The following is a 70,556-nucleotide window of genomic DNA, read 5'->3' on the forward strand; positions in this document are numbered from 1 at the left end:
GTCGATATATTCTTTGAGCGTCTTTAGCTCATCGGCTGACATTGAATAAATTGGGGTGTGCACAGGCATCTTGCCTTCCTCCAATATTATTTCATGATCCCATGGCTTGTGGTCTGGCAAAGCCTCATGGATCCCTGGTTCCTTGAACACATGTTCGTATTTCTTGTACTGTTCTGGTATCATAGGCTCTTCTGCCTTGATTGCGATTTCCTGCCGTGTCGTTGGCTTCTGCATTTGTAGAGGAGGTGTACTGGCCTTCGCTCTTAATGGAGGACCCTGGACTGGGTGTCCTACGTCACCGAAGTTGTTCGCGTTCAACTCCCCTTGGCGCGTGTTACGTCTCGCGGACGCCTCTAGCGTGTCTCCTTGACCGCATTTGCACTGATCAAAGGTCACTGTCTCTTGTGACCAATCTATCTTAGGATTGTGTGCCTTCAACCATGGCATCCCTAAGATGATCTGTTGTTGGCCCAATGGCACAACGTCAAGCTGTATAACCTCTGAATGTTGGGTTATGTTCATTTGTACTGGTCGTGTCTCCTGTGAAACGTTCCCGTCAGATCCTGCTAGTTGTCCGTCAACTAACTGCAATTGGTAGGGTTTTTGTTTCTTCTGGAGTGGAACTCCCAAGTACTTTGCAGCTTCTGGTGCAATAAAGTTTCCTGTAGCCCCTGAATCTATCATGGCTTGCTGTATTTGTCCGTTTATTTTGACCTTGCAGTATATCTGTCCTGCTTGTCCTGTAGCATTCAATTGCTGGGTAACTTGTTTTTTGTCTGTTTCGTTGGATTGTTGGTTTCTTGTCTTTCTTTTCTTGGGGAACCATCCGGTTGCTTCTTTATCTGATCGATGGATTCCGCAGAATTCATCATAGCAAGCAGTCCAGCTCATCATCGCGTGATCTGCTGGTATCTCTTCCTTAATACATTCTTCCGTTACCGATGGTGATGGGGTTCGGTAGTACTCCTGTTCCCACAAGTCTACTGCATTCATACCCTCTTGGTTTCGCGGTAACTCGTCCAATAATTTCCGGAATTCTTCACTGGTGAAGGTCTCAGTTTCTTCGGTCTTAGCTGGATGTTCCTGGGATACAAAGGTAGCGTTAAGTTGGCCTTTGCCGAACTTGGGTTTGAAGTTGCCTTTCTTTCCTCCTGTCTTCTTACTTCGGCAATCCGCTGCCCGGTGCCCTGCTTTTCCACATTCAAAGCATAAGTTGTTTTCTCGCCTTCGTCTTTTCTCTGGATCATCATTCCCGTTCCTGTGGTGCGTGGCGTCTAGTTCCATGGGGTCCCCGTAACTCTGTGTACTGTAACGTGGTCTACCCTCATTCTTGCGGTAGCGCCCTTGCCTATGATTTGTCTGAGGCTTGTATGATCGTTGGGTTTGTTTGTACCTGTATAGGCGGTCATCGGCATCGATGGAGCTTTTGATTAGTCCGTTCAAGTCATCGTCCTCCCCTTCCCTATCAAGTTCCAAACGTACTTCTGGTTTGAGTCCTTTACGGTAATGACTCATGATGGCGACCTTGTCCCATTTAGTTGTCCCCGCATATCTTCGGAACTCCGTAGCATACTTCAATGCCGATCCTGTCTGTTTGAGGTTGAAGATCTTCTCTTCCGCTACCTCTAACTCATTGGAGTTTCCGAAGATCCTACGGATTTCTGTCTTGAATCCTTCGAAACTGTCGAAGATGGTTCTTGTGGGTTGCATGCGTTCCCTGTCGTCATGCTCGAAATAGTCGCGCAGGTATGGCTGAATCCATTTGCCTGCCTCGCCTCTGAGGTATGACACGGCCCAAATACTCTTAGATTCCTTTTCGGTGAACTTGTCTTGGTTGAATCTAAAATAGATTTCGAGTTGTAATAGGAAGGTGTCGAGTTCCTGTTGACTTCCTTGGTACTTGTCTGGTAAGGCAATCTTGAGTGTTTCGTTGATGGTGATCTCCTTGGGAGCATCAGTCATTTCGACATCGTCGAAGTTGCTTGCTGGGGCCTGTTGGCTTCTGGAAGAACTGTTGGCTGCCATACTGGCGGTTGGTATTGAATCGGTACTTGAAGCAGAAAGGGTGCTCAAAGTGTTACGGGAGCTGCCTCTAGGGTCACGTGGAAGTGTCTAGAGATCTCTCGAGGTGGTTTAGACTAGACTTCAAGTAGGAATTCAATAAGGTTGTAACTGGTTGCAATTCTCGTAACTATAGTAATGAAACTAATGATTGTTCTTGAGCACGAAGCTCTATATTGTAATGAAACCCATTCTTTATATAGACCTTCGTTCCTTGTTGTCCCATTGATCCCATCGTGTCCCACCAGGTGGGAGCAGTGGGATCCAGTGGGAATCTCTAATCCCGTGACTTTCTGATCAGGTGACTCGGTATGTTAGATGTCGTCGTAACATGAACCAGCCACTTTTTGTAGAGAACAATGATCTTTTTGTTTACTAAAAACTATAATATAGTAGCTAATGAATTAAAGCTATTCATTAGATTCTAATAATTAATGTTCATATACTAAAAACTCTTTTTTATAGTTTCAATTTATAATTTTTATTAAAACTTAGTAAAATTATCTTTTTTTATTATTCTATTCTTTCTCAATTTATTTTATTACTTTAATATTAATCTTATTTATATTAATAAAATTAATAAATACTTAATATAATTTTCCTTTTATTATTATATTAATTAGATTAGTTAGTTTATTAATTTATATAATTTTGATAATCTCTTTTCTCTTATAAAATTAATGAAATACTATAATATTAATTATTAGTTTTTTTCATCAATCATATTTAATTTAGTGAATAAATTATATAATAATTTTGAATCAGTATATAAAACTAATGAGATTTCTTTATCAAAAATAATATTAATTATAAAAGTGATTACTACACTAATATTAAATCCTTAACTAATTTGTATAATTCTGAAACTAAAATACTATATATAACTCTCTTACATTTAATGAATAATTAATAAATAATATTAGTATTGTTATATTTATTGTCGGAACGTATGATCACGTGCTTAAGCGAATCACATAATTCTTCCCACTATATATATATTGGGAAGAATCATACCTTATTCTAAATCATCTTAATTTATATTATTCATTTTATATAGGCTATACAATACTATATATGATGATTCGAGTTGACGATTTCCCCCCCCCAAGTGATCTTAATACTAATTAGTGTTTACCTTTTTATTAAAGGTATTTACAAATTAGATCACTTTCTGAGGTTTTATATGAAGACATTTGTATGAAAATAATGAGGGTGGTTTAGGCCATTTGATAAGATATTCTTTGAAAAAATGAATAAGATTGTATTAGATTATACTTACATATGATTTATATAAAGAATTAGAATATTATATTCTTTATATTATTTTTTTCAATTAATATATTAAAAAGGGATTTCTAACTATAATTGATTCCTTTAGAATTAAATGAATTAATTGATTTATAGATTAGATTATTATATTTATAGAATTCAATAAATCGATAGTTCAATTCGCATCCATTATATCCTATTCAGAACTCAATATACTTTTCGAATTCGAAATCTTTTCTTTATATAAAAAAAACTGCTTTATTGTTTTCTTTTAATTAGGAATCTTTTATTAGGCCCTCTTCCTTTATTTTATAATATGGAATGCTTTTTTTCGTATAATTATTAAGTTAGAGAAAAAGGTCTACTTATTATCTTCAATAAATCTAATTTATTTGAGTTGAAAGGGTAAAGGAAAAAGGTTATAAAGTTAAAGAGTTTATTATAATATGAATAGTTATTTAATGAAATAGCTTTAAGAAATTCTATATGAATTCAATCTTTATTCATATCCTTAGGAGATATATTGAATTGAAGCCTTGTAAGCTTCAAGCCGCTATTTCTTTATTAAGAAGATTTAATCTCCTATATTTCAAGTTTTATAAAGAAATAGAAGAATAACTTATTTCTATTTATTCTTGTATAATAATTGAATCCTTCCCTCTATTTTCAATTCTTTTAAATTCAATTGAATACGAATACCCTATTTAATCGAATCGATTCAATATCCCTCCTCTTTGATTACTTCACCTTAGCGGATAAGGCTCTTCCCCATTTATATACAACTTTCAATTCGATTCATTTTTTCCTTACCTTCTTTAGCTTGATTGTAGAATAAAGGAAATAAAAAGGAGGAATAGTTTTTAGTTAGATTGGTTTTAGGTTTTAAAGAATTTAATTAGTACAATTCACTTTTTATATTATATGTTCCAGGTTTTTATTATAAATGGAAATTCTATTTGTATCGGAATGTATGATTATATACTTAAGCAAATCATATGATTCTTCTTATTATATATATATTAGGAAGAATTATACCTTATTTTAGATCATCTTAATTTAGATTATTCATTTTATATAGGCTATATAGTGCTGTATATAGTGATTCGAGTTAACGACTCCTCCCCCCTAAGTGATCTCAACATTTATTTATTATAATAATAATATAGTCTATTTAAAATAAATAATCCTTATTACTAATTAAAGAGGTATTAATAAAAACAATAATCTTAAATAAGTTTAAATTAAATGATATATAATTAAATCCTGTGATAAAATTTTATTTTTGTTATTTAATATATTTATTTAATACTATAATATTATTTTTTCTAAATTGTATTGTTTATACTATTATTAATAAATCAAAATATTTTTTAAATTAATATATAATTATAATATATACATTATGAGCTTATTATATAATATATTAATTATATGTAGAAATATACTTTCGAACCTTATTATATATATCATAAATATTTATTAACTTCTTGAAAATAAATTGTAGATTCTTATATTACTTTTTCTAACTAAAATAAATATTATTACTCTTAAATATAAGAGTAATATTATTAAATTTCAATGAATGATTGAGAGTAAGTTCTTTATAACCTTTAGTTATAAAATTAATTTATTTGAATTGTTTGTTTTTAGTTTAAATAAATTTATTATTTTTAATAATAAATGTATTATTTATTTGGAAATTTATAATATCAAATTTAGTATTTTGACTATTAGTATACAAAAAGTAAGGATTATATATAGATTGTTGTATTTTAAGTTTTTTATAATAATAAATGTGATATGTTTTAAATGAATGGTTTTCTATTTTTAAAATATTATATAATAATTTTATAATAAATAAAATTCTATTAATTAATAAATCTGTTTTTTTAAAAGTATGTGTATAAAAAATATAATGTAGATTTAAAATCGGTTAAGTGTATATTTAAATAATATCTTGAATGTATATATCTTACTCTTTTTTCGAATACTAATAATTAAAAAAACTAAAATACACTACTATAATCATTGAATTACTAATGATTATATTAAAATAGTAGTTTTATTAATATTGTTATATACTTGAATAATAAATTGTAATTTACAGAATTTGATATTTATTTCTTCATTTTTAATTTTATTGATAAAGTATAATTTGAAGATATATATGCTAAAAAAAAATGTAGTAACAGTATAATCTTGAATATACTTTTAGTTGTTAAACCATCAATCTCCTTTTTCCTAAATTCCTTATATATAGTTAGATTTAGGAAACTAGTAATAAAATAATTGGAGTTTTGTTATATAAATATAAATTTGAGATAATATTACTTAAAAAAAGCTTATTGATATAAACATTTGATTATTTTTAGCTAAACCCAAAAGAGGGTTTTCAAGATTTATAGCTTTTATAATAGTTCTATTAGAAATGAGTGATATAGATAGTTTAATTTTACTAAATTATAATAAAGTTATTTTATATTTTTCAAATTAATTGGGAATATAATCAATATAATCATTAGGAATAATAGGATTAATGAAATTATAATTATGATTTTAATCTACTCTAATATATTTATCCTTAGGATTTTTATAATATAATTTTATTAATGTAAATCGAAATCTTATAGATCCATAAGGTAAATTAAATATATATATTTTTTTATTTATATTAAAGAATAAAAAAGATTCTTTTTATTTATTAAATATAATATTATTATTCTTTTCTATATTAAAATATTATTATTTAATAATAAATTATGGAACATAATAATTGAAGGGCTATTATATATATTTATTACTTCTTATACTTTTCTATAATTATATAATTTACAGATCTTTATTATAGCTTTTAAAACTATAATAATTTATTATTGAATAATAGGAATTGTGTCACGAAATTCACCGTATAGTGTAACCCTATAGGACTAATCCTAGTACTTCTCCGGAGTACTCAATCATTTGTGTGCCCTATATACCTAATTAGGCGATTCCATCGCCTGATCAGGGTATATAAAGCAGGTGTAATCCTTATGATTATATTGAAAAAGTGAATCTAGTTTATTATCACTCTATATACCTATCTCCTAATCAAAGTGATCATTAGATCTAGCTATTACCTCCGTGATAAATTGAAAAATCATTTTTAATTATATAAGGAAAAATACTAAAAATAAATAAAGTAGATATTAAACTATCTGGTTTAATAATATTATTGATAGTTTTTATAGTTATTTATAATATGATAGTTTTATTAACATTCAAATTATAAGTTTTATTATAAACAATTTTGTAAGATTTGTATAGTAATGTATGAAATCTCTTAATAATACTAATTGAATAATATACTTTTATAGGAATTATCTTTGTTTTAATAGATATAAATATAGTATATCATTGAAATTCCTTTTTAATAAAATTAATATTTATATTATAAATAATATATTTTAATAGATTAATATATATAAGTCGGATACCCTACTTTCGGGCCACCCCCCTTTTGGGCCACTTTTTACACCAAAAATGGAATTTTTAACTTTCTTATTTATGAATAGAATTTATTGAAAATTTATATATATATGATTTAGATCATTTTTAGTTTAGCTTGAAAATTTCAGATTTTTAGGAATTTTCTGTATTAAGATCTAGAGCTTCAAAATATCGATTTTTAAATTTGTATGAGAATCACATACAAATTTGAAACTTTTATAATATTTTTAATAACTTTTTAATAAAAATTATTAAAAATAAACTGTAAAATTTTATTATAAATTTATAACATGTTTATTTTGAAGGATTCAGAAAAAAAAGAAAATTTCCTATAAATAGATATTTAAAAGAATACCCTCAAAATTGCAGGGATTATTTATACTACTTCAAACTCACTGTATATTATATCTTTATATTTGTTAATTTTTTTGAATTCTTTTTGAATTTCTATATAGATTTAAGCTCAAAACTTTCAAAAAGATATACAGTTTTCTTTTGATGATTGTTGTTAAAAAGTTATTAAAGATTTTATAAAAGTTCTAAATTTGTATGTGATTCTCATATAAATTGAAAAATCGATATTTTAAAGCTCTAGATCTCAATACAGAAAAATTCTAAAAATCTAAAATTTTCAGATTAGATTCAAAAAGATTTGAATTATATATATACAAATTTTCAATAAATTCTATCTATAAATAAGAAAGTTAAAAATTCCATTTTTTGAGATTTTTAGTGGTAAAGAGTGGCCCAAAACAGGGGTGGCCCGAAAGTAGGGTACCCGACTTATTGATTTAATATTTGTAGAGTTTATTTTATATATACTTTATAAATATATTACTTAATCACTTAATAGTCTAAAAGTATGTAGCTTTATTAATAATATATAAAAAATATTCATAAGTATTATATAATTAAATTCATAATTTCTATTAAGAAAAGAAAACTTAAATTTATTAGAAGATTTATTATAAATCTAATAATAATAAAACTTAATAAGTTATTTAATTACCTTAAAATCTTTATAATATTCGAAACGTTTAAGTACTTTATAAAACTTATGAGTAAATAAATAATTGAATTATTAATATATATGTTGTAATTCGATTTTTATAAGGTACTACTTTTTATTATTTATAGAATGAATAATTAATTCCTAAATATTAATATTTCAAAATAAAAATGTATAATCAAATCATTGATAAAAAAAAAATTTAAATTTAATAACAATATTATTAAGATTATTGTATTTGAATTTGAATTAATTTATATTTACTAGATAAAATAGAAATAATATATTTGTTTTTATTGTATTCTATTCTATAATACTAAATAAAAGCTTTATTTAAAAAAAATTAATAGAAGTAGTTATTCTAATACTGTATTAGACTGTTATTTAACTACTGATAATCTGATTATACTTAATATCCTTGATCTTTTTCTATACCAATATTGATTATAATTAATAGTAGATCTTTGAATTGTATTGATCTTAATTATGATTTTAAAGAATTTATCTATATAATATCTTTTAGTATTTATATATACTTTAATTATCAATATATAAATATTTATTATATTATTAAAAATAATTATCACTAAAGAATTGTTATAAATACCTATTAATATAAAAAGTATTCTGAAAACTTTTTTTGATATTATTATTATTACTATTATCTTTTTGATTATTACTTTGTTTAATATTTGTAATAAATTAATTATATTATTTTTTAAAAATTTTAATGTTGAAATTGTTATATTTGATATAATAATTTAATTTAAATTGATCTTTTTTATTTATTTATATTTATAATATTAATAATCTGTTTTTTTATAATCAAATAAGTAGTATTCATTTTTATTCTTATCTAATAATACAATTAAGGATTATCTTTCTATCGGAATACATAATTAAGGGCGTGACATATGGTATTACACTTTATTCTATATACGCACTTCATACATAAGTAAAAGTAGTACATATATATAAATATAGTAATTCCCTCTTCATACAAAAAGGATAGACAGAAATAAACAATCCTTTTACCTATACATATTATATATACACATCTTATCAAGTCTGTTCAACACTTTCATTATATTTATTATAAAGTTTCTAAAAAGAAAAATGAGAAGAATTATTATTATAAAAATGTTAATCTATAAGAAAAGTTTCGATAATTAATATATATTGTTTTAGAAATGTTTTTTAATAAAAGTTAATAATCTGTTTAAGTTGATTTATAAAATTAATAATATTAAAACAAAATTGTAAATAGTATTGTAATATTTTGGGATGTTATTATATATAAATAAAATCTTAATATAATATAATTAGAAGTTATGTATTGTTATAGGAATAATATACTAAAAAAAACGAAGATTTGTAATTATAATATTAAACATTTCCTAAAGATTTATATTAAAATTATTTTCAATATATATCTTAAATAAGATATTATTCTATTTCAAGAATATATTTTGTTAATATTTCAATTCCTCAAAATTATTAATTATTATATTATATAAATTTTAATATAAATTAAAAAGATTATTGAGATTCGTTTAATAATAACTTCTAATTATATTTAAAAGTATAATTAAGAAAGCAATTATATTTATTTTAATTAATATAAATACTTTATAATAGTATTCCTTAAATATAAAGATCTTTAAATCAAACGAATTATTAATGCTTTTTTATAGATCATTATTTTTATAGATCTTTAAAAGGTTAATAAAATAATAGCTTTAGTTATGATAAACAACTACATTTTTGTCACAATTAAAATGAAAATTATAATTCTTATTATCTTTATCATTATTAATATCATTATTTTTATTATTTCCTTGATTATTTCTATGGTTATTATTAAAGTTGTAGAAATTGTTATCATTAAATAAACCGTTTAGATTTAATGATATAATTTTATTAGATTTCAGCAAAATTGTATTATATTTTCTTATTAATTCAGATCTTTATAAATTCTTTAATAATAATATCTCTTTTAGAATAGTAAAACATATATCTCCAGAATTATGTTTAGAATATTTGTTGAAAAGATTTATAGTATTATTATGGTTTTAAGGTTTGATAGCTTATAATATTAAATCGAGCTTGATAAAAAGAATGATCTATTTTATAAATATAAAAGATTATATTTTATTGATTTGATATTGAAAAAATTAATTTTTAATTTATTTATAATATTTAAAACAAAAAAAGTTTTTATTAATGTATCCTTAATTTCAATCTTAATATTAATATATATACTATATCAATAAAATAATTTATAAAAACAAAGTTATGTTTTTTTATATATATATTATTTAAATGTTTGTTATTAAAATATACAAAATCATTATAAACAAGCTCTTATAGATTAGTATTTATAAGTTCGTTATTTTTATATTCAATAATTTTATATTAAATAAAAAATTCAATATACTTCTAATAGTCATTATAAAACTTAAATCTTTCATATATATTTCTAATCTTCAATGAATCTTTTAAAAATATAAATACTAAAAACTCAAAAGGTTTAATTAAAATTAAAGTTTTTTCTTTAAATTCATTTCATAAATCATTTTTAAGGAACATATTGTTATAATCAATTATAATTAATAATTTATAAACATTAAAAGTTTTTAATTTCTCTAATATTTTGAAACTTTTTTCTTTTTTAAAAATATTAAGTTTTTTCGATACAATTATAAAAAAAAGTAATAAAAATGAAAAGTAAAAAAAGATAAAAGATCTTTTGAATAATTAATTAAATAATTTGTAATATTATTAATTGATATTGATTTAAGAGAATATAGAAGATATAGTATTCATAATATTTATAGATTCTAAATGTCTATATTATATTCTGTTTAAAGAATTAGCTAAGTATAGGAAGTTATAGGTCTCATATAAATACTACAAGAGGAGCTAATCTTTTCTACTTTTGCTTAAGGTTACTATATCCTGTATTTGCTAAAGACTATAATACAGTAGCTAATGAATTGAAGCTATTCACTAGATACTAATGATCAGTGTTCATACATTAACATTTTCTCTTACGAAGGCATCTCATCAAGCAATATAGTGTTGGCGCTATAGCCTCATAAATCATGGCAGTCCCCATGCTAGTCTATGGAGTCCAGACACTCGCCTCTCGAAATCTCCCCATCGTTCATCACGTTGCGGGGCGGATAAACTTACTGAAAAGGAAGAAAACTAGTTTCTAGTTCACAAGAAACCAGATGGAAAAACTCAAACTTCGTTTATTTGAGCCGCAGAAAGACAGTGTAGTTAAACTTCACGGTTCTAACTGAATTTCTGAGATGGCAAAAATTCTCAAAGGGGCTATTTTCTTTACTATGGCACAGGCATTCCTCCGTAATGCAAGTAATTATTCTTCACTCTTTGTATCCAAGAATCTTTTTTGGGCGCACATAGATCATGTGAACAGACGGAAGGAAGATTGCACGATTGATGGGATGGTCGTTGAGCATGGCAAAGACTGTATAAGCTAATCGGGGAATTGATTCAAGAAGTGAAAGACCTTCAACAAAGATCGTGGGGAAGTCACGAGTAGACTTTGCAGTGGGCTTATAATGTAATTTTCAGATGATGAAAATTCCTTTCATTGATTTCTTATCCAAATTCTGGCGCGGATCTTGACTGGGAAATAAGGAGCCCGCAGCATTGCTGATCTGGGGTCCTGAGGATCTCATACCGTGTCTTACTGCTACAGAAGCGGGGAAACTTAAGTAGACAATAGGGGCGAACATATTTTGGGGTTGTCATTGATCGACTGAATTTCTAGACTTGGAAGATCCTTAAGCATTGAACTCAAAATATGAGGTTAATTAGTTGAGTAGGGTTGAGGGGTCTAGAGATCTGACCTAAAGTATGACACGCACGCTGAATATGTACCCATCCCGGGTCCCTTTCCTATGCCTTTTATCTTGTAGCAAATTACGTTTACCGATAATTTTCGATCATCAATAAACATGGATAGTTGAGAATACTATGTCATGCGAAGAACACATAGTTTTTACCCTATGTATAACTCGGGACCTTCAAGTTCGACTTCGAGACGTACGAGTCTAAGCAGGGGACTTAGTACACGTGTAGAGACAGCATCCCAGACTCTGCGCCACAAGAGAACAAATAGATAACCGTCCCGTGCGCAGTCCGCTCGCCAAAACTACCTGATCTGTCTGGCTAGCGGTTTTCAAACCCATGAGGATTTCCTTGACTCTTGCATCTATGGTACATTCAAGACGTTCCGCTAGTAAAATTGAAGATTTTGCTGCATTCTTTCCAAGGAGTTTTGCTCTTAAAATCCGTACTTCGTCAAAAAATAGATCTGGTAATGGCTTGGCGTAATTATGTATGAGTATCACCTTACCATCTTGCCAGTCGCTTGAGACTCCTAGCAAAGCAAAAATCGTATCACGAGGGTTTGTAGATACAAATCATCTAGACGAGGTGACGATTATCTAGCGACACAATGTGTTGGCTCGCGGACCAATTGCCTTCGCCAGTCTATGCGCAGCCGCAGCGATTTCAGTTATGACACGGCAGTACTCGGCAATTATTTCTGTCTTGATGATGCCATCGAAGAAAAGTACAAAAGAACTTTCAAAGTCGCAAGCGCTGATAGATTTGTCCCCGCAATGAAATTCAAGGCTCTTGGCCAGATACACCTCCTGTAATACCCAAATCCGGCACCTTCCAATCCTCATAATTTAAACGTTCAGGCAATTGACCAAGCTCATCAAAGTACTCATTGTCACTCGTTTTGTCGGTAGTTTTTAAGACGGCTTGAGCAGCAACCTCTTTGAGCATTCTTGTTGCAGTATCGCTTTTTTCTGCATCACTGCCTAGCTAGACAATGACCCTTAATGCACCACTATAGATCTTTCCTATGATCTCGATCTGAGCATATCTCTCTTTAACATTAGATTAGTCAATATTCAAAGCATCGATCCATATGTGCCTCTCAGTTCCAAAGAGCCTAATCTGCACCAAAGCAACATGCAAGTTCTTCCTAACAGTAATAGCTTCGCCGTTCACTTTAATCATTGGATCATCGTCACTTTTTTCTTTTCATTCGTAGGATAATGCCTCGTACGCCATTTCACCTAGTTTGATATGCATCACGTGGCATTTGATAGGCTCATCGCCAGAGCCAGGGTGAATCAAGACTAACCGAATCGCAGTTCTAAATTTACGAGAGGTTTGCATTTCAACTTTGTTTTAGAATGTGGTATACTTATAGTTGATCTGAAAGTAAATGCGGGAGAATTCTGCATTATATTTATGATAATATTTTTAAGTCATGTCTGTACAACCTTTGCGGCTGACTGCAGCCGCATAGAGCAGTAAGCGCCACAGCCGTCCTATTGGTTAGTAAACGCCGCAAGATCGTCAAAGTCATATCAGAAGTAATCATGGGCTGTATATATATCTATGAGCCTAGGGATATCCCTTCTTATTTCTCTTCTTAGGGTAAGTCCCACCTTCGAACCCCACCATGCCCAGGGTCTCGCAGATTATGAGCAATCAAAATTAGCTAGACGAGATAACCTTGATTACCAAAGCGAAAGCTCCCCTTAATAGATACGTAGGAGGAGCCAGCAGAAGGACGATGATAAGTGGGGTAGAAGAAGGAAAGATAAGAAGGAGCTTGGCAATGGACAGGGCCAACATGATATTAAGATCCTCCAACAGAAGTATTTATGAAGTGGATGAATACATACTGCGTACTTACAAGTGAGAGGGGTCTTAATTGGAGGCTAGTGTTAGCACGGATATCTTTGACGTATCTCAAATTATGCATGCTTATTTCTCTAAGTTGGATTGCCTTCATGTCAAGCCAGCGTGGACCTCACAAAGGTAAACTCAACAGCCATACGTGGTCTTCGGCATTGAAGAGTTGGACAGGAAAAGCTCGCATATGCAAGAACTTCCAGACTTTTCGAGCTTATACCACAAGAGCTACTTATAACTTTCGTATTCAGTCATGAATACAGCTAGTGGATCTCGATCGAATATATGCTTAAGTTTAAGGTATTAGGGTAAAGCTACCCGACCCGATGTACATATATGGGAAGGTGCCATCAAGTTTTGAAAGGGTTTAAGTTTATCGCCACATTTCCTTGGCAAGACACATGACCTTCTATTCCAGTAAATGCACTCACGGCTTATTGAAAATAAGTAAAAAGTCACCATATGAAGGCGCAAATCACGTGTTGATTTGTATTTCCTTGATCGTAAGCTTCAGACTCGGGTCCTCCCGCAGCCAAAAGCGGAACCTTTTCAAACCATGATCTCAGAATGACATCATGATTTAAGCCCATTATAGTACGAACCAATATTCTCTCAATCGATCGAGAATCTTATCTTGCTAGTTCCTATCCACAAATACGCCAAACTAACACCTCTCCTCCTTCAAAGGCATGAAAAACGAAGTCTCTCAACTCGAACTTCGGAACTTTGACCTCTGAAATGGGTTGTCTCAACTTCCAAAAGCACTTGATTACCTTTCTACGACCAGAGCAAGAAACTTCTCGCTGTTGCTGGATTGACATTCGCGTTTGGACTTATGGATTTGCACCCGCAGCACCATGACCAACATTGTCTAGCGCAAGGTTATGTGTGGACATAAACCGATGCCAGTTCAACCCAGACCCTCATGTAGTCTCGAGCAGAAGGAATGAGACTGAAACATCCATGCTTGAAAGTGTTCGACTCAGATAGAAAGATTGATGAATCAGGAATCGTCTCGAAATGATATTGTTTGGCCAATGTCACCTGGGCGTATGGCTTTAAGAACATACGGTTCTGCTACCCAGAATGACCGGATTATATCCAAACAGAAAATTGTACCGAAGGAATATCGAATTGTCTTGTGTATAGATACCGCAGAGTTGGCATTCTAGCTTTGGCTCTTGGTCTTTCCGAACTATGATTCACCTTTGAGAGTCAACGACGAGCTGGGAAAGAGAATGATGTTATCGGAACCGAAAAGGCTTCCGACTCAAAATGTATCAAGGTCAATCTTGGCTTTGTTCAAGAAGACTGTGGGATTTGAATGATGCTAGTGAGAACGGAAAATAGTTCTTGAGATTGAACATCGAGCTCCCATAACTCGATAATATGAGTCTTCACTTCAATTCTTGATGGTGAATATGATAGTGTAAGTCCAATTGACTCTTTCTTCAGATCTCTAGGTGACTATCCTAACTTGATAATGTAACCATCGACGTTGTTGGAGTTTCTTCTGTGGCCTACGATGTACAGGTCCCTCTTTCCAGACCTCTTTCCATACATGCCTTGGCGCATGTTTGAGTTTGGAGATTTGGTACTTCCAAAATTGTTACAGGTGGCGCACTGGAATCAGATTGCGCAACGGGCCGGACTAAGTTCCAACATTCAGAAACTTTCCGTCCCTGGATTCTATTTCAACAGTCAAACGAGGGAAAATCGATCGAAAATGTCTTGAAGGTTGATTCGTCTTCATATAGTGAAAGGTTTTCATTGATGGGCCCTGACTACCCATTGGGAATACTCAGTATTAACTCCGAACTTCCGATATCGCTGTATCTCATGTCACATTTCTATGTTACATTTGTTTAACTATGGAAATGGATATGTCACATTGGTAGCACAACGCGCTTTCTCAACGTCGCATCGAATCCGACCATCCATCGCTCTTGTCGCCTGCAAAAAAACCCCCCGGAACGCCTACTATATCACGCCTCTTATAATGCTTGAGTAGCCTCATCCAGCTATTTCGGGAGCCTATTTCAGTCCATTAAGATCGTCTATCGCCCACTAGCAATTCTCCTCCTGTTTCCCAACTAACGGCACTGCCCACACTCTGCAGATCATTCGTCGTGATCCTTGCATTGGCCAAATATCTTATCACCACGACTAGATCAGAGCATCAAAAAATCTGCCCAATCATCAATGTGATGGCCTCTTTTGCCAAGCTCAATTTTCTACCTCTTTTCTCCCTTCGATCCGCCGCCCGTTTGACCCGAAGGCAATTGTATAAACTGGAACTCTTTACCATCTCGTTCGGCTTTCTTCTTTAAAGCTTCGATATCCAAACCGTCTGGAATGTTATCGCCGTGTATTGTTATACTGAATTTATAGCGTTCTTTACAATTTGGTTCGTGCGCTGGCCAGTCGGCCTTCTGACAATCGCGAGAGCAGTAGGTAGTTTTGCACCGTTCACAACTGGGAAAGCTTCCCATGGAAGTTTCTGTCTTGTGGCAATTGACACAACAGCGGACTGGCTTTGAAAAAGAGTGTGTTGGTGGTTCTGAGGTAGAAGATCTTGAAGACATAGTGATGTTTCGGCAAACACAAACTTTGAGGACTTAGCGATGTGAACAAAAGTGCTATGCAGGGCTATTGCTCGAAGTCTGGCAATATGAGACGATGTATACACGAGTGTTGAAGGATTTTAGTACCCACTTTTGGAATAAAGTCACTAGTGGGATTTTGTGGAGTGGTTGTCAGAAATTCAAAATGCAAGGTGGCCAAGATTTACTTTCGTACCTGCCGTGGAGAAGAGGGTTTTATCTACATTTGTATGACGAAACTGTCCCTATTGATATCCCGTTATACGAAACCGATGCATATGGGATCATGCCTTGACTCCGGAAGTTGCACGAGGCAAAGGGTAAGAAACTTTACCACAGACTGCTGAGTCGATTCGAGACCTCGTGTAAGTTATTTGCATTCTTGGATGTTACTTCATCCTTTCATTTATATAACCAACATTTGGGCAAGGCTTTCGGGGTGCGTTCCAAGCTATTTAGGTGTAGCGATACCAATCATTTTTTTATGTTCATTTAAATCCGGATGCGTATATATATTGAACGAGAAGCTTGGTAGTAAAGATGATAATTGGTAATTGCAATAGTTACCCCACCTTTGCTCAGGTGACAAAAAGAACCGAGGTCGGCTAGATGATTACTCTTTGGAGTATATTACCAAATCTTGCACTTTTGGTGAATCTCAATCTTTAGCATACACCTATTCTAAGTCCGGAGTTGATCTGCAGCTCCACTCTCATCGATTGGTGCTCAACAATTCAAGCCGAATGCATTTTGATACTCCGAACCCTAATTCAGTCAAAAAGGAGCTTCGGAGTAGGGGTACGGACCGTAGTGGGGTGCATTAGTTTTGTAGATGTGACCCATCAATCTGGCTCGGTTAACGGATTTGGTTATATGTGCGCTTGCATTATTGGTAATCGCTCTAATTGCTCTGATTCGAGTGAGCCGATTATCGTCATATTTTTATGTGTCACCATGAATTTTTAGTGATATCTGTGCTTATATTTGCAGGTTTGTCACAATTAAATATATCTTTTCATAAATTTGCGTGCGATCACAAGCAAAAGGTACCACCATACTACCATTACTTCGTGCCTGTGGAAAATTTTAGAATCCTACATGTACTGGAGTAGTATTCGACCTCTAAAACTGGAAAGTTTAGATGGGCATGATACTCGATATAAGCATGGTATCTCTGTGTTGAGACGAATTGACGACCACTGCATGAAAATAAGGTAGCTAGTTCCAATGCCAATCGTTACACAATGCACACCGGGTTAACGTTTGGAAATATTACCGCACTCAGTGCGAATTTACTCTTCAGATTTGTGTTGATCTCAGATTAAGATCACACAAAGTGGCCACATATGGTTGTGCATGGCACTACAAGGCGCTTATATTGTTCTAGGCAAGTTTGATGTGGCCGCGATACAAGACTACAAGACTACAAGACTACATGAGGTCCGAGTACCTTTTGATGGCACAAGATCCACGAAACCCTCATTTGGATCTGGGTCGACCAACTCTATTACTTGCTCTCCGAATACCCTTTTCAAAATTGGTGTTGAAGATATGTAATCAAAGTTACATAAAATACATGATGGGATTCAGAATTTTTGGGTATTACATGCTCAGTGTAGACCCAGATATACAAACAGTATGACAGACCATGATCTTCAACGCATGGTGCCACGTCTCATTGTGACATGTTTACTACACAAAATGGTGCGACAGTTACAGATTGAGCCCTCGGTATCATGCAAGAGTTACCATTATCGTTTCTTTGCCACCGATAGCAATCTTTGCCGAGCCGGCCTTTGAATACAGCCGTAGCGCGGAGATTATGGTGGATTAAATCGCTGGGAAATGGGGTTCTGCACCAAATTTCCACAGCATGACCGATTCATTTGCCACCGCACCTTCCGTTCTTGCCGCCTTGTGCGGAAAGTCCATAACGGCGATATATCTTTGACTGTTTCAAGATTAGGATCTATCCTAACGAGGGAGATTACTTATTTATTGTTAAAGAGATAGAGCAGGGACAGTGTGGGCTTTACCTTCATCTGAAGTGTCGTCATGCGACCATGAATTAGGTCTAAGCCTTGACAGAATGATTGCCCAAGATCTACTCTCGTAACGGACAACATGAGCGAGGGAGATATTAATTACCGTATCTTGATACGATCCCACCTACAACTGGACTGCTACCATAAACCCATCGAGGCTCTACCAATCGAGAGACATATTAATTAAATATCAATACTTGCAAATTTGGCAACTCAACGCGTCGGGCATTCAAAGTCAGCAACACTAATGCCAGTTCCTGCTCCCTTATCAGCATGCAGACCTTTGCTCATGCGATCAAATTCGAGGGTCTAGAATCATCTTAAGTACCTCAATAGCTTGACATCTCACTTACTGCCTACCTAAAGAACGACACGGACGGGTGCTTGCACGACTCAGTCCTGTAAGCCGCAGTAGTTGACTTTGCATTCTATCCAAGGATCTATCTAGCTTTTCCTTGCCATATACTTTGCGATGCATGCCACAAGCTCTGCTGGCAGGTGCACGAGCAAACCTGTTATATAAATGAGTGATAGGCGTGAACACGGATTCCTCCAGCCCCGCGGAAGTTACTGGACTAGGATCACATCCTGCATTTACCAGCAAATGATGTGCGCAGAAAGATCATGGTTCTGCTCTGCATAATGCCTAAATTGCAATAGCTTGCTTTATATAGACCGGGGCATGACTGATTCTAGGGTTTAAATTTTAACCTTCTTGTTGCATCTCCTGACCTTGATTTCCAATGGGCATCAAAACACGCACCACCATGCTATTATGACGAAATATGGGGCTTGTTGAAGATTCCACGCCGCTGCCATGCGTTTCCAGCATAGTAAGATGCGGAGGATCGACTCTTCAGGAAAGTGGACATTTTTCACTTCGTCATCCTGATTGCCCTCAAAAATCATTCGGCAAAATTGAAAGCGGAGAGAGATCTTATATTTTTCACTTGAATTCTATACATGTTTCTTCATGATTAGTGTACCGGAGTTTGATTCTCTACTTCTCGGACCTTGAACCACGCAATTCGGTCTAAATTGGGTTGAAAATTGATAATTCCAACTTCAGACATTACTGCCAAGCACGCGAGAGCCTGAGCACCCAAAGGGCCTGCTGAATTATCAGAGGATTCAAGCCGAATACTTCTCGTGGAGATAATTCCACTCATTTTACCAGGATTCGAAACACCTCTTGACGTTCAGAGACACAAGATTGCGCCGGCTGTCTGAATCCTTTTGGATTTCCAATCTAGCTCGGGGTGGAAACTCTATTTATTTTTGTTTTTTGAACCTTACTTAAAATTCTCTCCCAAAGCGGAACACTTTCCACATCTTCGGATCAACCAATGATTCCCAATAAGATTAGGTGATGCGGAGGTCACATAATATTTTGCAGTCCCAAAGGAGAATGAATGTTGCAGAATTCCCTCCGGCAACCCATTTCAGGACAGAAAATTATCAAGCAGTTATCAAATCAAGATTTGATACATAACGATGGACAGCTGTTTCTCGTCCCCGAAACTATTTTCTTCCTGGACTCAAGATATCGAGAACTATACCGGAAGATCTTTAACCAATTGCATCATTGGGAATTCGTTCAGACCTCACGTACTTCGGCAGCTTATCATTTTGATATTAACAGAGAACTTTCGCTGTCTCATGCTTGAATTTTACGACATTCACTCTGCTCCACGACACGTATTTCACTTGATACTGCATTTCGTCTCTGAATGCTGGCACCTTGATTACCACCTACCCACCGAGAGATTATCAATATTAGGAAAGATATTCCAATACTTGTGACTCTTACTGTCACTTTTACATATTCCTCAAGATTTCAGAAAGTTATTGCACAGGAAATAGGGTCTTGAGTTGAGTCGAATGCTATCACAAACTGGCCAGAATTTTTCTACTTGCATGAGATATTGTGCCACCTAACTCTCCTCTCGGTACGGGGTTGGCTCGGCTGGATATTTGATGGTACATCAGGAAGCCCATCACATCTGATGCATCAGTTATGGAAAACTATCTCATATCTGGTCACCGCTTTGAAGTCATAGGACTCAATGAAATCGCGATTTGCTCGATTGTCTGCGGATGTATTATTTGGGCCAAAGCGACGACCACATTGATTTGAAGAACACTCATGTTTGATCCAATCATACCCCAATAAGGTTGGAGGGATCAAGTGGGAAAAGGCACATCTCGCTACCATCATTATGAATAACTCACAGGTCTTGAGAACTTGCAAGTGCTCACACTTCATGGCTACATTACATTCCCAAAAATCGATAGATCTGGACCAGGGAATTAGTCACTATCATCAAGATATTCCTTAATCACCATGGCACCAGATTAAGCATCGGATATGAGACAACTAATTGGATTTGGAGTCCTTTGGTACAATCCAGATGAGCCCCAAGATCTTGTAAAAGACGAACCGATTTTCTTGAAATTTACATATACAGCCACTTTCAAGGCTAAATATAATTCTTTAATAAAGATACAAAACCTGAAAATACACATCCAGACCTCAATATTCAAGAGAGTAATAGCCGCTGATAAAATATTAAGCGGGAGCAGGGTCGACTCTCGCCTTGGCGGCAATGCTTCAATGCCAAGTCCCATAACGCGCCTTGTTGCCCCACTTTCCAGACTATTCAAAAGAGACTTCGCGTCAACTGTCTAGCACGGCATTGGGTGCCGTGCTAATGTGGCTCATTCAATCCGTCATCCTTTTTTCCTTCATCCAATTAAATGTATCCTGTTGCAAATATATCTCTATTCGATGCACTGACCTCGACAAATACCAGTGCGATTTTGGTTATTACATAGGCTGCCAAGAACAACGGGGCCGGGTACCTGCATGGAGCTTTCCTGGAAAGCCCATATGTTGCGTTTCTGCGATCGTACTGCCAGTGGGACGCCGGTAGTGACATACTGTTACGATTCTTCTGGTGCTAGCGGGACGTCGCCAGTGACATGCTATGGAGACTGTTTAAGATGTCGTTCTTCTTCTTTTGCAAGTGATGAGATGGAGGTTACAATTGAAGTGGCAACGGATACGTAGAACCTAATCTATCCTATGCTCAATCCCTGGGGATATTGGACTGCCATCTGAAGATGAATTCGTAAGCTTCTTCGGCACTGGCAACAAGTTTGGAGGAGGAAGACTCTACATGGGGAGGAGCAAAGATTTATAAATTCGACGACGGTTTGTTCGAAACGGTTTCTTCCCATCCTCAGCATCACTAGCACCAGTCTTTTAGCATTTACAGCCTTTTGAACAATTACCCACCACTCATCCGACAATGTAATTCTCAACAACTGCTATTTCAGCCATCTTGGCTAGCTCTGTCATTGCTCATCCAGGTCATGATGTTAGACAAGAGATTGCCGAGAGAGCTTCCTTCATATCTCAACTCAAAACCCGTGATCTCAGCCACTATTCTGCAAAGTTAAAGGCTAGAGACCTTGAGCAAGCGGCCGTCGCAAGACGCTCTGCCATTGCTGAAAGAGAGAAAGAAGAGAGGGATCAGCTCTGGTGAGTTCTAATTCACTGTTTTCCACTACATCTTCAATTCATACAGAGGAGCTAATCTGTTCTGTGAACAGAACAACCTTACTTGAAAGCAAGAGATGAGGCGACTGTCCTCAACACCACACATTTGTCTACTGTAGATTATGACACTACCACTGATGAATCTGTTGTATTTTCGGAAACAACTGTTGCATTCTCAGCCCAGAAGTCACTCAAGGCTCTTACTGTAAGCTCACATTCCATATCCATCCAACAATATCAGCAAATTCTAACACCTAAGCTCAGACGTCTCGGGTGAATATGTCCAAGCAGACATCGTCGAAGAACACGAGGGAGTCGATCTCATTCTCGACACCCAAGTAATCGACATGTCTACCTGCGATCCCGTCACCAATACCTTTGTCGAGATCAAGCACTGCAATTCCACCGGTGTATACAGTGGTATAGTCGCCTCAACCAACGGCAACGATGTCGACACCGCCAACATCAACGCCACTTTCCTCCGAGGTATCCAACCAACCGACTCCGAAGGTGTCGCACACTTCCAAACTCTCTTCCCCGGTCACTACACCTCTCGCTTCAACCACATCCACGTGCTCGTCCACTTCAACGGAACGACCTATGCGAACGGTACCTATGGTGGCGGTGTCATCTCCCACGTTGGACAAATGTTCTTTGATCAAGATCTGATTACCCAAGTCGAGGACGTTTCTCCATACAGCACCAACACCCAATCAACAACTCTGAACTCTGCAGATAGCGTGTTGGGTGATGAGGCTCCTTCCTCGGATCCTATTATCAACTACTCGCTTTTGGGTAAGACGGTTGCTGATGGTATCTTCGGATGGTTGGCTTTCGGTGTGGATGTTTCGAAATCGTACAGTGTTAAGCCTGCTGCTAGCTTGTATTCTAGTGGTGGTGTGGAGAACTAGAAGGATTTTGAAGGCGCTGATTGATGGTTGATGAGATCAATCCGAAAGGAGATTGTGATTTAGCGATGTTATATTCCATGTGTTAGCGAAGCAAGTTATTCTGTCACATTCTATTACAAACAAATTGAAACTTAAATCTGACCCAATGTTCTCATATACCGTCCAATTGATCGATTTTCTAAGCTCAGGCGTAGCTTCGTTTGAGTGTATGCTTTAATTTATGCTTAATGTGTCCGGACTTTAACTTGATACCATTTTTGCAGATTTCTCAACAAATTTGCAACGGATTTGAACTAAACTCGATTGGTTTCAAACTGAGTCTGTGAATATGGTGCATCGAGATTCGGAAGATTCTATTAATACCTGGATACTTGGATACCTATATTTTATCTCATATTCATTCACCAGTAAAACGTGAATCATGTCTCCGCTCCCTAGATACCTCTACAAGAAAAAATGTAAGAGTGAATCCCAGCGGTCCTATCATCCGGAAGATTTTTGTCTATATAAAGAAAAGACCGAGGATAGACTCCAGCTTTGCACATAGGCAGAACAACTTTCGGAATGGTCTTGGACATGTGCACAATCTGAAGCCCGCGTTTCAACGTACTTAGCTCTTACCCCTTTGGTACCATGACACAAAAACTGATTAATGGAACCTCTATCACCCGAGCCAATATAAATGTGTGATCATCCCCGAATCTCACATTCTATTGTCTCTACCCCTCTTTTTCATCGTCATTTCTCCTTATCTATCGAACGAGAGAAGACGAGATATACGCTCCAAACTATCTTTTCCTGCACTTCTCGCGAGCGTACTTCCGGAAGCGTAATATTGATTCAATCAATAAGACCTAAGCGAAACAAGAACACCCTGTATGCTTCGTGTTGATAAATGCAATCTTCTAATCTCTGAAACTGATTGGAACTCGAAGGTCCTTTTAACTCGACCTGTGGAAGTGCTCTCGAGAAGCGAGGTAGTGTCAGCAAAACTTGAAGATCAGCCACCAGTAGCTACTAAATCGACTTCATACATGACCCTACAAAGCAAGTAACCACGCGTGTCTCAATATCATTTTGAATATCACAATTATCTCAAGGTCTCTCTATTTAAAAGCCACAAACCCTTCCTTTGATAGCATCAAAAATCACTCAAGGTGCCTCGATATCCTATCAGGCGACGGTGGAGCGGGTCAATGTTGGTTCTTACTATACTCTGAGATGGGAGGTTGATTCTCATCGAGAAGCGAATTGGCATACTCTTCTCGTGTATTCCACTGGGTTTTGACGAGCAGTTGTATCAGAAATGATGACATTAATAATGTTGGCAATGAAAACTTTGTAGATAATCAAATTCGAGTATTTGCCAGAGAGCATCAACAAAACTTGATTGTGCGGATGATATTTCGTTGACTTTGTAGTCTGATCAGTGGTGGAAGCTGGTAGCAATATATCCTGATTAAACCCTGATGCCGTCATTCTGTGGCCATATCAACGGATGCTATGCTGGGCTGACGATTACAAGAAAGACCATAAGTAAGGGGTTTTGTGATCTCACAGAAGCACGCTACACAAAGACAAAAAAATCCAATCTGATTCTATAGGTTTCAGAGGTTATCAGTGAGTATCCTATAGAAAACCTCGTTCCACATCCAGTATCCAACCGAGAACTACAAACCCCAAAATCAATACAATCTCCAAACCTCCGCATCAACTCTCCACCCCCAATAATCATGTATCGATTTTTCCAACGGCATCAAAAATGGCCACTGACCTTTTCTCACCACATAATTTTCCAACAATTTCGCAAACGTGATATCTGTCCCCGGAGCAGTATTCCAATTCCAGTCATATATATTCTTTCTATCGTCATAGGTCAGGAGTTCGAATTTTTGTAGTGAGAGAATATCTCTTAATGAGGTAAGCATTTCTTTCCATTGGAATCGTGTGAGGTGGTTCCAGCCACTACCAGGTCCGCATCCATATCCTCCGCTGAGATGCAAGTTCTTGAGAGTAGAGCGATGTCGCTCGAGGAATGAAATGAGAAGGGGTCCTGGGATGTCCGTTTGATGAAGACGAAGACTTTCCAAATGAGGGATTGTGATGCTGTAGAATGAATTTTTCCATGCGATTTGAAAGTCTGGTGTCATGCTCGTAGAGAGATTCATTACAAACATTAGATCTAGTCTCCGAAGACGCTGTGCCGAAATCAAAAGGTCGATGATCCTTTGAGCAACAAGTGAATCCTGCCAGGATGTAATCCATAGTCCCAAAATCCAATTGACAATTGCTCGAGGGAGGTGACTAGACCATTGAGAGATCTGTATGGGTGGCCAGAACATTCAGATAAAAGACAAAGTCGATGCAGGGAGGGCTGTAGGGGAATAAAAGGAGGAGATCCCAGTTCCTGGGATGATAAACAATCCATGGGTAGACAATCAAATTCAACAAATGAAAGTGCCACACCAGCCGCATTGATCGCTGCTACTATCGAAGTGTAATACCATTGAGACAAATCATCTGCCATGAATTGTGTTCGCTCTTCTTCAATTGTGGAATTCCAACTGGGAATCCAAGTTGCCGTCGATTGAAACATATCTTCCGAAAGCGGATAGCTAAGTGAGGTAATCGTGAGGCTTTTGAAATTAGTAAGATTACTGAAAGCTTTTGCCAAGTGAACGGGATCACAGAAGCCAGGTTCATTAGCGATTCGTCTCCGAAGAATTTCTCTCGCATCTGAAAAATAAAAAGTCCATTTTCTCGCATCACTTGAATCCAGAAATATGATTATCGACTTGATGGTTTGAGCTAGATGCGGACATTCGGATACATTGCGCAGCCTATCCATATCTGTTGGTTGACAATGAGGGTAAAGCTTGAAGCCATCTCTGAATAGTCTCTCAGTCCCGGTGACAGCCCAAGCTCGAGATATCAATCTTAAGGACCCCGCATCTTTGACATGGAGGTAATTAAAAATGTGCGCTTTGATTTCAGATGGGAGACCTAGGTCGGGAATGGGGTCGAGAAGGAGGTCGAGACTGAATTTTGAGGTTGCGAGTACTTCTTCGTTTTTTGGCGGTCTTTGTGATGTTGATCTTTGGAGTTGTTGTACGCTCGTTAGGGCAGGCATTAGTGAGAATTGAAGCACAAACAATAAAAATAGATGATGATACAATAAGAGTTGATAGGAGTAGAGTGAACATAAGTATAGCAAAATTGGGAGCACAAAGGATTCTATAAAGTTTAGGAATGTTGTTGAAAACGAACAAAATTCGATTCACTAAACAGGCCGAAAAATGACAGGAAAGAGCGATCAAGAAAGTAGGTTAATGTCAATACCACTGGTATATTGTAAATAGCCTACGATGGCTAATCGACTACTTCGGGGTCTAAGATTCCACAAGTCGATGAGAGTATCGTCAACATACACCAGTTTCCTTGAATATTTGTTACACGATACTCAATGAACGAAGAGCTTTTGACGAAGTATTATCGGTGCAAGGCACCGCCTCCAAAACTAAACGCCTATGCTCAGACAACCTAGTCCATCCTATCCATGGTATTTGCTGTTTCCCATCATGTCCAAATTCGATTGCTCATATGTCGATGTATGCCGCAAATTTCCCAAAATCTCAATCGATATCGATATCCCAAAACTCTATGATCCCGCGATGGTATTCGTTTGTTATCGAAAGTTGCCCAATATTAAAAAAAACCCCTATGACCCTGCGATAACTCCTATTACCCACGATTGCAACCTTGAATTCACATCACGCTGCAACCACAACAACTGCAACCTGCCGCACATCCCAAAGCGACATCATCTTCGTTATGTTTCTTCTCGACCTTTTGTTGCTGAACATATACCACTTCCCTCGGCCCTCCCTTCCCATCAGTCATTAGGTACGTAGGTTGAGGTTGAGCTGGCGCCTTGTATTCGTATTCTTGAGTGTATACTGGTGGCATATTTGCGACATCGGCTGGTTTACGGTCCCAGAGACTTTTTTGAGGCTGTTGAGGTTGAGCTGGCGCCTTGTATTCGTATTCTTGCGTGTATGCTGGTGGCATATTTGCGACATCGGCTGGTTCACGGTCCCAGAGACTTTTTTGAGGCTGTTGAGCTTGTTGTGCCATCTTTGACTGTGAATGATAATCGTAAATTTGTTGGTTTTCCGCTGGTGATTGGGTTGATGAACTTGGTCTGGGGTTTGACATTTAGATATTGAAAGGTCTGACGTTGAGTTCATTTCCTATCCCCGCCCAAGTCTTTATGATTCATTTCAATCTTCCCTTGCTATGATGTGGTACGTTTGTGAGTCAATTAAACAGCCAGATTACATTCATTTCCAGCATGAGAACAAAATGAGCAACAGCAAGGAGATTGATACTTATTTCATTCCATTTCACCTCGTTCCATGATCTTATTCTCACCCAACAATAGGCTGAGGAGGAAACTGACTTGTGTCCCTGCCGGACAACTCAGCCTCTTGACATATCCAATCATGGAGGATGATGATCGAAAATGAGGTTGCACATTGTAGGCGGTGCCAAGCAATATTAGGAGAAGGATCAGTTGATACAGTGCAAGGATCTTACATAAGCAATTGAGGTTGATTACTTCATCAGACCATCCCTTTTCAATAATGAGTATACAATTTAACACGACGAAGAATCCTTCATAGATCATAGACCAAATCATCCTCTTCTGTTCTTTGAGAATATGTCAATAAGGGGGGAGAATTCATCTAAACTCTAAACTATCGACGCCAATCACGACTCCACTTCGAACTATTATTAGCTGTCGATCAATGCGGCTTGGCTTCGATTGCTCGAATTACATTTGCCCCAAATACTTTATTGGTCTTAGATTTCCCGTCATACAAAAATAGACATGCCGCCTCGAGGTCCTCGATTACAATTTAAGCCAATTTTCTACCTCATCACCTTCCCTCTGCTCATATTGAGCGTTCGAAAGCCTCACCTGCCTTCCCACAAGAAGATATAAAACATTGTATCTTTGTGTCTCGTGGAGCCTGTAGGGTATACGGCGACCAAAATAGATTGTGCGTAAGGCTGAGGTGGTATCTAGATATGGATGAGGCTTATAGTCTAGGATGTTCTTTGAGATGAACCACTGTTGGACCCAAAACACACGATATGTCAGCCTCAGCCTTTCGACTCCACAATTTAAGAGTTAAGTTGATTCCTAGATCGGGTCGAATGGTTGGTCTGAATCTAAACCCGAATGGTTGGTACAAATCATGGCTAGGCAATTGAAATCTTACCTTTGGCTGTGTTCCTTCTAATCAAGCATGGCTGGAAGGTAGGGAATCCTTCGAAAGGAGCTGGATGTAACCACAAACATGTCGGGCTTCCAACATGGGTTATATCAAGTTCGGAATATCATGCGATACTTGTGCTGTGAGGCAAATCGTATATGCCTTGTAGGGTGCTGTTCAGCTCCCAAAACGACCTTCCAACAGAATCGTCTCTATTCTCGGCTCCGCGACATCAATTTTCAAGCCCAACATTGAAAAGAGATACGCCTCTAATGCCCTTCAATCGCCTAGTAGTAGGTTTCCAGGAAAAATGGTATACTCTCGCAAGACACGACATGGGGTACGAGGTTTTTACCATGAGGGTGTACTGCTTCCACTTCGTAGTGAATCCTTGGGTTTGTCAAGGAAAGAAAGTCTTTCCTTTCCGTATTTCTAGCTTTCATCGTGAAACTTCTCTTCATATTCTCTTTGCTACCTCTTATAATTCATGTTGGTATTGGGGTTAAACAGCAGGTTGGTCCAACAGGAGGCAACTCTTCATCACTTGGAGTGCAGAGCTGTCAGTCTATTCTCCCATGATCTATTGCTGGATTGATCCAATACTCTGGTCTTCGCCCCATTAACAAAAAGCTGTCAATATCAAAGTCCGATCATAAAACTTTAATAGCCTGAAGATTCTACTATGAATGTCACCAAATTTCGAACATTGAAAACTTTGTTTGATCCAACAACCTAGACGATTACATGCCCTGGTTTATGTAAAGCTTCCCTTCCGCACTCGCATCATTTTTCCGTAGTGGAGTTTGCACTGCGCCTGTCACTCCGGAGCCTGGATATCAGGTCCATTATTTCTTTTTCAATTTTCACATCGTTCGCTAATATACACGTAAGCTTATGATATCTGTTTTAAATGTACCGCTAATATACCACTTTTCTTCCAGTATACTACTTATTTATCATACTCCTCTCCTTTAGTATCGTCGATTTGGGGAGAATAGAGGGAAACACACTTGACTCTTGCCATCATATATAAGTTATAGGAGAAGCTTAGCATGATTGCTCTGTTGTAAGCTCATTACTTTCACTTCTATCATTTTTTATCGGAAGGGTAGAATTTTAGCAACAGAAAAGCTTCAATCTCACCCTGCTTTCTGAAACTTGACGTCGTGAAGTGGATAGAATGATCAACCATGTGCAACAAGTTTTGCAACATGGTATTCACTTCTCAGCTCAGCCTTCCGCGCCGTTTGTAACTATATTCAAAGTCCCCATTTCCGTATCTTCATACACCACCTGTCTAGTGAGTGGCTCGCGGTAGCAACCACGAGGACGTCGGGAGTGCATAAACTTCCCGCTCTTACTAAATTCGAGGCCCGGAAGCTTCTCTTGCATACATACGCAGACGGAATGTCTGAATTATTATCATTCGTTCTCGTTTTCTATAAACGATAATCTGTCTTTACTGTCATTAACAAGATCTTTCAGACGGAGCGGTTTCTCTTCCAACACTATGCTATCATAACGTGAACGTTGACCTGGAGCCTGAGATAAATCTACTTAGATAGATAAAAGTACGAGGCTCCACGTGCACTTTCACAGAAAGGGTGACCACATGAAAACCTTTTTTGACTGTGCTGATAATTGAGGTAATGAATGAATTAACTCTCCATGCAAATCTCTTATATACCTAAGTACCCTTATACAACCTCAAACGACTAGGTAATTACTATCTAATTCACTATAAAGATTCTCCCATCCGACCTCCGGTTTTGTCCTTCTTACTTCTTCAATATTCGAGAATCATCATGCTGGATGTATAAACCCCAAATCTAACATCTTAGAACACTTCTGTATATCATCCTGATCGCTGAACATCGACACATGTGGAAGGAGGGATAGCGAAGAGTAGGTTTTCCGTTTTTGTAAGCTTCCATATCGCGGTATGTAAAGTGCCGGTTTTGGTTTGAGTAAGTGGTGTGTGTCTTAACTGTTATTTCTGCACGTCAGTGATTTTTGTTAGTGTTTATTTTTTTGTCGCTAGATTACTAGATTACCTATTCCTGGCCAAGTTATCATCGCTATACTCGGTCGGAATAGCATAAAGGACGATCAGAATGCTTCCATTCTCTTTCTCATAGGACCAAACCTCAATTCAACATTTGCTTTGAAGTAATCACACGCGTATTCCTAGCCAGATAATAATTTCCATATCATTTCCGAGTGAATTCCAAGAATTTAATAAAGCCGGTCTTATATCAAGACACTTTTACTCTTTGTGAGATGGAGAGTCGGAAAGTATCTATACCATTTCTGGAAGATTCCCTGGTCCCATTTCGAACCTAGCCCTCATTATCGGTTTATAGTGCTTCTACCGAATTTCCATGAAGCGGTGTATATATACATCATGTTAGCTATAGATAGACTGAATCAATTATGAATTTACTACTAGTCTACCACTACTACTATGTCATGTTGGTGGGAGCTCTCACAGCGGACATCTCTAGATGTCCAGGAGAAGTGCTGCTAGGAGATGGACTGCTGGCTTCTACCATTTGATGGGACTATAAGCCTGTATTTGATAGACAGTTTTTCTTTTTCAGCATTTACGGGAGAGAATTCTCATCGTCGTCGAGATTGTGTGGTTTTTGTTGTTGTTGAGATTCATTTATCGTCCGAAGTTTCTATTTACACATAGATATATCCTCTGTGAAACTTCTCGTAAATTGAAAGCGGGGTCAAGGAAAAGGGAGTTGCGGTGGCTGCCACATCCATACTTTAGCCATCTATACGAGAGTTTGTATTCAACATGTCAATCTTGTGTTTCTCAACTCTGGGTATAACTTGTTATAATGTTGAAAGTGTATTTTGATTGAAATTTGTTAAAGACGATCATATATCACCGCTGCCAATGTGGTGTGTTCGCTCCCGTTACTAAATATTTATACCGCAAGTTTCACCAGAGTTTAAATAACAAGACGATGATTATATAGCAGTATCTGTATCCAGCTCTATCGTATAACAGTGCAGCTTTCTTTTACATAGCCTTCCAAGCTCTCATTACCATTGCTTTGAATCCTAAATTATGGCATGCCACATAAGTCATACGTAGCAAAGTTCTTATATAGAGATCCCCCAATGCATTCGAGCTCTGCAAGAATGAACAGTAAATGCAAACTTCTTACTTCTGTTCAGTTACACGCACATGATCTCACAGGTTAGAGCCGCCGTATCTCTATCCCAAACTATCTGACCAATCATTCAATACTGATGGCATACTCTCGCCTAAACAATTGACCAACCGCTCTCTTCCTTTTGCGCCCGAGTTCTACTTCATTATTTAAACTTCTCTTCCTTGAGCCTACTTTTCTAATGTCAATAAACGAATGCAAGCATACTGCAGAAAATGATATTGCTTCTAGGATAACTAAGCTTTAAGTTATATCAAACTTGCACACGAGCAGTGAGAACCTACAGATGATATCAGAGTCATCTTTCTAGTATGCTGAGAGGTCCGAATACATGGTCGTTTCTGTGAATTTGCAATGTCAAGTCTTGATGTTGTGGAAATAGTATGACGATGAAAATGTGTTGAAAATAGCAAGTAGCAACAGCGACGATTAACAGAATTCGTTAGACTTGATAAAAAACATCAGCAGATTCCCGTATCACAAGAATCAGCTCAAGTATACATGCATGAGAATGAAAAGCAAAGGTTTGGCGAGAGAGATGGACAGGAGACAATTCCATATTGGGTTATCCAGAGTGTTTCTGAGTATGTGTATGAGGAATTGATGCTAGTCAAGTGGGTGTTTATATACCGGTCGAACTATCAATGAGGGATATTAGGGGAAGCTAGCTAGAGATGAAGAAATGGGAATGGCGTGGCAAGAGAGGTATCGATGGTGAATTGACCAGTTACACCTTCTGAGTCCTGACTCTTAGCTCCAATAATCCAAAGTCTCCTCATACTGTTCATTAGGCTGCGCAACGGGTACCCGCAGGGCGGCTAATAGCCTCAACAGATAATCCGTGGATAATCCGTCTGCAGAGCGGATAATTCAGAATTTGGACAGATAACCCATAAAACGAGTACAAATTATCTATAGATATTCACCTACCTATATATTATATAATTATTTATAATCTTTCATAATATTGATATAATTTTATAATTAATATAAAAATTAGTATAAATCTAAATTTGGATTATTTTTGGGCTGGAAAATAATCTAAAAATAGCTTTATATTTTAAGTGAAAAAAGCAAAGAATCTATATATTTATGAATTATTTATAAATAACCTATATATTCATAAATAATCTATAAATTATTTATACAAAATAGGTAATTTTAAAGTTTTAATAAATAATTTGTAGAGTGAATAGAATCTTTGATGGATAACCTATAAAGCGGATTATCCGCAGATAATCCACGGGTATAGATAATTTGTGCGCAGCCTACTGTTCATATTTTTCACTGTTAAATTCACTTCTCATGTACTATTTCCTCCTTCGAAAATCCCCATCCACGACTCCTCTTCCATCTACTTCCTTAATCCTTTCCACTCTAGAGATATATAAAGTTTCAAAATCTCCCCTCGTACACTCTGTACTTCTACTATAACTCAAGATGGGCAAAATACGCGATAGGATTGAGGATAACTGTCATGAGTGCCTTTCTACGAGTTTGACTTGGCCGTAGATCAAAATTGGAAGTTAATATGATCGTAAGGAATGATAAGGAGGTGTCATTACTTATCAGCTATTTTGTCACTGTCGTTTACGGTGTTCGGTTATTGTCGATAACTATTTCGCAATGCTGATTTCAATATAAACAGTAACACTAAGGGTGTTTCATACCACAATCCCGAAAAACTCTTCTCTAAATGAGGTCTCTAGAAAGAAGCCATAACATTCATCCTTTGGAATGAAGCACGGAACCGACGCATTGTTAATGTTTGCTTTTCGGTATTGGAATACTTGTCATTTCTTATGATTCAGTATTCGTTCATTTAACACTCAACTCGAATTTCGAGAAGTGGGCTCGAGCAAAAAGAGTGAATACATGTGAAGATTCAACAGAATGACATGATAGACTAGTCTCCACTATACAGACCATTTGCGAAATTGTGAAACCTATGCCTATGTGTAGTGAATACATCTTTCGCCTACCCCCTTAAAACTTCCATCTCTTTCCCCCGAAAGAGAAATAAATGGTCATGAGTTACAGACAACGACCTGGTCTTTCATTCTCAAGATCCCCCTGGTACTGTAGGTTATTGGATGAAAATCACCTCTCTTCGACGCTACGATCGAAGAATGAGGTGGGAGCGAGATTTTGGAAGGATGACTTGCGTCAAACATGTAATGAGTAACAGGTGTAATAGAGATCGGGGATGGCGAGACACCTACTGTATGTTTCTAATGACACTCGTCTGATTCTTATCATCGATTGGGAAATATTTGTCGTTTATGCTCAAATCGTCGTTGTTTACAGGTAATCGAATACTGTTGATAGTTGATGTCAGTTCCTCAAAATTATACATCGAGAAACCTAGACAAATATGCTCTACTGTAGCGGGTGCCAATAAAAACGAAAGAAGAGGGAAGATGGCAGGGGACCCCCCCCCCCCCTTCTTCATCTCTTCTGCAAAATGTGTTTGGATTTGCCTTGACCAAACGCCTAGACGAACAAATTTATATTGCGATCAGAGGATTAGACTAAGGACTCCACTTCATGGAGTCGGGCGGATGAGAGAAGAGGTGAATTTACGAAGGGGCAAAGATATGTGAAGATGATGCGCTCTGTGAATCATCGGGAAGACTCATGCGAACTACTCACTACGGCCGAATTTCTGTATAAAACGTACGTAAAATCTTCAACCTCATTGTAATATCTTCTCTATCGACTTGAATTTTCAGACCCTACAAGTCAAGATGACAAGGAAAACTGCAATAATGAAACAATCCCTACCTTCGCTTAATTAGGCATGGGTGATTGCGATCTGGTAATCTGCCTCTGCATTTCTGTTGAAGAAAAGTGATGAGAATCCATGGACTGTCTTGTTATTTTCAACCTACTCAAAAAGAATAGACTAGACCGCCGATAGTCATATAATCCATGCAACGACAACAATAAGAAGAACCACACACGAGCGAGAATTATCTTCAACAACAACAACAACAACAACAACAAACGAAAAACGAAAAATACCCAAAATGCAAATTCAAATACAAACTCGAGCTAACATGCAATCAAAAACTCGTTGAAATTCACGCCCGGGATGCTCGAGGAAGGACAGTCATTTCCAGAACGAGTGCCATTCTCCATCACCTGTATATATCCGTTTTCTTGCTGAAAGGATAGAGAGCTCAAGCTGGGTTTCTAGAAGCTTTATATACTTAGGCATGTAATTCTTGGGGAAAGAATTTGGGAAGCTAGGGTGGGAAGTGCAGTGGTTGAGGAGTGAATATGAGTGAAGAGTTGATATCAATTATGGTACAGGTATAGAGGAACTTGGAAGGGATAGCGCATGGTTATTCGAGACACATCGACTATATAACATCAGATGTGGAAAGCGGGATACAAATTACTCACTCGGACAGGATTATTTATATGCTGGGAAGACTGATATTTCTATAATGTTGTTGTGATTTCGAACATATTTTGGAGTGGGACATAAAGCCAATCACAAGGCGCTAAGACTTCTCTGCCTTCGATTCAAGATCTGACTTGTTTAATATCGAATATTGAATAGAGTGTATATCTCAAGTGTCTCTTTTACCTTGTCCACATGAAGGCTGGGTGATGCAAGATTGTGGTAAAGAACATTGAAGGATTGAGATAATTGATGGATAGAAATGCACGAAGGGTATAGAGATGGCGCGAAGATTAGAGAATGTGTTCGTTCACGCCTTTGTACTCTCAGATATTATATGGGGCTGTCAAACACAAGACAGGATCGATTACCTCTCTAGTAACTCTATATCCCCTTTGTAAGCGATCATTTGCGCGATTCAAAACGAAACTTGAGGCCAAGTGTGCTGCACATGATAATTTTGTGTTACATGCTATATTTACACATGATTTATATCGTGTTATACACTTTATTGGTGAAAGATCGAATTTAATCAACCAACTTTCCGTAGAAAGGGACTCCCATAGCGCTAAGCAAAAGTCTAGCATGACGATCGGATGTTGCGGTGGTTTTGACTGTGACGTGGAATCCAGGAATCAACCTAGGGGGATACATCTAGAAAATTTGATTAGCTTTTGAAAGTGCATGCAAACCATCAATGTAAAACTTACATCATAGTTGACCTGAACTTCTGGGAATAAAATAGTTCCTTCTCTGCTGAAACCAAACGACAAGTTTCCACTTCCATCTCCAGTTGAGCCTATCTAAATTAGCATTCCTTCAATCACATATCTTCCAAATAAACTCACCCTTTACACCTTGCCAATCCTTAATTTTTGGGAATACGACATTGATACACTTATCAAGAAACTCCAATGCATCATTATTTCTCATAGTACAAGTTAAAGAAACTGGCATGCCCTTTCGAATACCGAATTGTGCAACGTTATGTGTTGACTTGTGAATTTCTGGTCTTACACCCGTAATCGATTGTAGTAAAATACCAGCGACATGCATATATGCGGAATCTCCAAGTGCACCCTTAACCATCGAATGAACAGTGACTTCTTCAATCTTAGGAATGTTGCGCCAAGTAATATCTTGTTCGATGAGACGTAAAACATCTCCACCACGAGGACCTCTCTTTGGTCTACCTTTATGATATGGTGATGAATCGTCCCATGTTCGTAAACGATCGCCTTTGGGAATTGTGACGGTTCCAGGTGGTTTATGGACATATGCCATGGTCATGATGTCGTGGGAGATGGTTGATTTATAGGTTTGTTCGAGACGATTGGGACCGAATGGACCAGGAACGAATTCTCGAGAGGCAGGATCTGACTTTGGTGGAGGTTGATGAGGATGGAGGGGACCTCGATAGTATCTCGGTGATCGAAATTGGTATCTATAACAGGTATAAGCATTGCCCCTCTTTCTCAAGGAATCTGTCGCAATCGTACCGACTGGAAGGAAGTTCTCTCTTCCGCCCTTGTGCCCTCTTGACAGGGTCATAAGTCTCAATGACTTCATTTGGCACGGATGTTGAAGCAAATGAAGATTGCGATTCGAGGTCCTGGAAATCTTCTGGACTCTCTTTTGCGGCAACGGCTTCACCAGAAGCATATCTGCGACAATTTCTCCCTATCGATATTGGTGTTGATCTCATTTCCCTCCTCGAGAATCGACATAATGTCGACGGTAATTCTCGTAACGCCATGTCGTTGGGGTATATCGAGGGATCCAATGATTGACCCTCCCAACAGCAGTATCGAAAAAGATCTCGAGATGTGCCTGATTTTTCCGTATCAGGCAACCAGATCTTGAAGGTAAATCTTGCTTATCTAAGACATTCTGAATTCAGTCCAAGAAGCAACAAGCCATTGCGCGTGTTGATTGATTGGTTGACGGATGTTTGAATAGTTCCCAAACCCCATGCACGTGTCATGCAGCAAGGATTAGCATTATCATTTATCGTCCGACCCTTATAAAAATAAAAATAAGTTCGGAGAAAGTTCCATTCTGCACCGAGGGAAGGATCACCAAGATTCTACGAAGTACGCAGTCCGAACTACAACAGGTGTGGGTGGAGTCGAGATTACCTAGTGGTAACCACTCCATGAAAATGAAGAAGCAACAACTACAACTACAATTACAACTACAACTACAACCACAATCACAACAACACCCGCTTTTGCTTAAAACTCTCTACATACACTCAAATTACAATACAAAATCAGTCACCACATCACACTCTTTAACGATCAATAAGACGCCTCGAACTCATCTGCGAAAGGTTCCAAAAAGCAATCAATCACTCATTTACTTCGTCTTCGGAATATGGAGTATGCCAATCCTTCCCAACGTTGAATCATACACCATTTCTACTCGTACACAATTCGAATCAACAATCAAAACTCAGGGTCCCATCATTCCAATCATTCGACCGGTCTCTTTACAACAATAATATTCACAGACGGACCTCCTCGCGAGCATAACAAATACATCCTTCATCATGAATAAATTTGGCGGCAGAAAGGATAAAGACAAGGAGACTTCACACAAACGAGATAAATCAAGAGACAATAAGTCGGCCGAGAAGTCTACCGAGAAGAAGGTAATGCGCCTGCGACATTCATATCTCCTTACTTGATCTTCCTGGCATTCGGGGCGGGGGAAGGCTGGCAGTCGCCCACAAACCCTCCTTCGTGGCGCATTTCCGATGCAATGATGACAGGATGACACGATGACACGATGAAAGAATTTTAAATTCACAATTACTAACTCTTTATTCTTGTCTATCCTAGAGTCGATCAGTTTCCGACATTTTTACCTCGTTGTTTGTTCATATTAGAAATTCAAAGTCGGAAAAGGAACTTGATGAAGACCAGGAAAAGGTTGGACTAGTTCATAACGACCCAGGCAGCTCTGCTAATGGAACAATAGATTTCACGGATCAGAAGCCTATTGGAATCAGATGGACACAATGATGTGAAAGATGATCAAATTCTGTTTTGTCTGAATTCAATTTATGCCAATGGAAATGTCGAGAAAGCACATCAAATCTTGCTAGTATTCCACAATTCGCTCTCCGGGGTCATATATCCATATGATCCAAAAATAAAAATGCTCGGAGCACAGAATTCTCGCGGAGTTACCTGTTGGCTGGATTCTTTTCTGGCTTCATTGTTTACAGTCCCTACTCAATTTCAAGAACTACTCAACAACTTCTACGAAGATCCTCTCAAACAAAACCTAATCCAGTTAATTCGATTATGGGTAAACCTTATGAGATCGGGCATTTTGATTGAAGTTAACATTGTTAGTTTTGCCTTCCATATACTTTGTTAGCTTGCTAATTCCAAACAGACCGAACGTATCCTGGATAGTTTGATCGAATGCGGCTGGGATGACTTGGATAAACTTAAAGAGCAAGACCCAACTGAGGCACACATGAAGATTGGAGATATTCTCGATTGGCCAATGCTTGACTTGAGAGTTGATTATGAACATGGTGGTATTCGCGAAAAGGATGATCATAGAACCTCGAAAGAGCGAACGCTTCCAATCTCCATTTCGACCGATCATGAGGGGCCGGGTCGTTTGCGGCTCGAAGAATGTATAGAACGGTCCTTGTTGTCTTTAGTCAAGATTCAGAGACGCGTTGAACCTGACGATGATGACGAAAAACCAGTCCCAGAACACGTGGAAACTACAGAAGCCGAACCTAATACTGACCAAAACACAACTTCGGAACACGTCGACAACACGGAAGCTGACTCGGACAATGTATCTCCAGGCCACATGGAGATGAATGGCCAGTCATCTTCCCACATCCATCTCACTCGGGAGGCGACACATGATGGAGGGTCATTAAACCGTACGACGAGTCGCATGTCTACTCGTAAAGAAAGAGAAGTCGACGCGTTCATATTATCTAAGCTGATTCGTCCGTCCAGTAGTTGGTCTCCAATTTCTTGCCATTTAAATTCAAATATTGCTCCACCTAAGACTGTACCTGTACTAATTGGTGATATAGTTTGGTTTTCCAAACCAGCTCCTGCAAACAATCGAGAATTTGTTGAAAGGATCAAACAAAACCATCATCCAATGCTGGGATTTGATCTGAAAAGATATCACAATGTCGAGGGACCAGACGGCAAAGAAATTCTGAAAAAGAACAATACCCATGTTGATATCCCAAAGAAAATGAAGCTACCACAACACTTGGTCCATGAATATGAAGGTTCAAACGAAATAGCAATCTCGGATTGTTTTGAGCTAGTACTTCGATCGATGATTTGCCACGAAGGATCACTCGAAAGTGGACATTATAGATCGCTAATTCGCTTAGATGTGGAGACCAAAGGTGACTTGGATTCTGTACAACCGAAAGATGGTCAACAACATCCACCAGCTTATGTTGATGACTGCTGGATAGTCCACGATGACATTGCAAGGGGGGGACGAGTAGCTAAGGTAGACATTGATGCAGCTTTGAAGCAGGACAGCAAATACGGAATGCCAGTCACTTTGTGGTATGAATTTGTTCCTATTTTGGCGAACCTTTCCCCAGAAGATTTGGCAAGATTTTCCGACAATACGACACCTCCATCGTACACATATTCTTCTGTTCCAAGTATAGATGTACAGATTTCCAAGGCAAGTCCAGATTTGAATAATGGCAGCGGCGACGACGAAGGATATTTTACCCCACCACCGAACGATCGTTCGAACTCTGTTGTCAGATTTTCATCTGAAATTGATCGATCCCGTAGAAGTCTTAATCTTCCTGATGATGACAGAAGAGGAAGCGTTGCGGCCACGGATGCGAGTAGTGTCAGCGTTGAAAGGTCTGATAACGAATCAGCTCCTGCTACGCCAGGTGAGGATCCTGTCAGTGTCAGAACTTCAAGAACATTTCGGAGGAGCAAGACATCTCGAAGTCGACCACAAAGTTCCTCGAACGAAAAGACCGAAAATCGTAGGTCATACTTTAAAGACTTGATATCACGGGCAAGCAAAGAGTCTCTACAAAAGCCAGACATGAGCAAAGAATTTATACCTGCTGTGCCTGCTCTGCCTAGTCTAGGATTGGATGGTCCTGTCGAATCTAGTACTACTGGAGATCTCACGAAACCTGCTGAAGCAGGTGGTGGAGTATCCCGTAAAGGTAGCAAGAAGGGTAAAAGGCGAAGCAAAGAAACTACGGACATAGATGCTAAGGATAAGGACAAAAATTCGGATCATTCAGATAGGGTTTGTAATATTATGTGAAAGGAGTTGAGTAAATGCATTCTCAAGGCGTCTGGATATACTGAGAAGGTTTTTATAATTTTGGAGGAGACCTACATTATGGTCGATCCTCATACAATGGTGACGGCGTTTGAGAGATATTTTGATACCATTCATTATGATTATGGTCAGGGAGTGTGGATATGCACATGGGTTTCGGCTTTGAAATGGGTTTACGGTCGTTATTGGTGAGAGGAGATATAAGAAAATTTGACAGCCTGCTATAGGATGCGATTTTTGAGCGGGTTGAATCAGATTTTATTATCTATTCCAATCAGAGTATAGGTTAAAAGCACAAAGTGCAGAAAATTAGGCGCGTAGGAGATCACTATCAATGATCGAATCCATGATGGGGAGAGCTATTACGTGCTTATAAGATTCAACCTTATTGTGGGAAAGGGATAGAGGGCAGGTTGGGATTATACATAGAGAGGACAGGGTTGGGTATAGAAATTTGGGGCTGGGTATAGCAAAAATGATCAGCGTTACATATATATAGCGTTTTCGAACACATTATCTGAGATCCTGTTTCTAGGTATTGAGTGATGATATTGGTGATTGCTGATGTGATAATTTGGGATGGGGTGGGATAATATTTTGGATGATTATATGAGATGAGAATTTGTGATACTAGATTAACTCGCCGAATATACCTTTTATGACTGATAAAGTTTCGCAGTCCCAGGAGAGTGGTATGATTAAGGAATCCGAAGATGCTACAGGATGTAATTGCGAGGTTTGTTTAGATCACACATAATATAATGAGTCATTTATCTAGATACTTTTCTATGCTTTCATTTACGTTTGTGATATTGAATGAGAAGTACATTTTAAGGGTTTGTTGAGTATCGCATTCTTCCTTCCTATAGCTGTTATTTTTTTTTTCATTCTCCTAGTATCTTTTATACAATTAAATCAACCTTGAAATCTTCAGATAAAACACTCTGTTCTTGTTTAGAGAACTTCTTATATATTATGTGAAGGATCGTAGTAGGGATTATGCATTAAATGGTTTTAATAATAGAACGCTTTGTTTGTTTGTGAGGGAGATATTAATAATTATGTTGATTTTGATTTTTGTGGATGTGTTAGATTTCATTCTGGTTATGGAAGTGTACGTATGTAAGACTGATTCTTATTTGGTATGCGAGAGGTTTTTTTGAAGGAATTTTTTACTTATGAGATTATACTTGAATGTGAATTGAATGAGGGATTGAATGAGAGTTTGAATGGGAATTGTAAGAGTTTAGGCCCCGGCTTATCGTACACACTAAGCGAAAACATAGTAAAAACCCTCATTTTTTTCTTTTTTTCAACTTTTGAACTATATATTAATTCAATCAATTTTCGAATTAAATTTAAAAAAATGATACGAAAATATGAGAGTTATCGAAATGATTTAAAAAAATAAATGAAATATTTTTAGTATTCTTTTTTGATAAAACTATAGGTTTTTAAACTTGAATGTTACGGAGGTACCCGCACCACAACATGGATTATAAGATAAACCTAAGGCCTTGATATTGAAACCTACAAAAACAGTACTGTAAAGGCAGTTGAATTAAAGAATAACTAAAAATAACAATAACCAAATAAATAAACAATAATTAAAAAATAAATACCTATCTTTTGTTAACATTTATTCTATAGTAGGCACAGGATACACAGCGGCTATAGGTTAATTAGTAAGCACAGGTTAGATAAACAGTAGCCTTACCAGGTCACAAGGACAAGTGTCACGTGAAGGAAAGTCGATTCGACTTGTCGACTCGAGTAGTCGAGTAGACTTGTCGATTCGATCAAAGTACGAAGGTCTATATAAGGAAAGGGGTTTCATTACAATGTAAAGCTTCGTACTCAAGACAATCATTAGTTTCATACTATAGTTACGAGAATTGCAACTAGTTACAACACCATTGAATTCCTACTTGAAGTCTAGTCTAAACCACCTCGAGAGATCTCTAGACACTTCCACGTGACCCTAGAGGCAGCTCCCGTAACATTGAAATTATTAAAAAGTTTTAAAAAAATGATTTTTTTATATAAAAAAAGTAGAACATATTATAAATTTTAAAAAATTTCTATTTTAAAAACCTATAATCAATTTTTTTAATTTCAAAAAATTATTTAAATTGAAGATTCTTTATATAATTAATTTTATATAAATAATTTTCAAATCAATTCTTTAAATAATTATTTGTATAGTAAAATAGTATTTTTGTGGGAATTTTGTTACGAAAAAGAGTGGTGTGCGATAAGTCAGGGCCTCAACTCTTATTTTGAATGTTTTATTATGTATTTAATTCTGTATGTGTTTTCTATTGATATTATTCTCATTGTATTATATAATGAAATTGTGAGCGATATTGATATTCTACATTATGACTTCTTCACTCTTTCATTCTTCTATTGACTCATTCTACTGGATAGGAATTATATTTAAAAAGATTGTTGCATATCTCATTCTTCTTGTTTTCTTATTGATTGGATGAGAATTACATCTCAAGGGTTTTTGTTTTGTTGTAAGATTACATCGCATTATCCCCGTGTCTTCTGTTAATTATGTCTTGTTCATCAGTTGAAACCTCTCTGCTTGTTTGAATTCTTTCTATTCTACTAGACGGGCATCACAACTTGAAGATGGTTCACATTTCTCAATCATCTCGTGTCTTCTATTAATTGTATTTTCTATAACTTGAGTGAGTTCTCTTTTCGTTTTCTAGTGTCTTTAATTCTATTGGATAAGGAACATCTCACAGCTTTGCTGCATATCTTATTCTTCCTGTATTTACCATCCCTTCCAATCCCTCCTTCATCCTACTGCATAGGAATTACATGTTAACAGTTTTGTTGCATATCGCGTTTCTCCCGTGTTTTCTATAATCATAATCATAGTTTCTTTATCTTGGCATCGCCAAACCATAAATTGAGTTGAGGCTACTTCCCCAATCTGGAAATAACTAGCTGCCTACCTAGAGAGTAATAATACACGAGTGAATATAATCACTTCTTTACCCTCTCATAATGTTTCAATCTGTTCAATCTGTTCAATCTGTTCAATCTCTTCTATTCTATTGGATGAAAATTGCATGTTAACGGTTTTGTTGCATATCTCAATCTTCCCGTGTTTCTATTAGTATCATCTATCTAGGCCTTGGCATTACTCAACCTTCAATTGACTTGGGTTGAGCCTATTCTTCCAATTTGACAACAATTGCCCATCTAGATGGTAATAATGCGCGAGTAGATCGAAGAGTAGGGAATGATTAATCGAGGTTCAAATTACTATAGTAGGGATTATCGTTGGGGGGTGCGCTAAGTGAACGCGAATGCTATGATATAAAAGTCTAGTAAGGAAGTCATTGGTTGTGGTTTTTAATTGAACGAAGTACCTAATTTATATATTTCCGGGAATTTTAAAGTGGGAATAACGGGTTTCTGCAGATCAATTTTTTGAGTTCTCGCTAGTTTTCGCGAGAAGAGACTAACAAGAACTAGCGAGGTTCAGGAGGTTTAGTGCGTGGTATTATTGTGATTGATGATGATCATTGGCTATGTGATGTGGGGTTTTAGGATTTGTTATGATGGTTGGAGAGGGCAGAAAATCATGGCTTATTTGGTTAGAGGGGTGCTTTTGAGGGATTGGAGGAGGTATTGGATGGGCGATGGGATGGTGGTGGTGGATGCTCGATTTCTTGACTAAGGAGGGCCGCTCCCGGAGAATTCTCCGAAGATGTGCAACAATCGGATGGGGTTTGAGACTGGCGGGTTGAGATTGGTTATATCAGTCTTTGTGATTTGGTTTAGTCTTTTGGTCTTGATTTTAAGCTTTAAGTTCGAGTGGGCGAGAACTTGGCTTTCTTGTACGCTTCTTGGCTGGCGAAAATTCTCCGACCATATGCAACAAATGGACGGGTTTGGAGAGTTGGGGGCTTGTTATTAGTTGTACATGTATCTCTTCTACAGCGGAGTGTTTTAACACAATGTTTATACTTTTAATGATTGAAAATTAGCGTCTTTGTATGCTTCTTGGCCGGCGAAATCCTCCGGCGATATGCAACATAAGGATGAGTTTGCAGGTTTGCTTGTACGTTATTGGATACTCGAAAACTTTCCATGTCGATTAGCTTTGAACTACCTACTTCGTAGGTTAAGTTATTAAGGAACAGGATTTCTCGAATACTCTATAGTTGGCAAACTGTAGGTATTGCTTTTTGGGTATGAAGTTTCGACGGTCGTGATAATCGCTTCAAAAGAAAAGGATGCTTAAGGAAAGGAAGCGTAGGGGAAACGAGTTAAATGTTATGTTGTACATAATGTATTCTTTCTTTTTCCATTATGTATTACCTGAAGTGATAATCTCGAGTAAACAATCTTCGAAAGGAAAAATATGAGCATTATGAAAATAAGATACGGGTGAGGTTTCCACGTCTGTCATTGATGTAGTCGAACTTCATAATGAACCACTCTAGCTATACCTGAGTAGAAGGATCACAAGCGCTTCTACAAACTTCGATGTTCTTCTCCCGTTCTGAAACTGAATCACGAGATATTTCGAAGTCATATTTGTGCTGTGCATCTTAAATGTCAAGCTTTGGAAAATTGAATCAAATGTTCCTCATCTATTCATCTGCTATTTTGAGATATGTAATGAAAAGAAGAACTGGTTTCGAAAATTTTATGATTTATCATATTGCGAGTAAGTGATGCTTTCATTAGACAATAGTAAACTGTTAAAGCATGAGGATTGGAGGGAATAAAGGAAGTTAACATGACACAAGTTTGACTAAAGCAGGAGAGCTTTCTTAAAAACTCTTGGTATGGTGTAGGACTGTCTCTAAGAAGCTAGGAAATGAGCAACAATCACGCTAATTTGTTGTATCTCTCCAATTATATCCCATAAAACTAATGATATTCCTTTGTTGCATATCTAAGCTTCATGCATAATGACATATTTTATTATTCAAAATGCCACTTTAACATTACTGATTCAGTAGTCTATATAATTCTTCCGATAATATGTCATAGAAACATGAAAATACTTTTATTATATATCTAGGCTTCATGCATAATGACACAACATCGTCTGAGGTATATCTCTAGCTTTAGTATATGAACGGTGTTTAACATTCCCCAATGATATCGCAGAGAAGGACAAAGTTTGTCTTGTTGCATATCTAAACTTCATGCATAATAACATAACTTATCATTTAAGGAACCTATTATTTAAGATTTATCTTTAGCTTTAGTCTTCTGGTAGTATATAACAATCTTCCAATGATATACCAAAAAAGCACGAAATCTGTCTTGTTGCACATCTAAGCTTTATGCGCAATGACTTAACATATGATTCAAGATTCAATCTTTAGCTTCGGTATTTTAGTAGTGTATAACAGTCTTCCTATTATATCATAAAGATGCACAGAATTTGTTTTGTTGCATATCTGAACTTCCCGCGTTCACGGACCTGTTTGGAACAAGAAGGCTGGTTGGTACAATGTGAGTTAGTTGTAGCGATTGGTGCACTTTGGAGACACTTTCTGCTTACTTATAATATCTATCCAGTGAAGGCTCAGCAGGGAATGAGAAACAGTTTTTGCTCATCTGATATTCACGTACATTTCTTTGAGTTATTCCTATATCCCTTATTTATATCAAAGATAATTACGGTGTATAATGATGGGATGAAGCTCGCTTTGGCGATATTCTCACCTTGCGTCAAAAGATTGTCATCTAGGAATCTTATAGCAGTGCTTTAGTCTGTAATGACAAAATTATAGCCAACATCAGAGCATAGTAAGAGTATCCCGGATCTGGACTTAGCTCATCTGGCTTGACGTAAAATGAACGACCCAATAGAAAGCGGGCTAGCCTATCACAAAATCTAACCAAGAAACATTACACCTGTACCGGCTTTTTAGTACGCAATTCAATGTATTTGTTGCATGTCTGTAATTTTGTGGCTTGCGCTAGTCATTGAAGTTCTTGGGAAATACCAATTGTGGTGTGTTGGATAGTGTTGATCGAATATTGTGATTAGTATGATTTCTTCAGTCCTGGTTCGTTTTATATTTATTAGGAGGCTAGATCCTCAATTCTCAGATGATTAATCTGTGTTTATGGCAATCGAGCTCTACAGGATGGACTAATGATCAAAACTAGATCAAATTTAAATTACCAACTTGAAATGAAACGGTAACGTTCAAAAACTCTTTCGAAATGTAAGAAAGGTATGTTGTCGGATATTTTTTACTTCCGATCTTTTAAGGCAGCATTTTCTGAATAATGTTACCCAGTCATCGCACTCCCTGGGTCGAATGGATTGAAAGACAGTCATTGGCCCTATCTAGATGATCCCGTAATATATGCCAGACACCAACGAGGTAGTGATACTTATTCGCAGATAGTAATAGTTACTTAACTTCCAAATTCTGAGACAAGACTAATGTATTAAGGAAATACTGTTTACTTTTGCCAAATTTTTATCTAACTAATAGCATCTAGGGCTAAGCATTTGTACCCTACCCGGGGTATTTAGCCTTACGGGGTAGTATATGCTACCCTGTAAGCTTTTACAGGGTGTATCTCTACTAAATAATCTGGGTATTTGGAATACCTATGAGTAAATATTATATAATTATTCTATAATTATCATTTAAAAAGAAGATTATTTTTAATTATATAATAGAATCAAAAATATTAGATTATATTATTTGAATTATATTATTGGAAATTTGCATTACTCTATCTAATACATTATTTTGTAAGTTTCTTTTTCTTCAAATAATTATATCAATTATATCTTTTTATATTAATAATAATAATATAATAGATTAAAACAATCTACTAAATAATTTATATTTACTATATAATAATATTAATAATATTGCCTTTAGATTTATTAATTAAAATATATCTTTTCCTTTAAACAATATTAATAATAAATATACTAGACAATTTATTAATAATATTTTTTAATATTTATAATTAATTTTATATTTATTAAATATATTACTTTTTAGAATTATAAAAACCTTTTTATTTAAAGGTTCAAACCTTCTCTTTTTTCAATATATTTTAGAAAATTCAAAGCAAATATACTAAATATAAATTAAGTATATCTAATTAGATTATATTTTATATAAAGATTATATTAAGAGCTATTAATAATATTAATAACTTCAAATTACATTATTATAAAAAGTATTTAGATATTATAATATTTGAAAACAAAGAGAAAGCTTAAATAACAATTTAAATTCAAATTGTAGAAGGTTTTAAATTATTCTTTTTATTTTCAAAATTATTAATAAATTAATATTAATATTATTATTAATATTAATATTATTATCAATATTAATAATATTATTATCAATATTAATAATATTATTATTTTTTATAATTTATTATTAAAAACAATCTTTTATTTAATATTATAAATCAAATATAATTTGATAATCTTATTAAGTTTATTATATCTATTATTAAAAATATATTATATTATTAATTTATAAAGGATTTGAAAGAGAATTTTGAAAATATAAAAGTAATCAAAATAAAAGAATTTTGAAAATATATTAATAATAAAGGATGTTTTTCATTAATTATAAATAAATGGTTTAGATATAATCAATTAGATTATATTATTATTATTATATATTATACTCTTCCAACTAATAGCATTTAATAATCGATTTTTAATATTATTGAACTCACTAATTCCTTTTATATTAACAAATACCTTATACAAAAGCTCCTCAATATTACAAATAATTTTAATATTATTAAAATAATAATCTTGATTATACACAATAATATCAATTGTAATAATGTTATACTTGATTATTTTAAAAGAATAATTTTTATAAATTATATAACTCTTTTAGAAAAAAAGAAAATATAATATTCTATTTATTTTAATAGAATTAATAAAGATATTCAATGTTCTAGTTATATAAATAATATTATTGTACAAATAAGTAAATTCTTTTTTATTAGTATTTTTAATTAATATTAATAAGTTTATAGATTTAAATGTATTAAAATCTAAACCTTTCAAAATTCGATATATTTACAAATTTCAATTGAATTAAGTTTATAATCTGTATACTGATAATATTTCTGTATATTTAATATTATTTTAATGTTTTAAAATAAAAGAAAATTCTATAATGTATTTAAGTAATAATGTAATATATATAAAATCAACTTTTGTTACCTTTTTTTTAATATATTAGTTTATTAGAATTTAATTAATAATATACTTTTAGAAGTTTTATATTAATAAATATTCATTACAGCTGTTTTAACTATATAAATTTGAAATAAATCTATTAAAAAGAACTTGTTTTTTACTAATAATAATTAACTAATATTGATTGAATTAAAGTAATTCTTTATATACTTTCATTTATTAATTATAAAAGTATAAGTTAATATCTATTCTATATTTTAAAATATAATATTAACTTATATCCTTTTAATTTGATAAATATATAAAATAGCAATTAATAATAATTATTCTATTCTTTAAATTATTGCTAAAACTGCTTTCGAAATATTCAAAAAATATTGTGAATTTAATATAAATATATATTATATATAAGTAATTTTAGTTTTTAATCCTCATTATAAATTCGATTTAATTAAATATTTATATAAAATCAAGAACGGAAATAAAGTGCCAATATATTTAAAAGTAATTGTATATATTAAATCTATATTCTTAAAGTATAAAACATATATTAATCAAATTCAAATATTTATAAAATAAAAAGCTTAAGATATACATATCAATAATAATAATAATAATGATTTTATTTTAATTATTTTAACTACCAATTTTGATTTCAATACTAATCTATATATAAATTTTGATTAATTTATATTATTTATAATTACTTATGTATTAACTTTTGAATCAAAATTAAATCAATATTTAAAAATTTCTTATATTATTCGAAATGAATATATAATTAATAATATAACTAAATAATAAATAAAGTTCTAATATAGCTTTCAATTCTTTTTTAGATTCGAAAGATTATTTATTTATTTTAATTATATTTACTTTTCTAGAATATATTTTTAATATTACTGAATTATTAGTTTCTAAGTATAAAACTAATTTATTCAGTAATACTATTTGATATATGCTTTATTTGTGTATATAAGGAGTTCTATTTAAAAAGAAGAAAAAAAAGATATTGAGATTGTTGATATTAATAATAATAATAATAATAATAATAATAATAATATTATTATTATTATTATTATTTTTTTTTTATTTGACTTGAAATATATATTATAATTTGAATAAAAATTATTGTTTTATAATATAAGATATTAATAATTAATATTATATCTTTAAATTACTTTTAATAAATTATTATAATATAAAACTTGTTTTCTTTCGATTATAACAAATTAAATCTTTAATAATATATAAATATCCTTTAAATTAATTTTTATATAATTAAAATAAAAAAAGTAAATTCAATTATATTATATATTAATATTATTTTACTCTTTCTTTTTCTATTTTCTTTCTTTTTATTTATTATTTATATTTATTATCACTTTCATTTTACTATCAAATTTATATATTATCAAAATCTTATTTAATTCTAAAATAATAAATAAAACTTTCTATATTATAAACCTTATTCTAAAGCAAAACTTCTTATTTATTATTATTTTTATTATTATATTAATATCAATTCGAGTATTAAAACTTATTATTATTATTACTATTAATTTTATAAATAATACTATTACTACTATTGTTCCTATTAATATTACCTCTCCTTTTCCTATTCCAGCTTTTCTTACTATAAAATAAAAAGTTATTATTTCTATTATAATTTATATTAATATATTATATATAATTTCATTAATAATAATAATAATAATAATAATAATAATAATAATAATAATAATAATAATACTATTATTCCCATTTCCATTTCCATTCCCACTCCCACTTCTACCCAACTCCAACTCCAATTCTTACTTACACCCCTATTTATCTTATTGATTTTAATAATAAGATTGTTTTAATTCCACTCTTTTATATTTATCAAGATTGTATCAAAACTATTACCTAAATAGGTAGTATTAAACAATTTAAGGCTGTATGTAAAGATATAGTATTAAGTATATTTATCTTAACATTGTTACTCTTATTTAAACTAAAACTAATAATATTAAATGTATTAGCATTTAGTAATAATTATTATCTATTAAATGATAAAGAATCCCAATTCTAATCTTAATTCTTTTTTAATGAAACCTACTCATATTAATTGATTTTATAATCTTTTAACACCCTTTAAAACTATTTAGAAAGATAATCTTTAATCATTCAACATTTATATATTTACAAACAGATTGAATCAAGCCTTTATCCTTATACACAAGCAATTTCATATATTCAATATTCAAATCAATATCCTCCATCAACTCTTCCTTCCCTATTCCCTTAATAAAGTTTATATCATTTAGCAAGAATATACTATCAATAATATTAATCTTCAAGTTAATAGATTTATATTAATTAGTAAATATTTCAAAAAATTCTTTCTAATATTTTATAAATATATAAAAATCTGATTAAATATAAGTAAAATCAAAATAAAAGGATTCAAAATAAAATAAAATAAAATTAATTTGATTTTCTTTTTAGATATTGTAGATATATTTACAGCCTTAATATTTTAATTTTGATAACAATTATATAATTAATTACTTAATTATTATTTCATCATTTAAGTGTTTAATAAAACTATATAATATGAGTATAGACATAGGTTCTAAAAGGTATGAAAAATAATTATAAAGAGTATTAACAAGCTTATAATTATTTTTAATACTAAAGAATTAAAAAAAAGCTTGTTTTATAATATTTATAATCTCTCAAATCTCAAATATATTCCCAAACATTCCTAATATATATTATATACTTTATAAGTACTCTGAATACCTAAATAATTTATAAAATAATTACTTTACTTTATAAAGGTAGAATTAAATATAATATTAATTAGGTTATACCTTGGGTTACTTTGGGTATATCTTACCCAGTGTTTAGCCCTGTTTTGGCAAGCATTTCAAATCTCTGCCCCTTAGTCACCACTCGAGTCTTCACGGAAGTTGAAACCTTCCAAATTAGCATCGAATCACTACTCAGAGTCAGACACTACTTCTGAGTCATAGCTACCCGCATATATATAATAGAATTTCCTAATTTCTTCTTCGTCTTCAAAATACAGATCATTCGGGCGCCCAGTACGATCTGCCTCTAAGCCTGCAATGGTTAGCAGCCATTTCTATATCGTAAGTGTTGAAGTTTTCTCACCGTCTTCTTGTACTTCTGGTGGTTTTGAAGATTCACAAGGGGCATCATGATGCTTGTCGATCCCTTTACCTTTATCAGTTCTAGGTGACGAGTCACTCCTACTCTCTAACTCAACACTTCGAATTCCACCCTCGTTGTCCACTTGTATTGGAGGAGACATTTCTCTTGCTTGGTCCAAAGAAATTTCATTTCGCCCATGAGATAGTGAAGACTCCCGGTCCTTCTTCTCTAAATCATCATGATGATTCAATATAGAGCGGTCGATAACTGTCGGCGTTTTCACACGGAAACGCTCAGAGAGATCCTTAATGCCCCGATTATCGCTGAAGTTTTGCGCGCATTTAAGAGGAGTAGTCATGTATGCAGGCTGGCTCATTTCTCTCCTAATAGGGAGCTCATGTGACCGTAGAATGGAGGAACCAGTGCTTTCCTTCACTCCTGAATCAGGTCGTCTGGGAGGTAACGGGCTTGTCCGTCGTCGGTTGGAGCTCGCCCTGGGCTGTGCTATCTTAGAATGGTATGGTATTGAGAATTTGCCTTCTGCGACGTATTTCGCGATTCTGTCTCTTCCCCGATAGTAGTTGTGATCATATGAAGCTGGATGAGGTCGCCCAAGCCGGTCGCGGTAATGCTCAGGAATTTGATGATACGCCGACCTTTCCATCCACGAGTAAAGATCTTGCTGTTCTTGAGAGCCCCCCAGAGATTGAGATAGTGCATGTTGAATCTGTCTCTGGGCCCATTTCAAGATGGGGTTCTCTTCTCTACTTGCAAAATCATCTTGTCTATCGATCTCACATAATTGACTACTAAGATCTTTCTGTGAATCTTGATCTGCTCCTAACAGATATTGAGCCAAGCATGCACTGAGATAACCGGAGTTGTTCCCTATTACATTCTTTTGTAGGGTTTTTAAATCAGTAAGATAATTTTGTGGAACGCTTGATCTACACACGAGCTCTTCCAAGTAGAGGACTTCCAAAGAATAATGACCAAGGTCTCGTGCAGTGTTCAGTCCGAGCGTCAACAGCTCAATAGAGTGCTCTGAGTGAGGTGGAATTTTCCAACCTGGATTCTCTGATGCAAACGGTACGTAAATAGGGAGACGGCCATCAAAATATAATAGCCCAGGAGAATTGTCAAGATACGACCACCGCGATGGTTCTTGGCTTTTTCCGGATACATCGGCCCATCTTACTTCGGCTAGAATCCAACGCAAGTAAGGGCTAGACTTAATGCTTGCAGGAAAGTTCTCCCTGATTGAGGTTGCAATCTTTCGGGTATGGACTATGCATTGATCAATCCATTGTTGGTCTGCTTTGTCAAGGGGTCCTTCGTCCGGAATTCCCCGAAGCAACAGTGTGACTAATACGTCAAAAATGGCAAGATATGTGGATTCATCTTGCTCTTGAATCCACTGCGTCACGAATGTATTGATAGACAAGTCTAGACTCATCTCCGTGTCAAAAAGCATCTCTACCACTTGTTTCACAGTCGATGAGCGTAGTAGATGACAAAAGATATCTCGCAGATCCCAAACTCTATTCGTCGATAGGAGATGTGAATACAATTCGCGCCACTCGGTTCCAGAGATTAATCCAACCATAGGATTTGGATACGATAAACTCATTGATCCCACATGCGGAGTTTCTAGATACACCAGATGACAGAGAAATCGAATCTAATACTAGTAAGTTATAATTTTGAATGATAGCGACCCAATATTGAATCTCACCTGAATTGGACTCAAGTTATTAAAGTCTCGCTTCAATTCCGAAATCAGCTCCGATTTTGCCTGTCCCCATTGCAGAACTGCATCTTCTGACCACCCTGAAGTAACAGCCTTTGCTACACAAAATGCGGAATGTAGGTAGTGATTGTAAATTTGACCACAATCCTTGGCCAAAATTGGAGGATTCTCACTTGTGACAAGCTCGAGAACATCCTTACATGCGCCTTGCGATATCAGGGTATCAACATAGTCAATGATTAGATCTGGATGATCGCCACAATAGGCAGAGCAAGACTTGAAATATCGCTTGGCATCATGACACCTCCCGAGTCTCCTTAAACGAGAAAGCTCCTCTAAGTAAATCTCGATATCTTCGCTACATTCGAACTCAAGGTAAATAGTTGAGTCTTTTGTTGAATTGTGAGTCCACGAATTATTCTCTGTCGAAGAAATCGGTATGCGGCTATGAGACGGAAGAATAGAGCCACCTCTTGGAGATAATGATTCAACTTCACGAAAGTAACGAGCTGCTATTGTGTCCCATCGGTTTCTGAGTTCGTTTTCGCGTTCGGATAAAGAGTCTTCGGTGTCGTCTTCAAGCTCTTCATAATCTCTTTCATATTTGAAAGGCTCTTTGAAAGATACACTACGTTTCTCTGTGGATGCTGACAACCTCATCGGAGCAGTGGAGATGGAAGAAGCTGTATGAGAATTGCGGGACCAGAGCGAATCCCCACGTGATGATGCAGAAGTTGGCGGGGGTGGGTAGTGACCTGCGAAGCGAGACATAGAAAGCTAATTGTTTGAAGAGTATTTTGAAAGTTTCAGAGCACCGCTTGACGTTTAAAAATTGAAGAATATTTGTGTTAGTAGATGTTGTGAAATTATAGATATTGATTTCATCGTGGGAGGCTGGCTGAGATTAAGGCTGCTCGACTGTTACATGCATTCAGGTTACATCGCTTGAGCACAGCCTCTATCATTTGCCGTTTCACGATCAGCCATTCGAAGAATAAAAATAAAGTAAGATCCTACATACCAAGTGCAAAAAGCCAATCTTATCCTCTTTACATCTTTCATCTGAGTCAACTCTCCAAAACCACATGTTACACCCAATCTAAAAATCATCATAATGGCTTTGAATCCTTTAAGCAATACTCCAATTATCGCACGAAAGTTTGGGCGCACCTTGGAAAGGATCGAGCATCTTCCCAATGCATGTCTGAAATATCAAAAAGTCGGAAAGGTTGGAGTAACTTGCCAATTTCGACTCTCTAAGTCGAAATGGGGAGTTATGGGAGAAGCTGAAAATCCTGCAGGGGTTATTTATATGAGCCTTGGATTTGATCAGCCAAACGATTGCAGGTTATCGAGTGCAACAGTTTCGATCACTTTAGAAGATAGCGAGCCGAGAGAGGACACGGAAAGGCGGTCCATTCGGAAGTCAGTGTCGGATCGCCTTCATATTACCGATCAATATGGTCCTAAACAACTATACGGACCAGAACGACGAATGCTAGTCAAAAAGAATCTACTTCTAACTCCAAATATTAATATCCTTGGCAATGGTGGTGGTGGAGTAGGGCTAGACACCTCCAAAGAGGTAATCCTAAGTAGCAGATGGATATTCAATGGAAGGCTCAGACCTGCAACTCATCCCACCCATAAAGGTCGACATACAGCAATATATAGAACATTGGAATGGGAGCTTACAGAGAGCGAGTTCGAACAGCATACAACGCATAGCAATATGATCCATACTGCCTTCGCCTTCGAACACGATGGCAGACCTTTCTTAATGGAGGTTAACATAAAAGGGAAGTTGAAAAGCACGAAGGACAATATCTTAAGACATTTGAAATTTTCTTCGGACCAAGACAAAAGCAAGGGTTCTTCCACAACGTTTGTCCATCTTCCGCGAGGGGACCGCAATAGCACTCGTCTTGATATCCTCGCCAATAGTCTTCCGAGGATGATGGAGATGGAAAACTTAGAAGTGGTACCAACAGAAATACCTGATGCACTACCTGCATCAATTTTCATGGGAGGGATCACGGCAGGGACGCCTAGAGAAAGAACTGGGGAGGAAAGGGATGGAGCTGCGATATTTGCCGGACCACGGCAGTCGACGCTCGTTGCAACTTCCACCGAACGCATTACTGTCGATAGCAAACCTATGGGTCTGGGGGTATCCAATTTAGATCCATTTGACCCGACATATCCATCTCTCGAAAATCTTTCGAGAGCATCTCTGATTTTAACAAACACACCTCAAAGTGGAACAGGAATCTCCGAACGGCATCCGAAGAACACATCAGTGGTAATGTCAGAGCCGGTATTAGATCTGCAGGATGGGTCACAATCAGAGAACGGATCGTCCTGGTTTCCATCGGATACTACCGTGGTCGAAGAGCAAGATGCAGAGCAACTGGCAGAGGAGGCAAGGCAGGCAAAGCATAAGGATATTCAGGATAGTTTACTTATGCTCTCGGGATCGCCCTATCTCATGCTAATCCTAAAGTTGTTGCTAGGATTAATGACAGTGTTCAGGGAAACCCGAAAGACTATTAGAAAGCTATCGTCTTCTCCTGAAAGCATTGGCAAGGACAGCACAATAAGCCAAGACTGAAGAGATAGGAATGGTCCCGATGAGGAAAAGTGAATATATGCGAAGGCTTGTGCTGGGATTTCTTTAGTTGTATAGCATAATTGGGACGGCATGGAGTTGGAGTTTCTTGGAAACACAATAAAGTGGAATTGTAGTATCGAAAATCCATTACACGTGCACAGATGGACTAGGTATTTCCATTGATTGTGGCTAGTGAATGTGGCAAGGTAAACGAGTGCCGGCTGTTATCTTCCAATGATTATCCGTCCTGACAGCCAATCGACCATGGTAATGACACCGTTGGCTTGTACGCCTTCTTGGTGCCCATACAATGCATATGAAGATACCATCTAATGTCGCCAAAAGGAAACACGCAGTGGTTTATAGATTGTGAGACTCTAGTTTCGTTTTCGAGGCTGTGATACAACTACTATCCGATCGCCTACAGCCTTTTCAAATTGCGTCCACTATCCTTCTGGTGTACATGCAGGCGGTATGGACACTGGCAAGGAGCTCTGAGAAACTGGTCATGAAGGCTTGACAAATACAGTGTTGAAGGTATGAGCAATGCGATGTGGAACCCTCGCGTCTCGCACTGCCGAACATTGGAGAAGGCAGATAACTAAGAAGGGGTACCGCCATGCGTAGTCGCATATGTCCTTCTTCATTTCTATGTTACTTCTATACCTCAAGGTTATTTCATTAATTATGTCAAACTTCTCTAGTTTGGGCGATTGTTCGAAGTGTTCATTGTTAATTCGAGCATTGTATATCAGTATTCCCTTGAATCTGGACAAGGTATATTCAATGCTTCAACCGAAGCGAATATCATGTTATCAACCATTATCCGGCTCAAACAATATCTTCTCCAGAGTCATACTGGGTCAGATCAATCTCAGTGCACCACTCCGGATCAAGTGTATTCAAATTACCTGCCAGGCCTACTTGTCTGTAAAGCTTTACTCCAAGTTTACTGTCGGTGAAGGTATGTAGAAGTATTTATATACTTATACTTAGTATATCTATAGGTTAACGGATCTCTCGTTTCGCTCATTGAATGTCTCTGAGGCATTTTCGCCTGATCAGCCGAACAGCACATACGAGGCTGTAGTCCGCTTGCCAAGGCAGAATTCACCTTGTACAAGGAAACTGCTACTCTGTATGAGCTCAGCCCCATACTTGATACATCTCAATTCCTACTTATTAGTAGCTTCATCCCTTTGCAGCTTTGGCTTGCTCTACTTACCACAACATATCGAGAAAAGTAAGTCACGGTGACGTAATCACTACTTACCTCCATCTTATCTCCGTAGCGAAACTTCTTAAATAGCAAATAGCGCTTCTCTTCATGCAGACCAGCCATCAACGAAACAACCTATCATATAAATCATGGCATCTGACAAAACTTACTCCCTCGGTTACAGCCCTGCAGTAGTAGATCGACACTCCCTCCGTCGCGCCTCGACCTGTTGCGCCTATTTCCTACCTCACCTAACCCCCACATCACACATCTTGGATCTCGGCTGTGGCCCCGGTTCAATCACAAGCGATGTTGCCTCACTGATTCCTCAGGGTTCAATTATCGGTCTCGATGCCGGAGAATCAGTCATCGAGGTCGCTAATGCAAAAGCCAGAGACCTGGGATTGGACAATTGTTCATTCCAAATTGGTGATGTGATGAAATTACCTTTTGAGGACGAGACATTTGATGTAGTGTATACGCATCAGCTCCTCATTCATTTACCAGATCCGGTGCGAGCGATCAAGGAGATGAGGAGAGTTTGTAAGGTAGGAGGATTTGTCGCTTGTAGAGAGGGTGATATGGGGGATTCTTTGTTTCATCCTTCAACCTCTGGACTCAAAAGGACTGTCGCGATTATGGAAGCGATGATCAGAGAGAAAGGATCAGAGCCACATGCTGGGAAGTTTTTAGGGAACTGGGCTAGAGAAGCGGGGTTTGCAAATGAGAGTGTAGTGGAGAGTCACAGTTATCTGATGCAACCGAGCTGGAAGAACTCATTGATGACTGGTGATGTTGGCAAAAACGCGGTCAGGCTAGGAGTTGTGGACAGTAATGAGAAAATTAAGGAAATGATTGAGGAATGGGATGCTTGGGAGAAAGCAGAGGGATGCTGGTGGAAGACTGGCTGTGGCGAAGTAGTTTGTTACAAGAAGTGATCGGAGACATGGTAACCAATCCTCTATTTAACGGTAGATGGCAATGTAATCTCCTGAAGCTTCTATAGTACAATGGTCTATATCTCATCGGAAGCCCAAATCAGCGCGTATGATAGCTTACAATCAATACAAATACAACTCGCGAAATTTCCCTACCTTATCTATACCTCTTTCCTACTCCTCTCCGTCTCTATTCCACTGCCTTGGTAGATAAAATCTCGCATTCTCATATACCAAGAACGTCACCCAAGTCGCCGGTAAAACCCTCACAATATTCGTACCGAGCCCTCTATAAAATCCCCTCCATCCCTCCTCTCTCCAAACCTTCCCCACAACCCCGCTAATCCCCTTCCCAAACCTTTCCTCCGCATCATACGTCTGCAATCTGCTCCTCACAACCTGATACGGATACGTTGCTGTTCCCGCAATAATTTTCGCCGAGCTACTAAGTAACAGCGTCGCCGTATTCCCCAGTTTAACCTGAGAACTTTCTCTATCACCTCTTAGGGTCTGGTGTGAGCAATGATTACGCCAGAAATTCTTCAGGGGTTCATAGACAGCAAATTGGACGGCTCCATGACTATTACCCAACAAACTGATACCCACACCTCTGTAGAATCCTCGTACTCCCTCATGTTGCCATAGATGTCGAGCGCCATGCCACATACTTTGATACGCTCCTTTACTAGTTCGGTCCGAACTCAGCATTCGGGTCTTGAGCACCCAGATTGGATTTGTAGTGATGGTAATCATGATACCTGCCGAGCCGGACGCGACAAAGTAGTCGATGGGTGTAAGAGAGGCATAATTGGAATGTGAGGGTTGGTTGTGGAAGGAACGAAGCGAGGATTCGAAGATATTTTTGAAGTAGAAGAAGAGGGCCCAGCTACTGGCATTGCCGATGAGATTGGGCGTTAGACCGCGGTAGAGGCTTTGTAGAGGCTGAGGCTGTTGGGTTAGATTACGGAGGATGGTGAGACCGCTTGCTGGTGTGTGAGATGTACTGCGATGAACTGGTGGTGTTAGCAATGGGTTGGGCAGGAAGGAGGGGTATGAAGTTACTTTGTAATCGCGTTTTGATAACATCAAGAGGATGAACAGCTAGGGTAGATGCTGTACCGGCCGAGAGGCCAGCAATTGTCTCGACCAGCGCGGGAGAGATGCGCGCATGATTTTCGGTCATAAGGGAAGATTTATGTTCGTCATTGCGAAAATGATGAAGTTGCGAGGGGCAATATATCTACAACCGATGACGAAAATGAAGCTTCATAATTTTCTGGGGCTTGCCGAGGCGGGGGCAAATGGTATCTTGGGTAGAGTTTCACATTATTCAGACGACAAAGAATGAGGCATTCAAATTGGAACGGGAGACAGAAAATGGTTTTGATTTCGTAGTGGTGATTGCGCTTTTTGCGCTATTGTACAATTATCTTCGTATGGTGTGTATCTACCATAAACATAAGCTCCCTGAGCATTTCATTATTTCATGAACGCCTCATATGCTGCGACCGTCTTATCGTTCTCTGGTTAATGCTAGTATTCCCATCTATAGCCCAGTTTTGCCTTGCAATTCCTTCCCGTGAATCTCCATATCCATATCGACTAGTAAAACATTTGCTCTTTGTGAGGAACTTATGCCAGGGGAGAGAGGAGTCTGTAGATGGACATTAGTACATGCTTTGGTCTTGAGTATCTGCAGAGAAACTAACCTGACGATGGATGGGCGTGGTTCACTGCGAGTGTATCCTAATTCAATTATTATTAGCATGCATGTCTTTGTGCTTCATGTCGTTTGCCAGTTCGTACCAAGGTAGAGGATCAATGGAAGGTAACCACTGTAGACCATTAGCATAAGTCCAAGATAAAAGATCCAGAATATCCTCACTAATGGATAGCAACACGGGAATAGTCAATGAGCTTTCCAATGCGCTCCTATTCCAAAGTCAACAAAACCATTCCATCCATCTATCATAGGAAGGGCATCTGCATGCGAACCTTAGATTCTTCGGAAAGTTGCATTTTGATATAATTTCTCAATTCGGAGCTGTAGACAATGAGTATCTTGCAGAAAAGAAGAGAGAGTCCATTAAATATACATACATATTGTTGTGAATCAAATGTTCTAGCTTGTCTTCCTGTACTGTTACTTCCTGTATAAAAAAGTGATCAAGGTTTCTCACAATCAGCAAGGCTGATGACTAATCCACCATCATTTTTCCGTCGCATCTTGAGCTTCACTATGAAGCTCCATGTATATTTACTACAGCTGCATTTTTCCATCCAAATCTTACTTTATCAAATCTAAATAACAACAATATGTCAGGAGCAAGACATTGGTAAATAATTCCTTTCTCCTAGTTTTCAACTTTCCAATTACTAGCCTTCCCAAGTTCAAACCCGCAGAAAGTATTAAGAGCTAATCATGGCGCAACGCCGCTCTCTTAGGGAACAAGACAAGGAAGCCACCGTCTATATTGGCAATATCGATGAGCGCGTTACTGATAGTTTAGTCTGGGAATTGATGTTACAAGCTGGTCGCATTGTCAATGTACATTTACCCAAAGATCGCGTCACTCAAAATCATCAAGGCTATGGATTCGTGGAATTTATATCAGAGGAGGATGCTGAATATGCGGCGCGCATTATGAATCAAGTACGGTTATTTGGAAAGCCGATCCGTGTGAACAAGGTTTGTTTTATCCTTATTTCTATGCAGCCTTCCAAAATCAAGAAGAGTTTACTAACTGCGAAATTCAGGCCTCTGCCGATAAACAAAAGACTGTTGAAGTCGGCGCAGAACTCTTCATTGGTAATCTTGACCCTATGGTGGACGAAAAGACTCTATACGATACCTTCTCGCGCTTTGGATCTCTCATCTCTCCTCCCAAAATCGCTCGCGACGAATCCTCTCTTTCTAAAGGTTACGGTTTCGTATCCTATGCCAACTTCGAAGCCTCCGACGATGCTATCGCAAATATGAACGGTCAATATTTAATGAACAAAGATATCTCGGTCCAATACGCATACAAGAAAGATGGCAAGGGGGAAAGACACGGAGATGCAGCCGAGAGAGCCTTAGCAGCTCAAGCAAAAAAACACAACGTGATCCCAGATCTACAAAACATGCCACCAGGATTATTATTAGGCATGAACGGAATTCCACAAGCTCCAGCAGCAATGTTGAACGAATCTCCCATACCTACCGCACCCCCCGGATTCCCACCACAACGTCCTGCGTACAATTCCGTTCCTCCCCCCGGTGGTCCACGCGGTGGTCCAGGAGGACAACCCCAACACCTCCCACCTCCTCCATCGGGTCTCCCTCAAAGACCACCCCCTTCGCAAGCCGGCTACGGCGGCCCACAAATGGACTTCCACAATCAGCATGTTCCACCCACTGGTCCAGGCGGAGCATATGGACATCCTACTACTGGACCTGCACGAGGAATCCAATTTCCACCAGGATTCGCTCCACCGGGAGGCATGCCAGCTCCTGGACAACCAGGAATAGTTCCTCCGCCTGGTTTATTAAATATGCAAGCACCTCCTGGATTTGGAGGTGCGCAGGGAATGCCGATGGGGATGCCACCTGTGGGACCACAAGGTCATGGGGGACAAGGTTATGGAAGGAGGTGAGGAAATTTGGGAGAAATCGGGAGATTTAAATTATTGAAGCGGGAGATTATAGGATGTAAGATTGAGATTGGGAGAAAGATAAAAAGTCAAAAGATGAAGATAAATACGGTCATGAATACCAAAGAGGGAGAAGAGAAAAGTTACCTACCCATGAAAATCATGCGCGGGCAATGGATAGATATATCAGGGCTGGCGTTCACAACCGCGTTTCAAAGGGGTGAGTTATCACCATATGTTACAATTACATCTTTCATCCATTTATCCATTCATTCATTCATTCATCCGATGGATGGGATAGATGAATGGATATTGGCATCGAGCAAAATAGTTAGTAACACTTTTCTACAGCTCCAGCTCCCGATCGGTCCATGCTCGTTCACGGAGCATCAAAGATTCAAAGATTCAAAGATTCAAAGATTCAAAGATTCAAAGATTATTTAAAAGATCAAAAGATGAAAAGATACATATACGTAAAGCGTAAAGTGTAAAGTGTAAAGTGTTAAGTGTAAAGTGTAGGAAGAATAGTATCATATTATCATACACCCGATTACATAACTAGCTTTCAAAACGTGATTTCATAGTTTCACAATCTTTTAGCTAAAATCAATTAATTGTAAAATCCTAACTTTATTAATATAGCTTCAAAATCAAAAATTTCTATATCAAACAAAAACTATTATTTCATTAAATCAATCTTTCAAATTTGAATTGATTTAAAATAATATAAATAAAATGATAATGGTGTTTAAATAATATAATATTTAAAGGTTTTTATAATTTATTTTCTGAAAAAAAGTCTTTAGTTTTGAGATTTTCATTCTCAAATTTCTATTTCAATTAATATAATTCTAAATTAATTGAAAATTAAGTATATAATAAATATAATCATTATTTATTGTAAAATATTATTTTTATTAAAATCGATATTGGATTAATGAAGTTATTATAGAATAAATAATAGAAATATAATATTTAGATGTTTTTGATGAGGTATAGAAAGTTATGTTTTGGATGCTAGTTATGAAATCTGGTATAATAAGCAAGTGTTAATATGTGTGTCTGTCTACCTATCAATGCTTCAACTCAACCTTTGAATGCTGAGACGCTCATTCTCATTGGGAGAGGGAGAAAAGATGGATTGAGGAGGCTCCTTCATCTCCTATCTTTCTTACTATTTTGTCATGTAAACTTCCTCATTTTTGTTTTTGTTTCTCTTCGGTACTCTGCTATGCTATGCTCTGCTCTATCGTACACTCCCCCCCCTCTCCCAAAAAGTGAACACTGAAACGTATGAAGAAAAAATAAATAAAATTGGAAAAACTCCTTTGTCTTTGCAATATGATATGGCACTCATCTCCATTTACTTTTTTTATTGGACCTCCTTTCCATTCCATTCAATTTCACAACCTTATACCCACCCACCCTTCATCCCCGATCCAAACCCCCTACCAACCCCCTCTAACTAATCCCCTCATAATCCGCCGCCTCAGCAGCCCCCTCCGCATCCCCATCAATTTTCATTTCCTCCGGATTCTGCACCGCCGTAACTTCTCCAACCGCCACCTCCTGCGCCTCCTCGACCTCCGGTTCGGGAGGGGCCACCCACCTACTAGCCTCTACACCCCAAGCCTCCTCGACCGCGAATTTTCTCCTAAAAACTCTCAACCATCTCTCTCCCCATCCTCTGACCAACTCCCGATCTTCTTCCCTTCCATCCATTTCGATTTCCTGGTCCTTCGATCCATTTGCCCAAGCCGTCAAAAGTTCATCCATCTCCCTTCCCAATTCTCTCATATTGATTCTTTCCATCTCGACCGTTTTTTCAATCAATTGTTTCTGTTCCTCTAATAATCCCGGAACACGAAGGCTGAGCTGAACTTGACGAATACGCCCAGTGACCTTTCCAACAGTAGCTTCAACCATCTCGTACACGAAACTCTGGCTGAGTCTTTTGCCTTCGCTACCAATAGCCCACTGCACCACACTTTGCGGGCTGAGAATGGTATAGTTCAGAAGTTTGTCAATGATATTAACACCGATACCCGGTTGATCCTTCCAATATTGCATAACCGAAGTGATGATTTGGCGTCTAGCGACTGGAGAGACGGGTCCAATGGCTAGAAGGCGATCTTTACAGCGTTCAATACAAGAGAGGACGTGACTGAGAGATTTAGATCCAATGTAGCAGATTGATGTTACATATGCGTCTGTAGATGGGACGAGGGGATCTGGAAGTGCTTGTTCAACTGCTAGAGCGTGAATCCGATCGACTACGGGTTGAATTTCCTCTTCTGTTGACTTCTTGCGGAGAAGTGCGAGAATTTCCTGTCCTTCAGCACTGAATGGTGTGCCTGTGAATTGTTAGAAGTGCTCGTATCTTTCGAAATGTCTTTACTTACTTGGATCATCAAACTTAAAATCAGGCGTATCCTTTTCCTTGTCCTCTGTAATCAACTGTTGATATGGAGGTGGTAGAGTGCCCTTGATTCTCTGGGCAAAACTCAATCGAATTTCCTTGTCCAAAGAGCCAATAATGAAAGCTTTCTTTGGGTCCAAATCAGAAAGTTCCACATCATCAATCCATTCAGTCCACTTCCAAGTGAAACCAAAGTTACTCAAATGATGCGAAAACCAATCCATAAATCTACTGGTCAATTCAAGATCCATGGAATCCACATTTCTATACAAGAAACGGATTGCACGACCAAGAGACGGCGCAATAGCAGCTGGTGCAATCTTGCAAGATTCCGTCAGAACAGCATGATAATAGACAAGTTTGTGTTCCGGAACTGGAAGTTGGAATAACTGAGAAAAGACTGCATCAACTGCAACATCCTCCGGTTTCCATGTTGATCTATCTCCCTCGACATCTCGAAGTCTGTCGAATGGTGTGGCTCTCTTGACAAAAGTGTCGGGAGCAAAATAACAATCGATATCAATCAAGAATTTGGCAGTGGCATTTCTGTTGTAATCCAAGATATTGATCGTGTCAACCAAAGCATCTCTCAACAGACATGATGAAATATCCGTGATAGGTGGCACAGTCTCCACATCCTGATTAGCATAAACCGAAAAGTAAAGCTCAGGAAACAAAGGTCTTGGTCCAGCATCAACAACCTCAGGAAGAGCAATTGTTGGCAAAGTATGTCTTGAAGCAGAAGCCAAAGCTTCTTGTTGTTCTGGCTCAATCATCTTCCATGGTCTTGGTAAACAGAAAAGTTCCCATCCATTTTGCGATTCAGCTTGTAGTTGCTTTTGCAAAAGACTCAAAACACCAACTGGCGCAATGGTATCATCTTTAGCATCTCCTGGATATGGATCAACCAAAGCTTGTAAAACGTGTGGTTCAGAAGCAATGATATCAGTATTCTCAATCATAGCTGCAGCTTTCTCATGAGCATCTGTCGCTGAAGATGCCATGATATATGGAATAGTAAGAAGGATAATCTTGACCAATTCAGGTCCGATAGTCTAGAAATCTCTATGTTAGCCAAACAATCGTGGAAGACAATCTCATCAAGCAAATCTCTCACCTCTTCATTGTTTTCCGTCTGCAAATCCAGGGCCTTGGTCAAGAAATCCTGCAGGATGGTGAAAACGCCATCGCCCTCCAATAAACCCTGCAAGCTTCCCAAGAACTTCATATACAACTTAACCTGTCTCCAGTCGCCCCTGATGATTGATTTATTCAGTCCCTTTATAGCTCGTTCCAACAACTCCATAACCATTTCCTCCTTCAAAGTATTCAATACCATAACCACTGCAGCGACGAAAGGAATCTTGAAAGGTTGCTCTACGATCAATTGCAGGGACAAATCATAGAATGAATCGCGCAATTCGATATCATCGTAGTTGTCGCATACAGTCTTGGCTATTTCGGCCACTTCCGTCTCGACGCGCTTGAGAGGTGATTCCGCGATGGAAAGAAGTTGTTTGCGAACTTTGACGATGAGTGGTTCTTCATAGCGACGTCTTTGAGGTCGTCGATCGTGATCATCTTCATCTGTGGTTTGAAAGTAATACTGTTAGCTTTATTTCTTGTGCTGTGGTAATTCAAACCCTCGAGAATCGAAGCTGTCGCCAAAGCTTTCGAAGCTGAAGCTCATGCTCCAAATCGCTATCTTCTCCATTTTTAATCTTCCTTCCATCGATCGCTTTCACTACTATCCCTGAACCCCATCCATCTCATCTCTCCCCACTCAAAGAACAAAACAAAACAACACAAAACAAAACACACCAACTAACCTCTATACCTCTTCCTCCCACCACCACCTCTCCCACCACCCCCATTATATCTCCCTCTATACCCACCACCCCTTCCACCCCTCTCCTCTCTCTCACCATAACTATACCCACGCTCCCCTCCTCTATTTCCCCCCTCACCCTGATATCCTCCTCTATTCTCTCCTCCCCGCTCGACACCTCTCTCATAATCCGCCATCTTTTCGTATTTCCCTCTACTAAATTCCTCTCACTTCTCAGTCGCGCCCGAAGCCAATTCTCAATGCGCTTTGTAGTTCGTATTCGCGATCAACTCTTCTTCTTCTTCTTCTTCTTCTTCTTCTTCTTCTTCTTCTTCTTCCTCTCCGCCTTCTCAATCAATCGATCAAACAGCGTACCGCCTTCAAAAATTCCCCAACTATCGTCTCGTATCGTATCGAATCGTATCGTATCAATCAAAACCAATCAACAAACAAACCAATCTTTTCAAAAGAAGACGTCCCGTTTCGAGCCTCTCAATCGAATTGACCAATTCGTGTGCGGCGTCGTGATCAATTCCAATACCAATCTTCGAGAACCCTTGAAGATTGATTGATTTATTGATTTATCCATTCAATCTCTCTTCAAGATTCAAGCTGTGATGCTAAAAAAGAAGCTCGGTCCATGTCAGGGACGTGCTGGGCTGCGCGCCGTGGTGCCTTGTTGCCTTAGCACACATGCCACAGCGAGACGCTTGGGGATGTGCCATTTATGGTACCCAGTAGTTCGTTGTATCAGAGGTTGCTGGAAACGCCGATATGGTTTAAGATCGAGAGACTCAGACACCTGTGCATCGTCACAATCTGTTTTCATTCAAATTGAAATAAGATGGCGGTCGAAAAAGATACTTCCTTCCCAGAACCTTCAGTATTTACCCCAAGACACACATCTAGCTACATGGTGATAGTACACCCACACATAATCTCCAACTCATCAACAGTCCAGTCCACTCCTCACATCACATCACATCACATACCGACCAAAGCCAGAAAAAACACTTCATCTCACTATACACTTCAATTAATTCATATTTTGTGATTTTCTGATTTGACCATTTTCAATACAACAACTGCAACAACAACGACAACAATAAGCAAACTCTCCCCTCACCAATCCCAACCACCCATTCATTCATCGATCATATAACAGAAGAAAAGTATGCCCTCAAATCCACCGATTCCTATCGATCCATCTCCCTTTCCTCGCTCCATCTCCATCTCCACCCTTTCAATAAATCCATCAAGCTCTGAAAAAGACAAGCGAGAAGAAAGAATCAACAGTAAAATAGAGAAATAGTTGTAGCCCAACCCCTTTGAATTTTCCCTTTTTTTAATAGTAAGCCTAGTAACCCCTATCCTATTTATTTTCCTTTAATTTCTCTCGTATCAATTAGTCCATTCCATTCATGCCATATCAATATTCGTCCACCATCACAACCACAACTAAAATGTAAAATGTGAAAAGAAAAAGGTACGCCTGAATCTTGCTTGCATGCCTGTCTTGGAGTATCAAAATATCAAGTAGCGATTGAAGGGGTGCCGAAAAAGAAGAGAAAAAAAAAAAAGGATGAAAAGGAAAAGGAGTCAGAAGATGCAAAAGTAGAAGGTCCAGCCAACCCATCAATCCTCATCACACGAGGTACACAACACAATGTGGAACAAAAAACGGAAGAAGAGAGCAAAAAGGCCATAATTTTTTCTCCTCATGCAAGAAAGTCTAGTAACGAGGTGCCGATAGAAGTATTCGTTGAATCCCATAAACTACCACCCACCCCCATTCCACAACCCCCCTCATGAATCAATATCCATCATATTTCATATCCCTTTTCCCAATCACCGCTGTTTCGAGTACCAAGGGAGTAATCCTTAGCTGGAACTGAAAACTCGTGCTCAACGAAAATTCCACCTTATGGGTATTCCTATCAAACCAAATAACGCATACCATCATCATAGACTAACTTCGTATTCCTGCCATGCATCTCCCGGACTTCCACAAACTTGATTTTGGCCTGCCAACGTTGCAGACGAGATATGCAGAACCTTTAATATGCTGGGGGTTTTTTATCGCCGGGTGTTATCGCTCGAAAAATCTCGACTCCATTGCAGAGCTCTAAGGCCGAGCGACAGGAAAGCATTCATTCATCAGTCATTTTGCTTTAACTCCTCCCTCAATCTAATCTTGCCATCATCGCATCTCTCGTCAATGGTTTGAAATCTGGGCTATCAATATCAAGTTTGCTATCTCTTGCTACCAAACCTGCGCGAGTATATTGCGGTACCAGCCGTTGGTTGTGTTCCGGTGCAATGGATAATTCTATTGACGTATTAGTATTGTACCGCTGATGTGACATAAAGTTCATAACATACCATGAAGAGAGAAATCGAACAAAGTTGGGAGATTCTTTGCTGAGTTTCCGGGGTGGCGAGAATCCGGGAATGTCTTGTCTGGTTCACGCAACTCATCAAAGAATGGGTGGACCATAGCTTCAATGGCTGAAAGTCTCTCGGTGGGAGTGTACTCTAACAACTTGGAGATGAGTTCGATGGCACTAGCATCAGCTTTGCGGAAGACCTTGTTGAATGGGTGTGGCTTGATCTGAGGGAACTTATGCTCCATATAGTTGGGGTTCATGGTACGGATTTGATCCCGAGTGGGTGTACCTAGGACCTTGATAATTTCGACAAGTTGATCAATACCAGATTCGCCTGGGAAGAGTGGTTGACCAAGCATTAATTCTGCCATCACACAGCCAGTTGACCAAACATCTATCAAGGCAGTCAGTATTGTTTACACCGTCTTCATCATTCGTGTATTCTTACCAATCTTGGTTGTGTAGTTAGTAGCACCGAAAATTAACTCGGGTGCTCTGTAGTAGCGTGAGCAAATGTATGAAACGTTTGGCTCATTCTCTACGAGTATCTTTGCACTACCAAAATCACACAGCTTCAAAATTCCACTGCCGGGGTCTAAGAGCAAATTTTGTGGCTTGATATCACGATGGCAGATTCCTTGTGAGTGGATGTAGGCGAGGGCGCGGAAGAGTTGATAGATGTAAAGCTTGACTTCGATGATCGGCATTGTTGTCTTCATCTTGTTGAAATATCTTGATGCGCGGTAAACAGTCTCAGGAACGAATTCTTGCACTAGATTAAGATATACTTCATCCTTCTACCAAATGCTCATCAGAAATGCTCATTATGTTTGTGCAGGGTGGAATAAACTTACTCGCTCGCCGTTGGAATAATAGAATGCCTTTAATTCGACGATGTTGGGGTGACGAACAATGCGCATGATTTGCAATTCACGATTCTAGTACTTGTATCAGTAACCAGTTCTTTGTAGACTCGAAAAGACGTCGCAAACCTTGAATCTCTTGTCTTGCAAAACGCGTTTGATGGCAGCATCTTCTCCTGAAGGTGACAACTTGGTTTGAAAGACCACACCGAAGGAACCGTTTCCAACAATCTTGCATTGTGTATATTGCATATCTCGGGTTTCGCCCGTAACGCCATCTTGAACCTTTTCGCGGATTACTTCTGTAGGATTGAAAAAAACCATTAGAATCCATCTTCCGCCCCAAAGAAAAAAAAAAGAGGTGGTAGCAAGGTAAGGGGAAAGACCATATGTAGGAGTATGTTTCTTACCTCCCATTCTTAAGCTCGAGAAGGCAGCAGGCCGATTTGACGACATATTGAAGTCCAAAACACCGATTATTATCGTTCGTGAGGTGGGCTGTAAACGAGGAGGGTTGTGAGGAGACTGGTTGATGACCTGTTGTAGTCCGTGTTGGGCAATTGAACACCGAGTGTGCGACCAAAAGTAATCAATCAATCGGTAATTACCAAGTGAATGATCTTCAATAACGTGACAGGCTGACCAGTCGAAGAATTATTCACCCAATTTATTTTGGAAATCGAGAAGTTGGAAAAAAAAAATGAGATTGATGGCCAAAGTGAGACTGCGGCTGATTGATGAGAAATTGGGGAGTTAGTGGTTGTGGCCCTTTAATGGTTGGGAGGGGTTGGGTGGAGGGCGGTGGGATGGGGGATGTATGGATGTTATGTTATATTATGAGATGAGATGTGATGTGATGTGATGTGGTGTGTGTGGTGGAGGGAGAGGGAGAGGCAGAGGTAGAGAGAGAGTTGGAGAAGAGAGGGAGAAAGAGAGAAAGACGAGGTGTGTATGTAATGAATGTAATGTCCAAGTGTGCCAATATGTATTATGTGTACGGAAGTAATGAATGAACAAGGCAAGGCAAAAAGAAGAGTTGGTCAAGGCGTACCGTATTTTAAATTCACCCTGAGGTAATGTGTATGGAATTTGAATTTGAATTTGAATTTGAATTTGAATGTAGGTATGTATGTATGGATGGTATTGTATTGTATTGATTTCGTACAGAAAGGACCGGGGCGTTCGAATTCGAGTCTTATTCAAATGAATGAATAGAATCTATTTCGATGATGGTCGTTGCGGCGGTGGATTGTTTTTGTTATTTTTTGGGTGATGTTTTGTTTTGTTTTTCTTTTCTCCAATACGGGAACAGGTAAGGTGATCAGGGTAAAATTGAGTGGTTCGTTGAGTGGATAGTATGTAAGGTGTACTGTCGGGTACTATGTATTGATTTGCTGATGGATGAATGGGATGTGTGGTGAATGGTGGGTGATGGTGGTGGTTATGGTGGTGGTGGTGGTGTGTATTGGTCGTATGCTCGTATGGTCGAGTGGTCGAGTGGTCGATGGGTCGTATGGCTGTATGGTTGTATGGTTGTATGGTTGTATGTATGATATCCGGAGAGCGAGGGAGGAATTTAGGAGAGAGATGAGAATGGAGGGACTAAGAGGAAGGTTGAGCTAAACCAAGGTAACTTAAGGCA

The 70,556-nt window shown here is 37.2% G+C and overlaps 17 protein-coding genes across 17 annotated transcripts; 6 read left to right on the top strand and 11 right to left on the bottom strand.

Annotated features, from left to right (window-relative positions):
• Positions 1 to 15,816: 15,816 nt before the first annotated feature.
• Positions 15,817 to 16,167, bottom strand: EAF01_008896 (uncharacterized protein; the record flags this gene model as incomplete). The annotated part of the gene is made up of 1 exon (XM_038917152.1): positions 15,817 to 16,167. The coding sequence occupies one exon, from the start codon at positions 16,165 to 16,167 to the stop codon at positions 15,817 to 15,819; it is 351 nt and encodes a 116-aa protein (XP_038767546.1).
• A 2,813-nt stretch (positions 16,168 to 18,980) lies between these two features.
• Positions 18,981 to 19,399, bottom strand: EAF01_008897 (uncharacterized protein; the record flags this gene model as incomplete). Its single annotated transcript, XM_038917153.1, has 2 exons — positions 18,981 to 19,187; positions 19,217 to 19,399. 2 exons carry the CDS (start codon positions 19,397 to 19,399, stop codon positions 18,981 to 18,983), a joined length of 390 nt encoding a protein of 129 aa, XP_038767547.1.
• Positions 19,400 to 21,120: 1,721 nt separating this feature from the next.
• On the top strand, positions 21,121 to 21,300 carry EAF01_008898 (uncharacterized protein; the record flags this gene model as incomplete). The annotated part of the gene is made up of 1 exon (XM_038917154.1): positions 21,121 to 21,300. The coding sequence occupies one exon, from the start codon at positions 21,121 to 21,123 to the stop codon at positions 21,298 to 21,300; it is 180 nt and encodes a 59-aa protein (XP_038767548.1).
• Positions 21,301 to 21,353: 53 nt separating this feature from the next.
• On the top strand, positions 21,354 to 22,703 carry EAF01_008899 (uncharacterized protein; the record flags this gene model as incomplete). Its single annotated transcript, XM_038917155.1, has 4 exons — positions 21,354 to 21,361; positions 21,583 to 21,774; positions 21,972 to 21,997; positions 22,057 to 22,703. The coding sequence occupies 4 exons, from the start codon at positions 21,354 to 21,356 to the stop codon at positions 22,701 to 22,703; spliced, it is 873 nt and encodes a 290-aa protein (XP_038767549.1).
• Positions 22,704 to 24,388: 1,685 nt separating this feature from the next.
• On the bottom strand, positions 24,389 to 24,853 carry EAF01_008900 (uncharacterized protein; the record flags this gene model as incomplete). The annotated part of the gene is made up of 1 exon (XM_038917156.1): positions 24,389 to 24,853. One exon carries the CDS (start codon positions 24,851 to 24,853, stop codon positions 24,389 to 24,391), a length of 465 nt encoding a protein of 154 aa, XP_038767550.1.
• Positions 24,854 to 24,912: 59 nt separating this feature from the next.
• Positions 24,913 to 25,833, bottom strand: EAF01_008901 (uncharacterized protein; the record flags this gene model as incomplete). Its single annotated transcript, XM_038917157.1, has 1 exon — positions 24,913 to 25,833. One exon carries the CDS (start codon positions 25,831 to 25,833, stop codon positions 24,913 to 24,915), a length of 921 nt encoding a protein of 306 aa, XP_038767551.1.
• A 635-nt stretch (positions 25,834 to 26,468) lies between these two features.
• On the bottom strand, positions 26,469 to 26,918 carry EAF01_008902 (uncharacterized protein; the record flags this gene model as incomplete). The annotated part of the gene is made up of 1 exon (XM_038917158.1): positions 26,469 to 26,918. One exon carries the CDS (start codon positions 26,916 to 26,918, stop codon positions 26,469 to 26,471), a length of 450 nt encoding a protein of 149 aa, XP_038767552.1.
• An 8,189-nt stretch (positions 26,919 to 35,107) lies between these two features.
• EAF01_008903 (uncharacterized protein) lies at positions 35,108 to 36,335 on the bottom strand (the record flags this gene model as incomplete). Its single annotated transcript, XM_038917159.1, has 4 exons — positions 35,108 to 35,233; positions 35,290 to 35,378; positions 35,428 to 36,023; positions 36,079 to 36,335. The coding sequence occupies 4 exons, from the start codon at positions 36,333 to 36,335 to the stop codon at positions 35,108 to 35,110; spliced, it is 1,068 nt and encodes a 355-aa protein (XP_038767553.1).
• A 383-nt stretch (positions 36,336 to 36,718) lies between these two features.
• EAF01_008904 (uncharacterized protein) lies at positions 36,719 to 40,433 on the top strand. Its single transcript, XM_038917160.1, has 4 exons — positions 36,719 to 37,232; positions 37,423 to 37,512; positions 37,562 to 37,936; positions 37,985 to 40,433. Exons 1-4 carry the CDS (start codon positions 37,131 to 37,133, stop codon positions 39,890 to 39,892), a joined length of 2,475 nt encoding a protein of 824 aa, XP_038767554.1. The 5' UTR covers positions 36,719 to 37,130; the 3' UTR covers positions 39,893 to 40,433.
• Positions 40,434 to 51,090: 10,657 nt separating this feature from the next.
• EAF01_008905 (uncharacterized protein) lies at positions 51,091 to 53,787 on the bottom strand (the record flags this gene model as incomplete). The annotated part of the gene is made up of 3 exons (XM_038917161.1): positions 51,091 to 51,215; positions 51,267 to 52,947; positions 53,002 to 53,787. 3 exons carry the CDS (start codon positions 53,785 to 53,787, stop codon positions 51,091 to 51,093), a joined length of 2,592 nt encoding a protein of 863 aa, XP_038767555.1.
• Positions 53,788 to 54,130: 343 nt separating this feature from the next.
• On the top strand, positions 54,131 to 55,627 carry EAF01_008906 (uncharacterized protein; the record flags this gene model as incomplete). Its single annotated transcript, XM_038917162.1, has 1 exon — positions 54,131 to 55,627. The coding sequence occupies one exon, from the start codon at positions 54,131 to 54,133 to the stop codon at positions 55,625 to 55,627; it is 1,497 nt and encodes a 498-aa protein (XP_038767556.1).
• A 1,368-nt stretch (positions 55,628 to 56,995) lies between these two features.
• EAF01_008907 (uncharacterized protein) lies at positions 56,996 to 57,784 on the top strand (the record flags this gene model as incomplete). Its single annotated transcript, XM_038917163.1, has 1 exon — positions 56,996 to 57,784. One exon carries the CDS (start codon positions 56,996 to 56,998, stop codon positions 57,782 to 57,784), a length of 789 nt encoding a protein of 262 aa, XP_038767557.1.
• A 174-nt stretch (positions 57,785 to 57,958) lies between these two features.
• EAF01_008908 (uncharacterized protein) lies at positions 57,959 to 58,967 on the bottom strand (the record flags this gene model as incomplete). Its single annotated transcript, XM_038917164.1, has 2 exons — positions 57,959 to 58,797; positions 58,847 to 58,967. 2 exons carry the CDS (start codon positions 58,965 to 58,967, stop codon positions 57,959 to 57,961), a joined length of 960 nt encoding a protein of 319 aa, XP_038767558.1.
• A 179-nt stretch (positions 58,968 to 59,146) lies between these two features.
• EAF01_008909 (uncharacterized protein) lies at positions 59,147 to 60,010 on the bottom strand (the record flags this gene model as incomplete). The annotated part of the gene is made up of 7 exons (XM_038917165.1): positions 59,147 to 59,438; positions 59,494 to 59,530; positions 59,591 to 59,619; positions 59,670 to 59,716; positions 59,780 to 59,828; positions 59,885 to 59,915; positions 59,965 to 60,010. The coding sequence occupies 7 exons, from the start codon at positions 60,008 to 60,010 to the stop codon at positions 59,417 to 59,419; spliced, it is 261 nt and encodes an 86-aa protein (XP_038767559.1). The 3' UTR covers positions 59,147 to 59,416.
• Positions 60,011 to 60,100: 90 nt separating this feature from the next.
• EAF01_008910 (uncharacterized protein) lies at positions 60,101 to 61,855 on the top strand (the record flags this gene model as incomplete). The annotated part of the gene is made up of 4 exons (XM_038917166.1): positions 60,101 to 60,120; positions 60,230 to 60,473; positions 60,542 to 61,637; positions 61,769 to 61,855. The coding sequence occupies 3 exons, from the start codon at positions 60,101 to 60,103 to the stop codon at positions 61,418 to 61,420; spliced, it is 1,143 nt and encodes a 380-aa protein (XP_038767560.1). The 3' UTR covers positions 61,421 to 61,637; positions 61,769 to 61,855.
• A 1,023-nt stretch (positions 61,856 to 62,878) lies between these two features.
• Positions 62,879 to 65,861, bottom strand: EAF01_008911 (uncharacterized protein; the record flags this gene model as incomplete). Its single annotated transcript, XM_038917167.1, has 4 exons — positions 62,879 to 63,771; positions 63,820 to 64,891; positions 64,954 to 65,423; positions 65,666 to 65,861. 4 exons carry the CDS (start codon positions 65,859 to 65,861, stop codon positions 62,879 to 62,881), a joined length of 2,631 nt encoding a protein of 876 aa, XP_038767561.1.
• A 1,602-nt stretch (positions 65,862 to 67,463) lies between these two features.
• EAF01_008912 (uncharacterized protein) lies at positions 67,464 to 70,033 on the bottom strand. The gene is made up of 7 exons (XM_038917168.1): positions 69,966 to 70,033; positions 69,325 to 69,644; positions 69,044 to 69,216; positions 68,906 to 68,989; positions 68,500 to 68,848; positions 68,047 to 68,445; positions 67,464 to 67,993 (listed from the first exon to the last, which is right to left on the bottom strand). The coding sequence occupies exons 2-7, from the start codon at positions 69,368 to 69,370 to the stop codon at positions 67,848 to 67,850; spliced, it is 1,197 nt and encodes a 398-aa protein (XP_038767562.1). The 5' UTR covers positions 69,371 to 69,644; positions 69,966 to 70,033; the 3' UTR covers positions 67,464 to 67,847.
• Between the last annotated feature and the right edge of the window lie 523 nt (positions 70,034 to 70,556).

Source organism: Botrytis porri (genome assembly GCF_014898465.1).
Source record: "Botrytis porri strain MUCL 3234 chromosome Unknown BPOR_012, whole genome shotgun sequence".
Lineage (NCBI taxonomy): Eukaryota > Fungi > Ascomycota > Leotiomycetes > Helotiales > Sclerotiniaceae > Botrytis > Botrytis porri.

Coding starts and splice junctions, on each gene's coding strand:
- EAF01_008912 (XM_038917168.1), bottom strand. CDS start 69,370: ATGTCGTCAAATCGGCCTGCTGCCTTCTCGAGCTTAAGAATGGGAG. Junction 68,990..69,043: donor TGCAAGACAAGAGATTCAAG/GTTTGCGACGTC, acceptor TACAAGTACTAG/AATCGTGAATTGCAAATCAT. Junction 68,849..68,905: donor ATTATTCCAACGGCGAGCGA/GTAAGTTTATTC, acceptor AGCATTTGGTAG/AAGGATGAAGTATATCTTAA.
- EAF01_008904 (XM_038917160.1), top strand. CDS start 37,131: ATGAATAAATTTGGCGGCAGAAAGGATAAAGACAAGGAGACTTCACAC. Junction 37,513..37,561: donor TTGATGAAGACCAGGAAAAG/GTTGGACTAGTT, acceptor ATGGAACAATAG/ATTTCACGGATCAGAAGCCT. Junction 37,937..37,984: donor TTTTGATTGAAGTTAACATT/GTTAGTTTTGCC, acceptor AATTCCAAACAG/ACCGAACGTATCCTGGATAG.